At 35.8% G+C, this 72089-nt stretch overlaps 4 protein-coding genes and 1 non-coding gene across 5 annotated transcripts; 2 read left to right on the forward strand and 3 right to left on the reverse strand.

The window, feature by feature from the left end:
• Window positions 1-3402: 3402 nt before the first annotated feature.
• Window positions 3403-8970, reverse strand: LOC145598417 (ubiquitin-conjugating enzyme E2 27-like). Its single transcript, XM_081654768.1, has 5 exons — window positions 8683-8970; window positions 7970-8018; window positions 4190-4349; window positions 3891-3980; window positions 3403-3758 (listed from the first exon to the last, which is right to left on the reverse strand). Exons 1-5 carry the CDS (start codon window positions 8855-8857, stop codon window positions 3651-3653), a joined length of 582 nt encoding a protein of 193 aa, XP_081510894.1. The 5' UTR covers window positions 8858-8970; the 3' UTR covers window positions 3403-3650.
• LOC145599959 (small nucleolar RNA R38) lies at window positions 7500-7585 on the reverse strand. Its single transcript, XR_014104200.1, has one exon. It is a non-coding gene; the product is annotated as a small nucleolar RNA R38 (small nucleolar RNA).
• Window positions 8971-23106: 14136 nt separating the features above from the next.
• Window positions 23107-31022, forward strand: LOC145598857 (uncharacterized). Its single transcript, XM_081655253.1, has 6 exons — window positions 23107-23306; window positions 24050-25719; window positions 25822-26073; window positions 26860-26940; window positions 29067-29576; window positions 30769-31022. The coding sequence occupies exons 2-5, from the start codon at window positions 24835-24837 to the stop codon at window positions 29400-29402; spliced, it is 1554 nt and encodes a 517-aa protein (XP_081511379.1). The 5' UTR covers window positions 23107-23306; window positions 24050-24834; the 3' UTR covers window positions 29403-29576; window positions 30769-31022.
• A 16660-nt stretch (window positions 31023-47682) lies between these two features.
• LOC145597007 (CASP-like protein 1F2) lies at window positions 47683-50730 on the forward strand. Its single transcript, XM_081653193.1, has 4 exons — window positions 47683-47888; window positions 47981-48107; window positions 48669-48868; window positions 50376-50730. The coding sequence occupies exons 1-4, from the start codon at window positions 47683-47685 to the stop codon at window positions 50728-50730; spliced, it is 888 nt and encodes a 295-aa protein (XP_081509319.1).
• A 9496-nt stretch (window positions 50731-60226) lies between these two features.
• On the reverse strand, window positions 60227-62361 carry LOC145597841 (uncharacterized). The gene has a single exon (XM_081654093.1). It carries the CDS (start codon window positions 62229-62231, stop codon window positions 60549-60551), a length of 1683 nt encoding a protein of 560 aa, XP_081510219.1. The 5' UTR covers window positions 62232-62361; the 3' UTR covers window positions 60227-60548.
• Between the last annotated feature and the right edge of the window lie 9728 nt (window positions 62362-72089).

The raw sequence follows: 72089 nt of genomic DNA on the forward strand, positions 1-72089 counted from the left end.
AATTGGACCGGTCATATATACTTTATCCATAAGTCAATCTTAGTTAAGGTGTATCAACAACATCAATCACCAACCTCAAATAGTTTAATTAATTAATAAATATGATTACGAAGTACTTTATTTAACAATTAATTTAATAATCCATAAATAGAGGGGTGTACACGAAAATCAAGAAGCAGCTTGACCTCTCTAATGCTTGGACAAATGATAGTGGAGGAAGAGAAGGATATGTCCTCGTCCTCCCACGTGATAGAATCAACATGGACTATACTGAGAAAATCCAAGATTCTATCTAATGACCATTCAAGACATAGGATTCTTGTCAAATTAGTTAGGTAATTCTAATTAATGTTTCACAAATATTAGAAAACATCGGATGTACAATATCATTATTGTAAATCAGCTCAACATTTACCTGAAAAAGGAGAGAGAGTGAGCTAGAGAGAGTGTGAAACCTCAACCCCTGCTCCAGCTTAACCCCCGCCGCCGCCGCCTCCACCTCCACCTCCCCCTTTACCTCCGCCATCACCACCAAAAAACCCCCCTCTCCAACCAAAAACCTTCCTCCAATCTCTCAATAACCCCCAAACCTCCCCGCTGTTGTCAATTCCGATCGTTAATCCAAACCTCCTTCGAACGGATTTCATCCCCTCATGCTAGGCTTTCATCCCTGTTCTCACCGAGGATGCTTCAAATTTAGCCAATCCTTTATGTTCATCCCAATGGTTTTTGTGCATGAATTTCTTCCAAGATGATCCATGTGAACGAATCAATTGCTTATAGACGTAGCATTCTGAATGCCATTCCTTTTCTTTGCACATAGATTATACATTGTTATCTTTAATTTTGTGTTTATTTTTGTTGATTTTGATACTTTGTTTTACATATATAGCTTAATTTCTTTTGTGAAAAAAGGGTCACTTTTATGAAAAAAAAGGGTCACTTTTGTGAAAAAAGGGGTCACTTTGTGAAAAAAAGGGGTCACTTTTGTTAGAAAAAGGGTCATTTTTATAAAGAAAAAGGGTCACTTTTGTACGAAAAAGAGTAACTTTTCGTAAAATGTTCGATGTACAATAAAATTATTGTAAACCGGGGGCATGCAAATGGGATTGTTAATGTTTTAGTCCCATCATTCATGCCAAATTCTGACACAAAAGATCAACACTTTTCTACTATCATTGATCAAACCATACTCCGTTATGAGCGATAACGCTTAGTCATTACATTTAGAGTTTTACACTTGCCAATACACATCCTATACCATTAACGAAGTATTTTTTTTTAATTTATTAATTTAAAATATAAGACTTATAGTTCGGAAGTATTTGATAGAAATCTAACAAATTCTTACGTGACAAAGTAAAATATAATCACAAGCGATAGTGTGAGGATAATATACCATAAAATAGGTGAATAGTATATTCTAATCACATAGTTGCTCTACCTGACCATTCACATCTATGATGCAATGATGCCATCCATATAGGCTAAAATAAGAATGGTAAGAATAAGAGAAATTTTGAGCACCACGATAGCTTTTTTTTCCACACAAACTCAAAAAGAGAATATTCTACGACATAAAAATTTAGTCAAAAATGCTCATACGGACGATAGTAGCAACTAAATCTAAATAAGAAACAAGAAAATGGAAGGTGGATAAACCTCTCTAGCTTCAAGGTTGCACTTTTCATTGTGCAAGAAAGAAAAAACCAGAACTATCAATATCTTCAATGTATTTTTCAATCTTCTAGTGATAACCTCTGAGCAATCTTTTGGTAACTTGGTAAAAAGTCCATAATAGACATCTGGAGACTTTGTGAAAGCTTGTAAGTTGAACCAAACACATCTGTGAAAAGGAAGTGTATTAGTCACACCAATTAATTAAACTTTCACGAAGCACTTAATGAATAAAGAGACGTGCCACTGAACCAAGATATAGCAACAATCTAAAGTGCATAACTACGTCATAGTCGCTCAAACAGCATAACATTCTTCACTGTGCACCATAAAAAATTGGTAAGCAATTTCGCATGCATAAGAAAGGACGACACTGATACGGTGATACCTAGTTTAGATCTCAAACGATACAATAAGAAGTTCAAAATTCATGTCAAACCTACAGAAGACTACAAAATATATCAGACCACACTTGTAACTTGTTAGTTGTTACCCTTTTCCAGACAATACTTTACTTTAAACTCATTTAGGTGACCAAAAAAATAATAATAAAAAGTATGCTCATAACCTCAACGCAGAGAAATTGAAAACCACAACCAAAGACTTGAACAATTAAAAATGGTAGCCAAGAACTTGGAATGTATGACACAAACTTTAAGCATATCCCAAGATCATCACAACTATAAACACCAGAACACAAGAAGTATGGATAGCATATCTACTTTCAATAAATAAGCAAACTGTGTAAAATCAGAATTAAAAAACTGAATACTTACTTTGGAACAATTATCAAACTCCAATTACGGTGGATCCTCAATATTATCCAAGCTGAGTTATCTGACAGCCATTATCCTCAAAGAGAAGTCTTTTCACGCTAAAGAATGTGCTTGTCCTCCCTTTGATTTTAGTCACTGACTGTGTTACCCCCCCCCCCCCCCCCCTCCCCCAAACCCACCCCCCAAATAAAAAATCACAAAACACAAATTCAATCACGATTAATAAAATCTGCTGCTCACCTTCTATCCTTCACCCCATACGTCCACATTTTACATTTACACTCGAAGCCTATTTCCATCTCACTTGCATGTGTATTACGATAACCAGCACTTGTGTTATTTCCCCCATTATTCTGAGACTCCTCCTTCAACGACAAACCAGAACTTCGAAAAGCTTGATATTATATCAATATATAGCAAACATGTGTTTTCCATTGAGTTGATGTAATAGTCTTCTATGCAATCGTTACCCCCCAAGCAAACCACCCCAAATACCCTTTCCAAACAAAAAGAGTTACCGATTCTCAAACCATTGAAGACTATCTTTAAAAACATAACCATATACCATACCTATAATGTAGTCCAAGCAATCAATAGAATTAATCTTGTCCCAAACTGGCCCAGCAGTGCAATACTTCAAACAAAGTTACAGAATCAAAGACATAGATCTTCAAATTATATACGAAGTACTATACGTGCAATTTCACATAGACAAGCCATACAGATTCTAGAAAAGAGACAGGGGGGAGGGAGAGGGGGGGGGGGGGGGGGGGGTTGAGACAGTAAATGCCAGAACAGGTGAAAGGTAAACTGGGCCGTCTCTAATATTCTCTTCGTTCTGTCTCTACTTTTTGTTTACACCTTCAATAGTTCTTATGTAGTAAACACATAAAGGAAAGTAAACAGTGCGCAAACACAAAATAAAAGAAAGGCAGAAATAGAATGCAGATAATCCAACGGACTTACTCATTCATTCTTTAAGCAATTATATTCAACAACTAGGATTTGTAACTCCTTTTACATGAGATGGAGCTTAGCATCAATAGCAACAAAATAGCAGAATATAAATTTCAGCAAGGAGTTGACTATAGATGGGAGTAGATATACAAGCACTATAATCGACAAGCAGTTCATATTTAGCTTAATCAAGACCTTCAAACAGTGCTTTTGCAGCAAAAAGAGAATTCAGCAATGAATCTAGCTCGAGCAAAGCTTTTCAAGGGCAAGAGTTTCATCCCCACCAACAACTTCCAAAGTACTCCTCACCAATGCTTCAGGAAAGCCCATTTCAGCTAGCCTCTGTACCTGCATGATATTCAACTTCCCTATGACATCATATATTTGGACAAATATGTGGTTCATTCAATGACATACTGACAAAGAGATCAAATAAATGAAAGGTCTTAGAGGCTCTACTAAGAAGGGTGATTTATCTACCTTCTCCTCAATCCCATGGGAAGATGCCTTGGCAAAAGCTTCAGTCCAATAACGAGCAGTGCCTACGAAGGTCTGGTAATCCCGAAGGTACTGCATGGTGCACCACATGAATTAAACAATATGATGATATGCATGTCCCATGGAATTAACTAGTTAGCTATTGGCAATTAAAAGTAAAACCACCCAAATTCCCTTCCCCAAAGCACAGAAGGGGAAGCAAGGAGATGGTCTTGTAAGTTGAAACTTGAGAAAATCAAATTTAAAAAAAAAAAAAAAATGCAACTTAGCAGCAAAGCAACCTGTTGAGCAACGACAGCATCCTGAGGGTCATCTGGTTCTGGTGCAGAAAGTAGTGCTTGTATGGAGACAAGTGCTGTCTTCAAAGTAAGAGCAGGACTCCACTGGTCTTTCAAGATATCCAAGCAGATAGCCCCACTCTGACTGCTGATATTAGGATGCCTTCAATATAACGCATGAATACACATTAAGCTTGTAATCTCCTGGGATTTGCGCATAATTTTACTTTTTAATACATATAAACACTTCCAATAATGAAAGAAGTATAACCCAACCCCCCCCTCCCCCCCCCCCCCCCCCCCCCCCCCCAACCCAAAAAAAAAAAAAAAAAAAAAAAAAAAAGTGAAAGGGAAAGTGCACAATTCACAATTGCATGACCACTGCACTAGACATTGATCACATATATAGCCCTGATAAGGCTCAAGCCAGGAGACCAAAGTGAAACACCCAAATTAAGCCACAATCTCATCACATGTTACAGAAATTTCTCCCATTCAGCTCAGAAAGAAAACCACAAAATCAGAAGAAAAGCAAGCTGCCTAAGAGCCAACATATCTTATCTAGAAACGCTCTCATATGGAGGTAGATATATCCAAATACCACGAGAAAAAGACCATTTCACATCCTGTCATACCACTTCAACAATGTATAAGAAACACACTGACTCACTGAGCATGGTAGACCTTCAGACTTGCAAAGTTATTATCAGTGCATGTTTAGACAAAATAATCACCTGAACACTTAAACTTCCACCCTCCTATGAAACCTCAGACATCCAAACGAAAATCATGAGGGTAAAGGTATTTGGATGCTATGGCTTTTGCAAATATCTCTAACCCTTAAAAGTGCCTAACTCACACTGTTCACTACTACAGTAAATTATATTGAAATAAATCATGAAATTCATTGCAGCTTATGAACATTATCAGTTAAGCACTGCGTCCCCTCCCCACTATTTCTAATTCTGCTGCTACTTCCTCCATTAGTTCCTCCATTTTCTTCCAGACAATACCTCTTCTCTCTCTCCCTTACCATCCTCCTTGTCTTTTTCCTTATTTATAAAGTACAGACATGCCAAAACAGGTAATAATCCAGTTATTTTGTTTGGAATGATATGAAATTTAGAGTTTGATATGGAATCACCATTTATTTAATTTTTATTTTTAATTCCGTCAATTCTTGACTGCAGAAGATGACAGGAATATTGTCCACTTTTCTTTGAAGTTTTCAAGTTAGACGTTACCACTTAAAAAGGTACTTTCTCACTCCACTTTTATCTATTATGCATGCATAATTTCTGATAAAATTAAAAGACTCCGTAGATATTGATTTGTAGACATTTCTGATGAAGAGGCTTTAAATAAAAAGTTGTTGCATTGACTTTGTTTTCTCGACATTGATTTTTGTTTCTTATTATTGAAAAAGAGCGCAGTAGTAACAAAGCTTTGAAATATATATGATGGGAAATATTCTTGCAACTAGAATGTGTATGATTCAATTTTATTTACAGTTGTAGTAGAAGCATTTTGTGATCCTTGACAATCCCTACGACAACCAAGCAAATGCCAAAATAAAAAAATTAAAAAAAATTGTTGTGGGCAGATAATCACATCATGGTCGTTACTTGAAAGTTTCTGCCATGTTCAGAGAAAAGAAGAGTACAAGGGAGGTTGACTAGGATGTCTTTGCAATCAACAAGCTCCCTCTTACTTTTTCTCTTACAGTCATCACTCTCATCAAGCAGAAATTGATTTGATTTAATTACGAATTATAGTAGCTGTGGCTTTCCGCCTATCAGCAAGCAATGTAACAACAGGTAAATTTTTTGGCCTTCGTTCAAATATTTTTAGTTTTCCCTTCCATTAATTCTATCTCTATGTCGAATTGCTTTGAATGGCAATTGGATATAAGAAATAATGGATTTCTATAGAATTAATTAGACTTCTGAACCTCCTTTTGGCTCTTTGTGAAGCTCTTTGGGACCTTTAGCATTTGCTGTGCTATTGACATGCGTTAGAAATTTCATTAGGTTAAATTTTTGGTGCTCCTTCAAACAACACTAGTAGATTAAATAGGTGTTTTTGCTTTAATATGAATTTTGCATTGGTCTTTAACATCAAACTGCTTTGAGGGGGACATGGAAATAAGCAATGAAGTTGTATTTCCATTGTAGTATTGATTAAGATTATAAATCAATTTGGCAGATTTGATCACTCTGTCATCCTTAACATGGTTATCTATGTTGAATTTTCATTGGCATATAAGCTATTTTAGTTTACAGTTTAGGGTGCTGCCATAGAAAAGTCATTGCGATGAGGATGGCTAAAGGTTTGCATTCATGAAAATGCATATCTGTACTCTTGCATAATTTTAAGGACCTCATTCAAGCCTTCCAACTAACACAATGACACTTTATTACCGAGCACCAATTATCAAAGTGTAAGCCATTTTTCAGCTTGTATGCAAGATTATACTCCAAATAGTAACCAGACTCCATGAATTGTTAAATATTCCACTTTAAGTTTGATGGGTGCCTCCGAAAATCAAAATCAGATGTCCTTTCCCAAAGAATTATCCCAAGATTGGAACGGTTTGGAAAGAAGGGTGAGAATATGTAAAGGGGAACACATGCTAAACACAAATCTTCCCTACCAAGAGTACGAACTGCACATATGACCAAAGGAAGGAAAAGAGATTAAATCCACATATGTCTTAGCAGTAGGAAGTTTTAGGCCCTGTTTGGCAACAAGAGGTTAGTTATTTGTTGTTTGTATGAGCAGGTTTAACTAGCTGATTGTATGAGCTGGTTTGACTAGCTTGTAAAAGTGTTGGGTAAATACAGGTTAAATAGCTACTTTATTGTGTATGGATAATTTCTTATTAGTTTGATCAAAATTAGTCATTTATCCTCAACTAGCACAGACCTCTCTTACCAAAAAGCTCCCATCACTAGCTTTTTCCAAAATTAGCTTTTAGGACTCGAAATTCTCCATAAATCTTCTCTTAACCAAACACTCACATTAGAGGTTTGATGACCTCTCTTTTGCACCCCCTTAGAATTTCTATCCTAATGGATATTAGCCTCAAAAATGAACAGCTAAATCACTTGTACAGCAGCACACTAAGATGTTACGATAAGACCAGAACTTAATTCCCAAAAATTTAATTACCACAAATGAATCTACATTTAAAAGCTACACATATCAGGTTTGGAAATTCCTCAAACAGAAAATTAGACAAAGACAAATTGTAAATAAATTATCCTAGAGCCTTAAAAGTTAAAAATGGTAATACACTTTCATTTGGCAGTGCATATGCATCAGAGCACAAAGGATCAGCACAGACACATCAGACAGGGATAACTGTGATAATTCTAATTTTTCTCATCATATGTAAAATACACTGCCAAATGACCACCATAAGCAGAATAATGTCATGGTATTTTATAGCATTGAATACAATCATACAAACACCAAGTCTAACTAACAGAAATTTTAGAAATCAGACAAGAGTATTTATAATTGCACTGGCACAACAAGCCAACTAAATTCATCATTAGAAAATTTTGAACCCCATTCATCACACAAAAACCAACTTAAGCTAACAATTTCAGATTAATGCAATATATCCCACTTCCAAACATGTGACTACTTCGCAAATAATGATAAATGTGAATTTGCCCCCCATATTAAATACTCTTGCCATTATTGGACAATGCAGCAATTCAACAAAACAAAGCAAGATGAATCAACAAGTGAAAAGGCTGCACAGAAATGTCTTACCAAACTTTTGTCAGGAATTTCATCTTAGGTGGCTCAAAAGGGTATCCATCTGCGATTAAAAATCAAAATGGAAAGCAGCACTGCTACTATCAGTCTATCAGTCAAGTAAACCAATATCGTTTCGCATACCTTATGAGACAAATAATTTAACAGGGAGGGATGAGGGAAAGCAACAGATTATCCGTCCATCAAAGAAAGGCGATAGATAAAGATGATATAACAACCACATTTAAAAATATACAATTTTAATTGGAAACTAATAAAAAATAACTACAAAACTCATCCTCTTCATTATTTACTTAATGACCTTAAAAAGAATCATATAATACAGGAAAGAAAGTTCTTGATTGCAAACAGAAAATACAGTGATTCGGCATCCTCCTTCCTTACTCAGGATGATTTCACACAGAATTCCCCAAACTCAGCAAGATTTTACATAATTATTCTAACTAATAAAACAAAAGTACAAAATTCGAAGTTACAGGAGCAATCAAATGTATGAAACAAAAACTTCACTTCAATTCAACAAAATTCAACAAATGACAATGCAATTGTTAGCAAATCAATAACAAAGAAAACCGAAGCTAAAATAGAAATCATAAGGAAAAATTAAACATTAATTACCACCAATTGACACAATTTAAACATCAAAACCATCAAATAAAATGAAAATCCAACAACTTAAATTGGAAAGTAAATAGAAATGAAATTACCAGGTAAAACGACGTCGATTAAGAAGGTACCACCTTCGTAAGGAGAATCAACAGGACCAGGAATAGTACCAATGAGATGAGAGAGAGAATCAGCTTTTGGCTTCACGCTAACGCCAGAATTGACATCTTTATTGCATTCTTGAAGCTCTTTCTGAACTCTAGCAAAATCCACCATTTTTGATGTTCAGAGAATTTCGATTTTTAGGGTTTTGGTGAAGAAATTTTGGGTATGATGAACAAAAAAAGGAGGGAAGAAGAAACCCTAGTAAGAAGAGTACAGTGAAAGGTTTGATTTGATACCTGAAAATTACATTACACCATGTCTTGTTTATATGATGTACTAGTTTAGGTCCCGTGTCATGCATAGTTTGCACACGATAAGTCTAATTTACAAAAATTACTAGTAATTATATCTAACAAATTTTTTTGATAAAACATACGCATCAAATATATAGAAATTATGTTGTCATAGTCTATATACAGAAGTCAAAGCAAAAGTATAATACTTCCTCCGTTTTTTAAATATTGCACCACTTGTCTTTTAAGGAAGTATCACAAATATTGCACCATTTCTATTTTAGGAAAAAAAAATGTGTTCACACTAAAAAAAACCAAATATACCCTTACTTTTCAACCCTTGATCTTCTAGTTTATGTATACCATCACAAGGGCTATCTTGTATTTTTACCTTTCTCTCTCTTCTTTTTTCCACTACCAAAAAACTTGTGCCCAACCCCTATGGTGCAATAAAAAAAGAACGGAGGAAGTAATATTTATCCAAAAAAAAAACAGAAGGAGATGTCATTTGTCACTACAACTGACGTGTATTTTATTAGTATGCAGGTTATTTATGAATGTCGAATGTAATAAATTTATCACCTCAATCAAGTCTCTTAGCCTGATAGGTAAGTCAATCCTGTCAACTGGGTACACCATTCCACCCCCAAAACCAACTAGGGGATGGGTTACCAGGTGCATGCTCCTGGGCTTGTACTTGAGCTTTTACAAGCACTTGTAGCTGATGATGTCTGAGGAGCTACCGGTGTTTATAAGGATCCGTCCAACTAGTTGGTTACAATTGAGTTGTCATGCGGACGGCGGACGCTGCCCCGGCCCTTCTCAGTAATAAGGATGTCTGGGAAGGTACCGTTGTCAGACGCTTGCTCTTCATCAGCAGCTTTGGCCATCTTTTTCAGATGGTCCTTGGTGCCCCGGATGGTCGGGCCACCACCTGAGAACCCGCTTGCTATGGTGTAGACCAGCTCTTTGTCAGTGTCCGAACTACTAGTAGGATGTAGGGGTGTTCAAAAAAACCCGACCCGGATGTCCCGACCCGATTTCCAGACGACCCGGAAAATACCCGGTGGGAATTTTTGGCGAAAAAGTTGTTTTTCCGGGTCGGGTTCCCAACCCGGGAAAATGGCCTTCTATCCGGGTCGGGACATGGGGCGGATTTTATTATTATCGGGTACCCAAATACCCGATAATAAATAGAAAAAAAAAAAATTGCCCCCATTATTCCCTCACGCCAGCCCATATTACTGATTCCACATTTCCACTCTACCAGTTCACGGATTAGGGCTAAAAAAAATTCGCCTCTCTCTCTCTCTCTCTCTCTCTCCGCTGCTCTCTCTTCCTCTTTCTCCCTCTCTCTTAGATCTACTTTCCTTCTCTCATGTTCACTCGAGTTCAAGGGAGTTTAAGCCTTCAATCTCAGGTAATTTCTATTCTCATGCGAGTTTAATTTCGTTGTAATTTGTGGTAATCCAATTGATAGTGTATTTCGTGCTAATTGATAGTGTATTTCGTGCTAATTGTGGAAACAATTTATCGTGGTATTGCGTTTGTACAAAATTTGTAGTGTATTTCGTGCTCAAATTCATGGTTTTGCGTTTGTTTCATGGAAAATTGACTGTTGAATGTTGATATGTGTCTTGAATTTGCTATGTGCGTGAGGATTTGTCACCACTCACCAGATTAACATGCTGTATAATCTTTATTAACATGTATGGCCTTAGGATTTGTCTCACTATCTTTATTTGCTTCTCTTATAATCTTTCTATATGCAGTATATTCCTTGTATATTAACATGTATGGACTGGTTGTATAATCTGTAAGTTTTTTTATGTATATTAGCATGTATGGACTGATTTGTCTTGAATTGATGTATATGTGTTTGTTTTTTGACCAGAAAATGTCAGATTCTGATGACATGATGGCGATAAATTCAAATGAAACAGTTGGGAACCAAAGATCTGATAATAGTGATGAGGCAGAAGTTTTGGAGGGGGCTCCAAAATCATGGCCTAAGAAGAAAAGAGCGGGGAAAAAACCAAAAGCTGAAAAGAATGGAGGAAATTTTCACATTTGTTACCACTAAAAACACCACGCTTCACATTTGCTACCTGTTTAAATTTTTTTTTTTTTACTTTACTACCACCTAAAATAGAGTTTGTTAAAAATCACTACCACATGCCTTATTCTGTTACTATTTTCGTTAGTGGGCCCACTCCACCGTTTAGCCACCCCTCCAACCACCTTGCAGCCACCCCTCCTCCTCACTGCCACCCCTCCCCTCAACTGCCCTCCCCCCTCCCCCTGCCGGCGCCGGCGCGCGAACCCACCCTCTCCCTTTCCCCCACCCTATGCGCAGCCAATCCCCCCTTTCCCTTCCCCCGTTCTTGATCTCCGACCCCCACCCCAAACCAAAACCAACCCCTTTCCCCTTCCCTCCACCGAAAATCGGCCCCCCTCCCCTGATTCCCCCACCGAAATCGACCCCCTTCCCCTTCCCCTACCCTTTTCGGCCATCCCTAACCCTAAACCACCACCCTAAACGAATTTTAGGGTTTCGGTTATGGTGATTTTGGGGTGGTGGTTTAGGGTTAGGGATGGCCGAAAAGGGTAGGAGAAGGGGAGGGGGTCGATTTCGGTGGGGGAATCAGGGGAGGGGGGCCGATTTCCGGTGGAGGGAAGGGGAAAGGGGGTTACGGTGGTGTTGGTATGGGTTTTGGGGGTTACGGTGGTGGTGGTGGTCTGGGTTTGGGGGTTACGGTGGTGTCGGTGGTGGTGGTCTGGGGGTTCACCGGCGTAGGGGGGGTGGTTTCGGTGGCTGGGGATTTTTTTTAAAATTAAATTATCATTTAATGAAATATTGGGCCCCACTTAACGGAACCTTAACGGTTCTGTTAATTGGTAGTGATTTTTAACAAACTCTATTTTAGGTGGTAGTAAAGTAAAAACAAAAAAAAAAAAAAAATTAAACAGGTAGCAAATGTGAAGCGTGGTGTTTTTAGTGGTAGCAAATGTGAAAATTTCCTAAGAATGGAGGTAAGAAGAAAAAAACCTCTAATGCTTGGGAACACTTTCAAGTGCTTGCAAATGATAAAAATCATGCTAAATGAGTTTTTTGTGGAACACAAATTATTTGTAAAATTGAAAATGGAACTAATGGCATGAAGCGACACACTGAAAGGTGTAAACAAGCTCCATTTTACAAAGATAAAACTCAAACAATCTTAGATTTTGAGTCTAGGACACATGTTAATACTGATGGGACTGTTCAGACTATTAGTGTTCCTAAATTGTGGAGATATAATTATGATGAGATTAGAAAAGCACTTGCTAAGATGTTGATTGTAGATGAGCTGCCTTTTGCTTTTGTTGAACGTGAAGGTTTCCGTCAGTTTTGTAAAGTTGCTTGTCCTGAATTTCTTCCTCCCTCTCATGCTACAATTACAAGGGATTGTTATGGTCTTTTTATTGAAAAAAGGAAAGAGTTAAAGAACTATTTCAATAATTTGTCCTCTAGAGTATGTCGTCCTACAGATACATGGACATCAGGTCAAAATTTGTCATATATGTGTCTTACTGCTCATCATTGATGATAATTGGAAATTACATAAGAGTATCATTAATTTTTGTCCTGTTGCTGGTCATTTTGGTGAGCTTATTGGAAATTACATTAGAGCCTAGTGATGTAGATTTTGATATTTTGGTATGGTGGAGTGGACAAGGAAAAACATACCCAATACTTATGACTATGGCTCGTGATATTCTTGTTATTTCGGTTTCTTCCGTTGCTTCCGAGTCCGCTTTTAGCACGGGAGGACGTGTTCTAGATTCCTTTCGCACTTCTTTGAGCACAAAAATGGTAGAAGCTCTTGTTTGTGGCCAAGATTGGATGCGTAGTTCTAGTGTCCCTATTACTATAGAGGAAAGCTTGCTTGAGTTGGAAAGTATGGAAGAAGGTGATTTAATTAACTTTATCTATTACTTTATTTTACTACTTTGTTATACATAATATATTTGATATGTAATTATTTTTTTGCATTATTTGGTTTTGTAGGAATTAAAGACTTGGTTTTGGAGCAACTAACGATTATTATTGATGAGACAATTGAAGTTTCGAATCTCACAAGTGAATGAAACACGACCTCCAATCCCATTTTAATTTGCATTGTGGCTTTGTTATATTATTGTACTTTGTAATTTGTATGTTTTTAATTATGTAACTAAAGACTTCCCCTAAACTTTAGCTTTTACTGGTACTTTAATATGTTAAAACATGTAGTTTAATATGTTAAAACAGGTTATAAACAGCAGGTTTATACTAAAATGTAGCAGGTTTTCAAGGGCTACATTTTACAGAATAGTATTTCTGGAAATACTTGAACAAGTTTTACACTTTACAGGATTTCTAGCAGAACATGTTTTTTTTTTTTTTTTTTTTTTTTTTTTGTTGTAAATATAGTCAGTCACTAAAATCTGGAAATCTGGAATTTCTACAAAAAAAAATGCAGCAGGTTTTTTTATTAAAATAAATCAAATTACAGTAGGTATTAATATGTAAAATTAAGTAAAAGTTAATTAAAAAAAAACAAAAAGAGATCCGGGTACCCATGTCCCGACCCGAATAATCTGGGTACCCGGAACCCGGGTACAGATTATTCGGGTCGGGACATGGGACAACTTATCAAGTACCCGAAACTCCGGGTACCCGGGTTTTCGGGTACCCGAAAAGTCGGGTACCCGGATTTGAACACCCCTAGTAGGATGGGCGGTCTTAGACGACTGTCCCGGGTTCTTCTTATTAGTCCCTTTAGACTTGGAGATGTAGGACTTCAACATCCCTTTGTCAACCAGACGGTTTTAACGCCCGCTGAAGATTGAAGCGGTCGTTAGTATCATGTTCAACCTCCTCATGATACTGACATAATTTATTTTTGTTCAGTGATTGGACGAAACTCTTCATGGGATTCAGCTTCTCAAGAGTCAGCCGGTCCTTAATCTCCATGAGGATGGAGTTTCAGTCCTTGTTTAACTCGTACTTGGGGACGTACGGTTCAAACTCTTTCTTTTTCTTCTAGGACGGCTTGTCAGAATCATTTACCGCCCAGATCGACTTCTTTTCTCTTTTTGCTCTCTTCTTGTTTCATAGCCGGCTGAGTAGACCGATTATCTTTTTGTTTGTCATACTTTTTGGAGTCCGACTGGTTGCTGGGCGAGCAGAGGTCGGTTGCTTGTGTAAAGCTTTTCGCCTCCATCAGCGCCTGTTGAAGGGTGAAAACCCTCTTTTTGACGAGGTCGAACTTGAAAGTTTACCCTTCCTTCAGACCCTTGAAGAAGTCTGTAAAAGCTACTTCATCAGACATCCCTTGAATTTGGATTTTGGTCAGGTTGAACCGTCTGACGTAAGAGCGGAGTCCTTCCTTCTCCCCCTACTCAATGGTGCTCAAGTCTAAACTTGTTTTCTACGCAGAATTGTTCATGGAGAAGTTGGACGCAAACAAGAAAGCAAGCTTCTTGAAGCTGTCTATACAACCGGCTGGCAAGTTGCCAAACCATTGTTGGGCGATGCCCTTCAATGTAGCCGGGAAGCAACGACACCACGCAACATCATCAAACCCCTGTAAATACATGAGGTTGGTGTATGCCATGAGGTGGTCCTTAGGGTTGGTGGTACCATCATAAGTACCAACCAACACATTCTTAACCTTGGACGGCTGCGCCGCCTTGGTTATTTCCCTGGTGAACGCGGAAGGTTGTTCACCAAGTTTGAGCAAACAGGGCTGCCAGTCCAGGGGCTGAACATTGTTGTATGCCGCCTGATTTCCATAGAGGGCCGGCTGCATATATTGAAGGCCATATTGCCCATATGGCATCTGAGGCGCATATGGGACTAGCTTGAGGACCAGTATGGACGGACTTGCCGCCTGTATGGCTCTCATGCAAGGATTGGGTATTCCTTGCGGACGTGGCTTTGAAGCTGTCTTGGAAGCTCGAGGTAGAGGCAGACTCAGACAGCTGCTGGTTTCTCTTGCGCTCGATTATTTCTCGAGCGTCAGGGATTGATTTCTTGCTTCCACCCGGCTGGTCTTGCCGGATGTATCTCTTCAGACCCGGTTGGGGTAGAAGGATCTTAGACCAGTCAAGTGTTGCGCGCGATCTTCTCCTTTGGATGTGGAGTTGGCTGCCTGTCCCTGACCGGCTTCCTCCTCTCAGCTGGAGGAGTTTTCTTAGCCGACTGACCCCTGCTAGAGCCAGCCTTGTTTTTGTTGATCAGATCCTTGATCTCACCCTTGAAGCTACTCATGAATTTCATGAGCTCATCCTGGGTGACGGGAGCTGATCCTGCCGCTTGGGCATTTGGTTGTACAGGAGGGTTACTGGCACCCGCCTGACTGTCGCCCCATTCCAGGTTATCCCCGGGACGGACGCGTCTAGAAATGAATGACCCATCTTTGGCCACATACGTTTCGACCTGAGGGTCGTCATCATCCGGGTCTGTAAAGACCTTCGGCTGATGATTCGGTTGGTGATCTTTGGGATCAGGAATTGGTACAGACTCTTGAATCATCTTTGAGGTACTCTCCCCACAGACGGCGCCAAATGTTTCGGGTATTTTTGTCCCTCGGGAGAGTTACGGCTCGAAGACTGGTCCGTGGGCGCCTGTACCTGCAAAACAACGGAGACTCCGGGTGGTGGGAGCTCCGCCTCCGACGATCAAGTTAGAATGTGTAGGAGAATATGAAAAGGTGCGAAAAGTAAGGTGAGATCTTCTCTGATTCCGAGATTAGGTGTTTCTCTGATGTGAGAGAGTGTGAGGTTGTAATAAATGATTAAACGTACCTCTAAATTGGGGGGAATCACCCTATTTATAGGGTCATTGGGATGTGTGCTCTTAATTAGGTCACTGTGACCTAATTTTGGTGGGCTGCGTCGCATTGCGACTTTCTCGGGATTTGGGCCCTTGAAGGCCGCCTTTTCTCCCATTTTCTTGGAGTGCCACGTGTCATGCAAGGGTTGGTCCATTTTGGACTAATCTCCGGGTGACACGTGTTGCCCTCTTATTTGCCCACGTGTCATGAGTAAAATTACCCAAAACATTATTAGTTTTTTTTTTCTTTTTACGGGATGGTAATTTAATAACCTTATTTTACTTATACAATATTATGGCATATTAACTAGTGTTGAGCAAGAGATGAAAGATTCAAATCCCGACCCCTCTAATATTTTTAGCTAAGATTCGCCACTTTCGATAGTGAAATGCAAATATGCAATTGTACAGCCCAAGGCAAATAGGCCTAAGAGGAGATAGGAAGGTGCAACGCAAGAAAAAGAGAGCCGCATGCTGAAAATCAGAAGTTGGCGTAGAGACGCACACCCCATGTGGCATAGGTGGCCCTCCTTCCCATTCCCTTGTTCAAAGCAAAGCAGAAAACAAAGCAAACAAAATTGAAATTGAAATTAAAACTAAAATTAAATAGCAACCCAATTCTGGTTACGCTTTCATTACCTTGTTTACATTGGGAGGTTTACAGCTACAAGAGAGAGAAAAAGAAAAAAAATTCTACCATTGAACAGGATTATATAGATAGATTAGATTGATTGAATTTTTTCTGATAAACTAAAAGAGGGTGTGATTGATTTTCTCCCTTTTCTGGGTTATTTTAGTTTTTAATAAAATTTTATGCCCAAATTTCATCTGGGGTTTTTCATTTTTCACATTTATCAATTCAATTCTTTGATCATTCATTTTACTGGTGCGTTCTCTTTTGATCTTCTGTTTGTTTTTGAATTTATTTTGGTAATGGGTGATGATGATAACTGTTTGACAATCAACCCCTTTTAATATCTGGGTTTAGAATTTGTGACTGTATTTGTTTTTTAGATTATTGTTCTAATTGATTGTTGATAAAACATGACTAAAAGTGTAATAATCAAAATTGAGGAAGTAATTACTTTGATTGTATCATATTTGATGTGGGATTTTAAAATTAATCAGCAGTTTGGACTAATTGTATGCTTAATTTGGACTTGCAGATAATGGATTATTGTTTGTTGCTCTATTTTTTTTTTAATGTTAATCTGCACTTTTTGAATTGGTATTGAGTATAATGATCAGTGCAGATTATGTCATTTTGATTGCTTTAGAGAAATGATCAGTGCAAATTATGTCAATTTGATTGCTGTAGAGTAATGATCAGTGCATATTATGTTCTGATGTTGCTGTTATTACATTTGTTCATGATCATTGCCATATTTGATGCTTTTAGCTACATTCTGTTGTTATAGTTGGTATTAGAGTGTTTGAATTTCGTAAAATCTTCTGAAATTGATGTGTATACTATTGCTTTTGCAATTTAAGTTTATGCTTCAATGCTTCATCCTTTTGTTGGCCGACTGTCTAAAATGATCAATTTATGTAGAAAGACTAGCTTACAGCATAATTCCTCTTTTTTAATTCATTCAAAACATGTGCATTTTGGAGTAGTGTTATTATTAAATTGTTGTTGGACAAATTGTGTGATTAGTTGGATTAGCTTAGGTGATTATTGCATATAGCCATATACTAATATATTTGATACAGATAAATCTGTTATAAAATGTTAATTACCTCCAATGTTGTTTTTTTTTTGTTTGATGAATAATATGCTCCCATGGAAGAATTACAATGTGGCTTAAGAAAGAGGATAGTTTAGCAGCGACAGATGATGATCTCAAAAAATGGTACTTTGAGTTCATTCTCCCAGCACTGTTACTAAGTTTGATCTTTCTTATCAAGATCCTTTGTCATTCCTACTAGGAGATGTCATGGATTGGGTCGAGCCTACACAACAGCCCATAAGGGTATATGAGAGAAGGCGCAAAATCAAGGCACCAGATCAGCAGCAGCAGCAGGGCACCCCAGAACAGGACAAAATGAATTAATTCTCCACTATGGAATGTGGTGAAAGGACTGCTGCAGTGAAGGCCTCCCTTGTGGCAGAACAGGACAAAGCATATCACTGCTAGGGTTGGATTGCTTGGATTAGGAGCTTGGTATATATAGTGATAGCAATGTAATAGAGAGGGCATGTTGAGAGAAGTATTGTAGTGAGTAGAATATCAGTAGCAGTAGAGTAGTGAACTTTGTAGCTGTTAATATTCAATCAAATCAAGTTCCAAGCTTTCCTTTAAACAAGACTATGTTTTTATTACTATTTCATTGCTTTTACAAAATCTGAGAGTAGCTAGTATATTGCAAGTGGTATCAGAGCAGTCGGTCATGGTGACTCCGACGCTAACCCAGAGAGCCGATGCGGTGGATGAGAAAATCGCCGAGGTAGAGTCGAGGTTGCAAACCATCGAGCAAAAGTTTGACTTCCAGGAGACCCATCTTAAAACTATTGCGGAGAAGTTTAGCAGCCAAGAAGCCACCATTGAAAGAGCGGTGCAGGCGGCAGTGGCAGGTATGCTGGAGGCTGAACGGAAGAGAACGGAGGACGCCTTAACCCGAACTACAGCACTGCTAGAGGAGAGGGTGAACCGTTTCAGGATTGACCACGATAGACTAGCGGCGATTGAGAGGGAAAACAATCAGAAGTTTCGAGAGGAGATGAAGAAAACCGCCGCTGGAGGGCAAGGAATACGAACACCACCTCAACCGCAACCCGTTATACAACCCGTGATACAATCCATTAACCTTGAGGAAGGAGGTAGCGACAACCGTAGCCTTGGCGAGAACGAGGTGTGCTCCCCGTTGAGGAAGGGCTGGAGAGGTGGCGGCCTGGGAGAGGAAGAGCAGTTCAAGTTTCGTCACTGGCTGGGCGGCGGTGGCGGTGACGGAGGCGGAGACAACCGGAGTAACTGGAAACACCGGAGACTTGACATGCCAATTTTTGAGGGGACAGACCCCGATAATTGGTTGATGAGGGCGGAGATGTATTTTGAGTTTTACCAGCTGCAAGAGAGAGAGAAACTCGAAGCGGCGGTGGTGGCTATGGATGGCGCCGCCTTGAAGTCGTACCAATGGGAGAGGAAGCGGCGGCCAGTCTCAGGGTGGTTGGACCTCAAGCAAAGGGTATTGTGCGAGTTCCGACCGTCGCACTCCGGATCTCTGTACGAACAGCGGTTAGCGGTGCAACAAGTGGGGTCGGTGGTGGAGTATCGGAGGAGATATATCGAGTTAGCTGCACCAATAGAGGGGATTCCCGAGAACATTATGCTGGCTCAATTTATAAATGGGTTGAAAGATGAAGTCAAATCGGAGCTCCGTATGTTGAATCCATTTAATCTGGAAGGAGCCATGGAGCTCGCGGGTCGGATCGAAGAAAAGAATCGGGTTCAACAATTTAAAAAGACTCCAGCTTTGGGGTTTAAGAATGGGCCGGCCCAAAGCTCGCCTAGTGCTCCTAACCCACCGAAATATGGGTCTTCAGGTCTGGTCCAGACCTACGGAGTTCCAAACCACTCAAACGCCACTCCCAAAACATGGGTCAAGGCATCTGAATCGCAAGGCTCTGTAAACATGGCAGTTCCGGCCGGAAATTCCCAAAGCCGGGGAACTTGGCTCACGCGCCGACTGACAGAGGCGGAAATTCAAGATCGGAGAGCGAAAAATTTGTGCTTTAGGTGTGATGAAAAATGGGGAGTGGGTCATCGGTGCAAGAGGAAGGAGATGAGTGTGCTATTGGTGGCGGGGGAGGAAGAAGCGGCGCTGGAAGAGGAGGAAGAAGAAGCGGCGGTGGCCGAGGAGTTAGGGGCATCTTTATGCTCGGTGATTGGGATTTCTAATCCAAAAACCATGAAATTGAGGGGGAGCATCGGGGGTAGAGACACGGTGGTAATGGTGGATCCCGGAGCGACGCATAACTTTATATCGCTCCAATTGGTGGCTGATGCCGCGATTCCGATTACAAAGGGGGGCTTTTTTGTGTGACACTTGGTAACGGAGAGACGGTGAAGGGGCAAGGTGTGTGTCAAGGCGTGGAGGTAAAATTAAATGGTGAAGTGGTGGTGGAGGAGGACTTCCTGCCGTTGGCTTTGGGGAATGCCGACCTCATTCTCGGCATACAATGGCTTGAAAAGTTGGGCTCTGTCACTACTAATTGGAGAACACACATCATGAAATTTTGGAAGAAGGGGCAGTTGATCACTCTCAAGGGGGATCCCTCTCTTGAAAAGACCCAAGTATCTTTGAAGGCTATGATGAGAACCTTATGCAAGGAGAAGCAAGGCCTTTGGGTTGAATTGAGCAAGATTGAGAGGAAGGAAAATGTAGAGGAGGAGGCAGAAGAGTTACCCCAACAACCACCACCCTTTCTGACCGATTTGCTGCAGCAATTCGAGCATGTTTTTAACATGCCAAGTGGACTCCCACCTCACCGGAATCATGAGCATGCCATTGTCTTAAAAGAGGGAAGCGATCCGGTCAGTGTACGGCCGTATCGATACCCTCAAATACAAAAAGATGAGATCGAAAAGTTGATTCAAGAGATGCTCCAAGCGGGCATCATACGACCTTCCACAAGTCCCTTCTCAAGCCCGGTGATTCTAGTGAAGAAGAAGGACGGTTCTTGGAGGTTTTGTGTCGATTATCGGGCTTTGAATAAGGAAACGGTGCCGGATAAGTAACCTATTCCGGTGATCGACGAATTACTTGATGAATTACATGGAGCTAAGTGGTTCTCAAAGCTTGACTTGAAGTCGGGATACCATCAAATTCGAGTGAGGGAGGATGACATTCACAAGACCGCGTTTAGAACGCATGAGGGTCACTATGAATTTTTAGTGATGCCGTTCGGACTTACCAATGCCCCCGCAACATTCCAATCGTTAATGAATGAAGTGTTCAAGCCTTTTTTGAGGAAGTTCGTACTAATGTTTTTCGATGACATTTTGGTGTATAGTAAAGGGAAGGATGAGCATAGAGAGCATGTGAAGTTAGTGTTGGAGTTGCTGTCCCAACATAGTTTGTATGCTAATTTGAAGAAGTGTGAATTTGGGAAGAAGGAAGTGGCCTATTTGGGTCATGTAATTTCAGAGAAGGGAGTGGCGATGGACATGGACAAGGTGAAGGCCATTGTGGAGTGGGAGGAGCCCAAGATCTTGAAGGAGTTAAGAGGTTTTCTAGGCCTCACCGGTTACTACCGTAAATTTGTGGCTAATTATGCACAAATTGCCGGGCCTTTAACCACTCAATTAAAGAAGGATAGCTTCGGTTGGAATCAAGAGGCTTCTCAAGCGTTTGAAATCTGCCATGGTTACAGCACCCGTGCTAGCCATGCCTAATTTTCAACTTGAGTTTGTCATCGAGACCGACGCTTCGGGGTATGGAGTGGGTGCCGTTATGATGCAACTAGGGAGGCCAATAGCTTACTTTAGCAAGTTGCTTGGAGTGAGGAATCGAGCAAAATCAATCTACGAAAAAGAGTTAATGGCTATTAGTTTGGCGGTCATGAAATGGAGACATTACCTCCTAGGAAGGAGATTCATCATTCGCACCGATCAACAAAGTTTGAGGTTCCTAACTCAACAACGGGAGGTGGGAGGTGAATATCAAAGGTGGATGTGAAAATTGATGGGCATGGACTTTGACATCCAATATAAACCCGGGGCATCAAACCGTGTGGCCGATGCCTTATCAAGGAAAGGTGGGGTGCAAGGAGAGCTAGCTGCCTTAATTTCCACTCAAGGGGTGGATTGGGCCGAGTTAGAGGATGAGATATCAAGTGATCCGTGGCTTAAGGAGCTGAGAAACAAGCTGGCAGCAAACCCAAGTGAGGGCAGGGGGTTCTCTTTATGTGGCAGCAGGGTACTCTATAAAGGGCGCATGGTCATTCCAAAAAATTCGAGGTTCATTCCAAGGCTTTTGAAGGAGTATCATGATTCACCTACAGGAGGGCACAATGGTGAGGTGAAGACCTATCTTAGAGTGGCTACAGATTGGTTTTGGCCGAATATGAGGAAGGGTGTGGGGGAATATGTGCGGTTATGTGAAGTTGCCAAAGAAGCAAAACATCACCACAAGCCCTTGCTGGTTTGTTACAGCCATTACCCGTGCCGGAAGTGGTGCGGGAGGACATTTCTATGGACTTCATAGAGGGCTTGCCGCTCTCTAAGGGGGTTAATGTGATCTTAGTGGTGGTGGATAGGCTATCTAAGTACAGCCACTTCGTGGGACTTAAGCACCCTTTTAATGCTCTCAAGGTAGCCGATGTGTTTGTGATAGAGATAGTTCGCTTACATGGGTTTCCATCCTCTATTGTCTCCGATCGAGACAAGGTGTTCATGAGCCTCTTTTGGAAGGAGCTATTCCGATTACAAGGCACACATCTCAATCGTAGCACCGCATATCACCCCCAATCGGATGGACAAACGGAGGTGGTAAACAAGTGTTTAGAAGCCTATCTTCGTTGTTTCGTGGCTAACCAACCAAAGAATTGGGCACAATGGGTTACCTTGGGCCGAATACTCGTACAACACTTCTCCTCATATATCAACAAAAATGACTCCATTTAAGGTGGTTTATGGTCGTGACCCACCTAAAATCTGGAAAATGAAGGATGATGCTACCATGGTGAAGAGTTTGGAAGAAGGGTTGAAGGAGAGAGACTTTGTTTTGGATGAGCTAAAGGTGAATCTTAACAGAGCACAGCAGCTAATGAAGGAAAGCTCTGACAGTAAGCGGAGGGAGTTGGAGTTTCAGGTCGGGGATTGGGTCTACTTGAAATTGCAGCCCTATAGACAGCAATCTTTGGCTAGCCGCCCCTTTGAGAAACTTGCTGCATGCTATTATGGGCCATTTGAGGTCATACAACGAGTGGGGAAGGTTGCTTATAGACTGAAACTACCTGAGAACAGCAAAATACACACAGTTTTTCACGTATCTCAATTGAAGGAGGCTGTTGGAGGGGCTCCAGTGAACCCAACAATTCCAACCCAACTCACAGCTGACTTGGAGTTGGTGGTTGAGCCAGAGAAGGTGCTAGCAGTGAGACACAAGGAAGAGAGGGGAAGACAGAAAACGGAGGTGCTCCTTGCGTGGCATGGGCTGCCTGAGTTCGAGGCCACTTGGGAAGACTATGAGACTATCAATCTTCGATTTCCATCTTTCCACCTTGAGGACAAGGTGAATGTCCCGGGGGGGAGTATTGTCATGGATTGGGTCGAGCCTACACAACAGCCCATAAGGGTATATGAGAGAAGGCGCAAAATCAAGGCACCAGATCAGCAGCAGCAGCAGGGCACCCCAGAACAGGACAAAATGAATTAATTCTCCACTATGGAATGTGGTGAAAGGACTGCTGCAGTGAAGGCCTCCCTTGTGGCAGAACAAGACAAAGCATATCACTGCTAGGGTTGGATTGCTTGGATTAGGAGCTTGGTATATATAGTGATAGCAATGTAATAGAGAGGGCATGTTGAGAGAAGTATTGTAGTGAGTAGAATATCAGTAGCAGTAGAGTAGTGAACTTTGTAGCCGTTAATATTCAATCAAATCAAGTTCCAAGCTTTCCTCTAAACAAGACTCTGTTTTTATTACTATTTCATTGCTTTTACAAAATCTGAGAGTAGCTAGTATATTGCAGGAGAGTGGGCAATGTTTTAGTTGTTCCATATTTCCTTTGGTCTACACTAGACCTTCTTGTTTCAAGGATTTCCTTCTGAGTTTGGAGCAAATTTACATGTAAATTTTAATTACTTCCAACCACCCCCCCCCCCCTTCTCTCTGTCTCTTGAATATAATTTGCATAGGGGAACAGTACAGTGTAACAAATTTGCCTTATTGTATGGATGGCGACCTGTTATGTGGTGTTTTGTCTTCATTTATACCGAACTATGTTCTGTATTTCTTTTCTTTTCTTTTCTAGGGTCAATCTATTTTCCACCTTCCATTCCGTTTTAGGGGTTTTCTCCTTTTTTGCGTGGGATCTCTTGCGCAGATTAATGCTAGTTGGAACTTGAAATTTGGTTGTACAATCCATTACATGAGATATAAGTGCATTGCAGCTTCTTATTGTTTTTGGGGTGCTTGATGTCAATGAAATACACCTTTTTTTTTTTCCTTAAAGTGATTAATTTTGTGGTTTTATGTCTTCAGGACTTGGCACTATTTTCTAGAATGTATTGCTCTTTTGTCATTGCTCCCTGCTGCATGGAGAAGATGTGTAGCTCCAATGGTTCTATTTCCGGTCTCCTTAGCAATGTGATGCTTGCTGTAGAAGGAGGTGCATTTGGAATGTGGATACGTTTGATTGATAGATAACAAGATGCTATCATAGTTATTGATAGTGTAAAAATGCATTGTAGAAATCAAAGAACCAATGAACATATAGTGCTATAATTTCGTCTTACTTTAGTAATTAGTTGTTTGGGATAATCAGTTTTAGTTAGTCCAAAGTCAAGTGAGAAAGATAGAAAGCATTTAGTATAGAGTCAGGGTAGACAATACCAAAAGGGTTGAACTAGCTTTCATCTTAATATTTGTTAAACAGTATAGTCTGACAATATTTGGGATGGGTTTGCCTCAAGTGACAACTAGTAGTACTGCAGAGCAAGTTGCAACAACCCTAAGCACACTGGTGCAGTCTCCCCAGAGACTGTCTGGTCTCAGCACCTATGATATGAATGGAATACATGGAACTAATGTGAGCAACTTCATACCTGGAAGTTTTCCATGTGCTACTTTGGAAGATTTCCAGGGGAGGCGCTGTTGATTTTCCAAACGAAGCAGATTATACTGCTGTACATAAAGATTCTACTTCTAATACACGTGGTTTGAAGGTTGGCCACACAGATCAAAAGAGCTGGTTCAGTATTAAGAACAAACGCCCTAGTCACAGTCCCATTGTGAGGGTTGTTGGTTTTGAATCACAGATATTAGGTATGTCTCAGGATGCATTTGAGAGTAATAAAGCTGATTCTGTTCATCCGTTGACTGTGGTGAGTGATGTTAGTAATGCAACTGTCACAAATGGAGCTGCTGCACGAAAGAGGTTGTTATCTCCGTTGAATTCAATGCTGAGTTCAGACATATTTGATGGTGATTCCTTGTGCATTGGTGATAATGCTTATCAAAGAAACTCACAAGGTGGTGGTGGGAGTTCACACGAGCATAAGAAAGCTCATATAGTTAGCTCGGGTACTGCAGATGCTTCCATATGGTATCCATCTAGCTCTTTAGTAGAAAGTACCTCACCTACTGATAATTTTGGGTCAAACTCCAGCATTTTTACTGACGGCCCTTTGCTGGGGAACAAGCAGCTTCCAGTTCATAAATCTTATTTGCCGCATCCTGGATTCAACTCTATTGAAAAAGGAGATATCTTAGGGCCTCTGAAAGCACCAGTCTCAGCATCTTCAGAAACAGGGGTTACACCTCCATTATCACTGTCCCCTCTTGGTCCAAAATTTCATCAGATAAAGCTTTCTGTACATAGGATCAGTGATTGTAGGAAAGAGCCCAATGTCAAGTACATAACCTTCAAGGAGGTTGAGAACTCACTTGATTGGAGTATGCCTCACATGTTTTCTCCCAAAACTGAGGACATGACCATGGAAGGGCCTGATCTATTAGATAATGCCGATGATCAGTGTACTCCTATAAATTCTGCTGCTAGTACCCAGTGCTGGACTCATGAATCAATTTTTACTTCACCAAGTGTAAAATTAGCTAGGAATTTAATTGGCTTGCCTGTTAGAAGGTCTTTGATTGGCTCCTTTGAGGAGTCCCTCTTGTCTGGTCGTTTGGCATCCACATATGTTAGCAAGGTCAGATTCTTATTCGGAATATATCTGTATTTGTACTTCAGCATCTAATAGTTGATTTACTGAATGATCACCTTCTGAGTCATTAAAATTGTGGATGTGCAGTCAATTAATGGCTTCCTTGCAGTACTCAGCATAACAGGAGGAAGTTTTTCACCAAAGGCGAAAAAACTTCCATTTGCAGTTACTAGTGTGGATGGAGATAATTACTTGCTCTATTATTCTTCAATAGACCTTGCTGGAAATTTGCCATCAAGCAAGCCTGGAAAGTTAAAAATGAAAAGAAGCCTTAGTCTTAATGATTCACCATCAGAACAAAGTCGATTACGTATACCTATGAAGGGGCGAATTCAACTGGTATTTGCCCTGGTTTTGTGTGTTTTAATTGTTTTGAGGAGCAAATAGGTTTGACTTAAAGCTTTCTGTTTCTTCATTTGACTCTGAGTTGTAGATAGGCTATTCATCTTTACCACTTAGCAAATAGTATGTTTGATATCTGGGGAAGAAAAAAGTAACTTACGTGGTTGGTAATATCCTTAGGTACATTGTGGAGGTGCAAGTTTACTACGCAGTGTCATTTGTCAGTGAGCATGACAGAATATCTTCTTTTTTCAGTTGCATAATGACCTGACCATGGTGCTGTATTCACATTTTACTGTTGCTGCAAATAAAATTAAGAAAAAATCAGTAGCCATGGTATCAGTTCTGGTTTAAATCACAGTATCTCATGCTTCAAACCAGGAAATAGCTACGAGTATAAAATGCTTTCCTTCATTGGGTTGTGTATCTTTCCAGAAGTTCCATCCTCATATAGTTGAGTTGTATTATAAGTGCTTCTATAGATTTGTTACAAATTTATGAGAATGTCTACAAGGTCGATCAGTTCAAGTAGCTATCATATATTGCTTCCTGCTTTGCATTAGCGTTCCCATGTCACATACTCACACATTTTAACAAGAAATGTTTGCTATGTAATCTTTAGATACCTGGAGATCAATTATAATGAATTCATCCTCAATTTCATTTTTTATTCAGTTGTAGCTTGTTTTACTCCTTGGATCTTCATTATTGTGATTTTTCTGCTAATTGATCTTGGTCTCAGAATTATTGAGTTTGACTTTGTCACTGGATTTTTTGTTGCAGGTCGTTAGCAATCCTGAAAAAACACCTGTCCATACCTTCCTGTGCAACTATGATTTGAGCGATATGCCAGCTGGTACAAAGGTATATTGCTTTGTTGTTTATTAGTTTTGTCATATTTATTGAATTTTATATTCTGGAAAATAAACTCTTGAAGGTACTGTGCTTCTGCTATCTTGTACATAGAGGTTTGATCAACTTGTATATATGGGAGGACCATTATCATTGGGAAATTCAAAGACTAAATTTGGACCAAGAGTATGTTCTGAACGGTGTTAGCAAATCAGTTTTTTAAGTAAACCATTTAAAATCTGGGATTGTAGTTCATATCATCTTGAAACAACATCATTTTAATGAACTACATAACTGAATTGATGGTGGGTTCAAATTATGAAAAAAACCTACTAATTTTTTCCCTGTAACAACAATTTTCAAACGTCTATCACCCTTGAATCATTGCAGAATAATCTCTAAACTACCTTAAATAATCTTCATGAGGAGGGAGTAAAGAATTAATGAGTAAGTATACGGCTTGGAATTAGAATATGACTTCATGAAAGTGACATCCATCTGTATTCAAGATATCCTGTCCTCTAGATATTGAATTCTTTATTAGGATTACATACTTCTGCAAAGCAGTTGCTTCTACATGCACATCTTGAATCTGTTAATATTGGTGCCTTAACCATTGTCAAAAGGAAGACATTGTTAGAGTATGATCTAGAAAAGGATGAAGAAATGAAATTTTGGGCTGTGGTAAAAATCCTTTCTTGAAGCATAAAGATAAGAAGGCAACAATTCACCTGTGAGGTGCACGAGATCTAGAGGTCTCTCTCTGACCTCAGAACTATAGCAACTTTGAGTTTTGTATGGCTGCTAGTACTGGGTTTGGGGTTTGGGAAGTGCTGTTTCGCTACCTCTCTCTTTAAGGGTGTAAATAAATTATCTTTTTTGAGGTTTCAAACTGATACTTTGGTCTCTTATTAGTTATTAGCAAGAAAATGAAAAATTGTTCATAAATCGCCCCCACACCTGAGGAACAGTCAGGCTAATCAAATTTTCGGGAGTATGCTAATAGCCATGGAGAGTTGTTTCTGGTGTCTTTAATGCTAAACATTTTGATTTAATAATCCATTTTTGGTTGATTCATTTACTTGAAAGCTGGTTCACTGAGTATAGATTGTGGACTGGATTCAAAAAACCATATTTTCAAATAAGTTTTGAATAATCAATAACATCAAATAATGTTGTGTATGCTTAACGTGTGCTGGTTCTTGCTCATGCTATATTACTCACTTTGTGTTTATACCATCTGTTATCTGTATTTTTAAAATCTTCTGATATGCTTCCAATTATCTAAGAAGATAATATTTTAGGCTGAATGTAGTATGTTGATATTGGAAGAATTGTGGCTTCACGGGTTTATTATGCAAATCCATAACAGTTAAGTCAGTGATGGTGGCCAAAGTTTGGGATCTATACTCAATTCTTATAAACATTAAGGGTTAAACTTCTAATATGCTCTTGCTCTTGATTTTGTGGTGTGGATTAATAGACCAATTAGTTTCCGATTTCTAACCATTATTAGCCTCTTTAAGGTTGCATACATATTGTCATCCTCCCTATTCATTTTTTCCTCAATGCATTGGGTTTTTGATTTTCTGGAAGAATAAAGATGGACAATTTATGGGAGAAACTGGGCTCCGTTCTGTTAACCTGCCAAAATGTCAATTATCCTCATCATCAATCATGGTATGGCTGTCTGCTTGCCTGCTGACCCGGAGACTAAAGAAGTTGTAATTTACAAGATAAATTTGGCTTCATGGATTAATTTTAGAATTATTTTTCACTCATCATCCTATTAATCAACAGCCCTAGAATCCTAAGGAAAACAAGTTCAGAAGAGAAAGATCAGAACAATTGTTGCGTCATACTTGTAACTTGGAAACTAGTATCCGTCTCACTTGTGTGTCATTAACTCATATGGAAGTTCTGTGTTATTATATAGAAAGTGACGTCCCAAGAGTTTGGGTGCAAATACCCTTAAGTGGGACTCCTACTCTAGTGTAGAGCTCAGTCATTTATTTTTGTGTGACTGTTCAGAATTCTTTTCAGTTTTCTTTTACTTTACACTAGTAGTCTAGTATGTTTATGCTATGTTGTATATTTATTTGCTTACTCTAGTTGCATCTATCATCTACTCACAACAGACATTTCTCCGCCAAAAGACATCTCTTGCCTCAGCTGAAAAGGCTAAGCCTTTTGTGGTGCCGAACAATTCAAATGATCTGCCAAATGCTAGTTTGTTAAACCAGAGAACGCAAGTGATGGAAATTGATGATATTTGTCACCATGGCTATCCTTCTGTCCAATCCCATCATAATCTTGAACCCTGTTCCTCTGAATTCGACTTTTCAGGGGCTCCAGGAAGGGAAAATAGGGTATTGAACAAAGGTCATATGACTAGGAAAAAATCATGTTGTGCTTTAAAGGTTAATGAAAGTGCTAGTGGCAATGGTGTTCTACGTTATGCTCTTCATCTGTGATTTATGTGTCCTCATTCTAAGAAAACCTCTAGGTCTGTTCAAAGGTGCAAGTCTGATATATCATCTACTCCCGGAAGCAAAAACACAAAAATGGAAACAGAACGAAGACTTTATTTGTATAGTGACTTAAAGGTGGTCTTTCCTCAACGCCAATCAGATGCTGATGAGGGCAAGGTATGGATTATTCCTGAATTATTTCAATTCTGATTTAGGTGCATCTTCTTATCAACCACATTTTTGCCATTCAATAACACTTTTTCCCATCTAATAATAAATGATAGGTGACATAAATAGCAAGTATTCGAATTTACTGAATGACCTATCTTGTAAGACATCTGTGAAAGGTCATGTAGGACAGTAGCTTTTGACAATGTAATGTATTAATGTTGTAGCTAGTTTGAAAATTTAGTTTATTCCTGATGTTATTCTTATTTTAGGCATCATTGGCACAGGATCTGTAGTTTAATTAAAGCTAATTTGCAAATTTCATGTTCTGGACGAGACAGTTTCACATGTATTGTTTTTACACTAGGGTTTGAAAGCTCCAAAAAATATATATTTTTAATTTCCTCCATTGAGAGTATCTTTTGCTCACTTCATATGAATGAAATATCAACCTCATAAAACTTACTACCTCCATTCCTTTTTGTATTCTAGTAGGTCCCTTGTTTTTGTTCTCTACACTTTGATCTTATTCCATATTTGGCAATTTAAATTTTTTTTTTTTTTTTTATCCCCTTACCTTACTCTTTTTTTTTTTTGAAGGAATCCCCTTACCTTACTCTAAAGGACCATGTTTCTTCAATTTTTTAAAGTCTTGTGCAAAGTTAAATGTCAAGAACATTAAGGAACAAAGATAGTCTATTGTTCTGTTGTTTTTTTTTTTTTTTTTTTTTTTTTGAAGAAAGTCTATTGTTCTCTTTAAGTAACCAATTAAAACTTTGCAAATAAAATGTGGAGTAAAGGAAAAGAAAGGTTGGGTACTTGAGTTTTTTTTATAAGGAGCATACAAAAAGGTTGAGAATTTTATACAATAGTACTTTATAAAAAAATAATACTCTATAATGAAAGTGTTTTTCTGATGAAATGAATCCTTGCTGTTGGTTTTGCTGAAATGTACACTGCTGTTTAATTTGATGGTTTTCAAATCTAATCGGTTTGGTCTCATTTTACTGTCAGATCTTCTGTCATGAGTCTGTTTTATGTTGTACTCATCTCTCAATTGGAATAACCACATTTTCTGTTGAGTTAGTTACTTATCCTGAGTTATGTCATGTACCTCAATGTCATTATAGTTCAGTATTTTCTGATGATTACTTCCTGTCTTTTCTGAAGAGGGCCTTCTCTTGTTTTTTGGTTGTTGCAGTTGAATGTTGAATATCATTTCCCTTCTGATCCAAAATACTTCAACATCAGCAAATAAAGGCACCTTAGAAAACATTTGTCTTGCACGTAACTCACTTTGTACATTCTAACTCTATAGCAGTCATTATTCTGTTACATCTGTACAGTACTTTGTTTTCAATATTCATTATTCTGTGTAGTTATACCTATTCCTAGTTCCCCACCTCTATCGAGAAAGAAAGGAGAGAGGAAAGGGGTTTGGGATTTACTTGTTTATGAAGCTCTTGAGACTGTTGAATTTTCACCAGAAGATTTGGTTCCTAATACTATTTCAGATCTGACAATTTGTCAAACTAGATAAAATTCTTCTGATGTCTGAGGACATTATATGTACTTGAGCATTGTAGTTTTAGAAGTATCAGTCCTATGTTCGGAATTACTATTGTGCAAGTTCCATGGCAAACAAAAATTTCTGATGTTTGCTGTCATAATTTCCTTAGAAGAGTTGTATTCTATGGAAATCACTTGGGTATCAAGAGACAAGAGAAAAGATCCTTCAGTGGATCTTGATAGGTAATAAATAATGACAAAATATGTAAACATGATCTAAATTCAATTTTCTAAAATATAAATGGAGTGCTAGGGCTTATATATTTGCATGATTAGGCTTCATGTTCTTTAAAATTAGGCTTCTTGTTTAATGAATGCACAGTGAAGCTTCCACCATCATATTTGCCAAAGAGAGCAATCCATATTGTATAATTATTTCAAGTTAAGAAATAAAGTGAAAACAAGACATTTCTAATTCTCATCATCAAACGAGAAGCTTATGGCCATGTTCGGAAAAAATGTAGTTGTAGGTTTAGCTGTCAGTTGTGTGATAGTTGTTGCGTGTGAGGGTACTTAGTAGGCAACAAGTTGTTTAATTGTGAAGATAAATAATTAAAAGGAAAAAAACTATTTTCATTTTTCAAAAACAATAATTTTAGCTCGCCACTAAACACTATCTCCACTACTACATTGTTTTGTCTTCCTTGAAGCCCAATAAATAGAGATGGCTTATCCGTTATGCTAAAATTGCACCCAACCCTCAACTTTGCTATATTTATGTTCAAACAACTCAAAAGGAAAAAAATCGTGAAGAAATTTAGCCACTTGATATACATTATGGATTTTAATTCAATTATAGCCCCCTTTAATTTAATCATCGAAGGGAGAAATTTGATGATGCTTTTAATTGATTCACAAATTTGATGATAGCAACGGTTTTAAAAACAAATTAACTTCATTATTGTTACTGTGATGGGAGACAGTTAGATATGAGTTTCCAATTGTGGAGGAGTGATACAGTTTGATGTAAATGGGTAGAAAATAATCAAATAATCATGTTTTTGTCATGTTGTGAGTTTGTTACAGATTGTAATATTATTAGTGGGAGAGTTAGTTATAAGCGGAGTAGTTAGTTAGAGTAATTGGGTGGAAGCTGACGTGGATTCCACTAAAAATATATACTGTATTAATAACATCAGAGAAGTCAACAATTCAATACAATCAATTCTTCTTCTCTCTTCTCTGTTTGTTTCTCTGCTTTCTTTATCTAATCTCTCAATCAAACCCAGAAAATTCGCCATTGGAGGAGCTCGAAGCTCTTTCCCTTATCATTGGTATCAGAGCCCTTCTTACTGTATCTTTCAGTAAGAGATTCTAGCGCCTTCGCCATTAACAAAACGAGTAGCAGCAATGGAAGATCAGCTCAAGAATCTGGAAAAGCGATTTGATGAGCAAAATTCCAAAATCGATCAGCGAATTGAAGAAATGATGAAGTTGATGTAGTCGATTCAAGCTGAGAAAGATGTTCCTTCTTCTTCGTCATCTATTGATTCCTCTTCTCCTTCGTCTTCTTCAGACGGTTTGAACAGGTCCAATCCTACGAGGATCTTATGTTTGAATCCTAAATTGGAATTTCCAAAATTCAATGGTAGTAATTCTAGAATTTGGGTCAAGAAATGCTGCAAGTATTTCTGTCTTTGCAAGATTTCTGATGAATAGAAAGTTGATTTAGCTTCCTTAAACATGACTGATAAATCTGACAGTTGGGTTACGGATTATCTGTCTCTTAGGAGAGTTTTAGTTGTTGATTGGAATGATTTTGTTGTTGATTTGTATGCAAGATTTAAGGATGATTATGGAATGAATGTGGTAGAGCAGTTTAATAGATTACAGCAAATGGTTCAATTGAAGATTACATTTATCAATTTGAGAATCTTAGGTCTGTTATGATGATGAATAGTCATGTGTTGCCTGATTCTTACATTCTTGAAAGTTTTATTAGTGGATTAAGACCTGCTGTAAAACCCTTTGTTAAAGCCTTTAAACCTTCTTGTATTGCTTGAATATGCTAGGCTACAAGAAGAAACTATTTCTTCTGCTGTTGTGCATTACAAGCACTCAAAATTTCTTTTTACCCCTAAACTACCCAATACTAGTAATTTACCTCCTTTGTTATCAACACCTCAATCTAAGCCTTTTTCTTCTTCTTCAACCCAAGCTCAAACAAACACAAGACCCTATAAACACATTCTAGCATATGTAAGACAGGAAAAGATAGCTAAAGGGTTGTGTTACTATTGTAACTTTTTACAGTTGAAATTCCTGGTGATTTGGATTAAGATGATGAGGAAGAGTTTAAGCAGGTCGTTGAGTCTGAGTTTGATCCACATATTTCAGTCCATGCTTTGTCTGGTAAGCAATCTTTTTAGACTATGAGAGTGAAGGGTAAGGTGCAAGGGAAGGATTTACACATTCTGATAGACTCTAGCAGTACCCATAACTTTGTTGATGTCAATGTTGCAACTAAGTTGGGGTGTCAACTGAGTCCAATTCCTTTTCAGTCTGTGTCTGTAGCAGATGGGAATCACATTCCTTGCCAACATATGTGTAAGGGATTTTCTTGGAAGATGCAGGGTCATAGGTTTGATGCTGATGTTCTATTGATTCCATTGGGTAGTTGTGACATGGTTTGGGTATTCAGTGGCTTAGAGTGTTGGGTCCTATTCATTGGGATTTCCAAAAGTTAAGAATGGAGTTTGATCTGCATGATGAGCATTTTATTCTTAAGGGAATGCCATTTGGGAAGCTGGTTGTGATTGAGGGGAGCCCTACAGGGAAAGTGCTAGATTCTAGTGTTCAGCTTTGCTTGATGAGGTTTTGGATGGTTTAAGTATGATAATGCAGATGGAACAGGACAACTCAAGTATTTTGACGTGTTCTGAATTCTCAGATTTGAAGCAGTAGTATTAGGTGGTTTTGAGGAACCTAAGGACTTACCACTTGAGAGAGGGGTTTTTTTATCACTCGATTCCCTGGATGTCAGGGAGTACACCTGTTAACATTAGGCCATACAGGTATCCACTCAAACAAAGGGACATAATTGAGCATCTTGTGCAAGAAATGTTGGATAGAGGAATTATACAATATAGCTCAAGTCCTTTTGCATCACTTGTAATTAGTAGGTAAAAAAGATGGCACTTGGAGACTTTGTGTTGATTATAGAGAACTCAATAACAGACCAGTGAAGAATAAATTCCCTATTCTAGTCATTGATGAGCTAATTGATGAATTGCCTGGAGCTTCGGTATTTAGTAAGCTGGATTTAAGGGCAGGATACCACCAGATGAGGGTTAGAGCTGAGGATGTTTTCAAAACAGCTTTTAAAACTCATACAGGCCACTATGAATTTTTAGTTATGTCATTTGGTTTAACTAATGCTCCTGCCTCTTTTCAGGGATGGATGAATTTTGTTTTCAGACCACTTCTTAGGAAGTGTGTTTTGATCTTATTTGATGACATATTGGTGTATAACAAGACTCTGACAGATTACTAGCAGCATTTAGCTGAAGTTTTGAGTTAATGAGGCAGAATAATATGTTTTCCAAGGAGAGTAAGTGCATTTTTACCACAACAAGGGTTGAATGTTTAGGCCATTTCATCACTAAGAACGGTGTAGAAACTGACTCTATAAAGATGGTTGCCATTAGTAGCTGGCCAGTTGCCTCAAGCATCAAAGAGCTGAGAAGTTTCTTGGGCTTGACTGGCTATTACAGGAAGTTTGATTAAGGGATATGCCCTTATGTGTAAGCCATTGACAGATCTATTGAAGAAAAATGGCTTTAATTGGAATGAGCAAGCTCAGTCTGCTTTTGAATCCTTGAAGACTGCTATGGTTACAACTCCGGTTTTGGCTATACTAGACTTTGACAAGCAATTTGTCTTAGAGACTGATGCTTCTAAAACCAGTATTGGGGCAGTTTTAATGCAGGATAGCCATCCCTTAGCTTTTATCAACAGAGCTTTAGGTCCAAAGTGGCAAAAGTTATTAGTTTATGCTAAGGAGCTGTTGGCAATTGTTTCTGCATTGGGGCCCACTTCATTATTAAGACTGATCATAAAAGTCTAAGATGGTTACTGCAGCAGAAAATTTCAACACCATTTCAACAATTTTGGTTGTCCAAATTAATGGGATTTGACTATGAAATTCAGTATAGGTGTGGTAAAGAGAATGTAGCTGCAGATGCTTTATATAGGGTTCAAGGAGCTGAAATCTTGTTTATAGCAATATTTGTGGTTGATTCAAACTTGGCAACCCTTATTTCTGGGAGTTACCAGTTGGATGACAATTATAAAGTCATCATTCATAACTGCAAAATCAAGTATCTGTTCCAGGTTTTCAATGGGATAACAACTTGCTCAGAAGGAAAGGAAAGATTGGGGTTGGTCTTGATTTGCAATTAAGGAATAAAATCCTATCTTGGCATCATGATTAACCTGAGAGTGGTCATGGTGGTAAAGAATTAACTCTTAAGAGAGTTAAAAAGATGTTCTATTGGAAAGGACTTACTAGAGAGATCAACCAGTTGTAAGGAATTGCACTGTCTGTCAGTTGCAAAGTATGACACAGCAGACTATCTAGGCCATTTGCAACCTCTACCTATCCCTGAAGAGGTTTGGATGGGCATTTCTATGGATTTCATCACTGGATTGCCAAAATCAGCTGGAAAGGAAGTCATCTTTGTAGTGGTTGATAGGTTCAGCAAGTATGCTCATCTTATGGCTCTTGCTCACCCTTTTACAGCAATTCAGCTTGCTCTGTTTTCAAGTTACATGGTTGGCCTAGATCAATTGTAAGTGACAGAGATCCAGTTTTCTTGAGTCAATTTTGGAAAGGGTTATTTTCTCTTCATGGAATTGAGTTCTACTATCCATTACATATCACCTTGAGACTGATGGGCAGACACAGGTGGTTAACAAATGCCTTGAGGCTTATCTGAGGTGCATGACTAGAGAACAACCCCAAGAGTGGCATAAATGGCTACCCTTAGCAGAATGGTAGTATAATACTCATTACCACTCTGCTTTGCAGCTTACTCCCTATGAGGTTGTTTATAATCAACCTCCACCACTTCATTTACCATATTTGACAGGTTAAATCGGGAATGATGAGGTAGACAGAAGTTTGCAAAGAAGGGAAATGATGATTTCTAAGCTTAAGTTTCACTTGGAGAGGGCTCTGAACAGGATGAAGTCTCAAGCTGACAAGCATAGATCTGAGAGGAGTTTTCAAGTTGGTGATTGGGTTTGGTTAAAACTGCAAGCTTATAGACAGCATAAAGTACAGAAAAGGCATAACCAGAAGCTATCTCATAAGTATTTTGGGCCCTTTTAGGTTGTGGCAGCCATAAGCAAGGTGGCATATAAGTTGAAATTGCCTGCTAAAGCTAAGATTCATGACACTTTCCATGTCTCTCAGCTTAAACATTTTAGGGGGCAACTTCCCTTAGTTGCTCACATTCCTACATTGTTGCAAGGAAGTACAGTGGAGTCTGATGAGATTAAACCAACTGCAATTTTGGACAGGAAGGTGGTAAAATTTCAGAATAAAGCTCAGGTTTAGTATCTTGTTCATTGGGAAGGTTTTCCTACATATGAGGCTACTTGGGAACCTGCTGAGTCATTTGAACAGCGTTTTCCAGATTTTAGAGTTCCTTAGACTTGAGGACAAGTCTTTTGAAGGGGGGAAGCTATGATACAGTTTGATGTGAATGGGTAGAAAATAATCAAATAATCATGCTTTTGTCATGTTGTGAGTTTGTTACACCTTGTAATATTGATAGTGGGAGAGTTACTTATAAGTGGAGTAGTTAGTTAGAGTAATTGGGTGGAAGCTGACGTGGATTCCACTAAATATAAATACTGTAATAATAACATCAGGGTAGTCAACAATTCAGTACAATCAATTCTTCTTCTCTCTCTAATCTCTCAACCAAACCCAAAAAATCCGCCATTGGAGGAGCTCGAAGCTCTCTCCCTTATTAAGGAGAGATGGATTTTCTGGTGGTTGGGAAAAGCGGGGGCAGGGGAGGTGGGTTGAAGGGTAAAGGGGAAGGAGATGTGGGGGTTTGAAGCTAGGATCCGGCTACCATGGAGGTGATTGGTAGTTGTTGACTAGAGTCAAAGTGAAAAAAAAATTACTTAAGTAACAGGTTACCGGTCACCAAGGCCTAATAAAAGCAAATACCCATATTCGGAATCAATAACATAATATTAAAACACACAAGGAATTAAGAAATTTCAAAATATTCCTTTTATAAAGAATCATACTTGCTACTTATTGCATATTTTTTGACAAAAATAAGGTTTTTTCACCATATACCCCTGAGTTTTTTGTTTATTCACCATATACCCATAAAAATTTTCAAATTCACCATTTACCCTTGAGTTGTTATAAAAATTCACCATATACCCCTAATGACAAAAAGATGAGTGGGATTTGATTGATTATGCTTCAAAACAGAGGCGGAGCCAGGATTTTTAAGTTAGGGGGGCCGATGGTTGAAATAATATAAACATATATGGCTCATTATTATAACAAATTTTTTTTTTCTAAATCGCAATTTACGATTTTTCATATTAAAAAAATATCAATAATAGATTTCATGTTAAAATTGTTGGCAACCTATTTTCCTATGTACAAAATTGGTTTAATTCCACTTGTTGGCTATCAAACACTCAATTTAAAAATTAAGAATTTCTTTTTCATGATTATTGTAGACACCTAAAAATGTCTCCCCAAACCAAACCCGATGATGAACAACCCTTCACAGCCTTTATTGGTCGGGTTGAGTATTTGATCTTTGGAGTGCTTAAATCCATGTTTACATTCAATACATTTCATAAAACAATCCAATTCTTAGCCCATTTCCCCACATCATAACTTACTTTCCACTTCTCGTATCCACATCCCAAAATCGAGAGAAACTGATTTTGTGGCCCTATAAAGTTGATCCAATTATTATTTGGTTGGATAGGCCTTGAATAAGCTTTCCAACAATATATCATAAGCCCAATTCCGATTTAAAACGAAAAGATATGAGCAAAATACTAAACTCGGCTCAAAACCGACACCCTTCTACTAAAACGACCATATCTTTAAATCTACAAATGATTTTGACCTGATTACAATTGTGTTGGAAATTAGACTTAATAAGCATACTAATGATATATTATATGCCTTATTCCGAGTTACGGATCAAAAGTTATAATAATTTTAAAAACGCGTAAAAAACAGGAATTACCGCGCACAGTGTAAAAATGTCGCGGTCGCGGGAGATGATGATGTGGCACGGGGCTGGTACCGTGACACGGTATCCTTTACCGTGTCACGGTGCTTTCCCACGTCTTTTCCGCGTCCTTTTCTCACGCGCTAACCTAAAAAAGGAAATAAATTCCACCGTGTCACGGAAATAGTTGCCGCGCCACGGGAAATCTTGCCGCGTCACGACATATTTTCCCGTGTCACGGTGCACATCTCGTGACACGGGATTGCTCCGTTTTTTCTCCGCGTAATCCCTAAACGCGTTTTATCCTCTGTAGGTTTGTTTATGTCCCGCGTCACACCAAATCACCCCGCGTCACACTAAAGTGTACCGTGTCATGGCATATTTTGTCGTGTCTCATCGTGCTATTGACGTGTCACGGCGTGCTGTTGACGTGTTGCGGCAACCTTTTTTAGGGTTTTTATCTTTTTAGGGTTCCGTGTGTTCCCTCTGCACATTTTTCCTATAAATAGGACCCTCATTTCTGCAGTTCGGGGCACCAAATCATTCTCTCTTCCTCTCTTTTATACCAAAAATCACTCTCTTTCTCCCTATACTAAAATTCATTCTCTTCTCCCTCTTTATCTAAATTCTAGCCTACCTATTCTTCCATCCCTTAAGCACTCCAAAGAGTTCATACTTGACCCAAAGTTATATACTTAAACCAAGGCGTGAAAGGTAGAATTAACTGAGGGTTTGGATCAAATCAACTCTACTTTTTATTTAATTTAATTTTTATTTGATTTATATTTTTATAGAAGTTACTAACAATCTATTCATGATTTAGCAATTCAAGGAAACGCGGAATGTGAGTAATTAATTCACTTAATTACTCTTATTTTTATTATTATTGCTAGTATCATGATTAGGGTGATTATTTGATTTGACTAACAATTAATTGTTGAATTGCTTCCAATATTAATGTTAATTCTATTCTTATTATGCTCACCAAATTGCATGTTTAAAGGGAATATGTAATTGAAAATCACGTGTAATAAGATAATTTGGGCAACCGGTTTAGGTTCCTTTTTAATCTTGTTGTTTAATCAAGTGATTACTAATATTTTAGCATTATATGTTGCATTGATATTTAACCAATTTAGCTTAATAATAGTTTGTAGCAAATTGAATCTTTGTTTGTACACTTTTCACAATAAGAATCGAGTAGAGACCAATACCGGCAAATGTGACTCCATGACTCACTTTGTACCATCATCCCCGATCCTCCTTTCGTGGTTCCGAACCATATGGAGTTAGTAATCTCATGGATTATGAATGAGGTGTAACCTTCACAGGTCAATCGTTGTTGCCTATCGTTTTGCCTTAAATGATCCGTGAACAAATTACAAGTTCCTTAAAAACTTGTTGGTGGCTCCCTACTTTCCTTGTCCTTAATCGTTGTCCTTAATCGTATATATCAATTCCCACTTCCTATAAGTGTCAAGCATATTCACAACATGCTAACATAGGCGCGCTTCAAACGACGCCTACAATTATAACAATCATATCATCCAAAAAAAAAGGTGAATCTCTAGACAAACTATTACTAAACAATTAGATAAAAGTTAAAATTTAAATTTTTATACAATAAAGGCGGTAATTTGAATTTTAATACTATAAAGGTGGTGTTTTATAAAACAATTAAAAATAAAAAAAAATAAAAAAAAAAGAAGTGAAAATTAACCGAGGGAATACAAGTAAAAGATTGAAGAATTGAAAAGATAGATCACTTATTGAAGAGTTTAAGAAGTTTAGTGTAGAATTTAAGTGAAAAAAAAAAAGAGAGAGAGAGAGAGAGAGGGGAAAAAAAATGAAAGATCTACTATAGTCACTTATAGTAGGATCGAAGAGTATAGAATTTGCGGAAAAAAAAAGAGGGGTAAAAAATAAAATGAAAAAATCGCCAAATAAAATAAAAGAGGAAAAATGTTCACTAGTGGAAAAAATGCTATTAGCAGCACCCTATTAGCAACTGACGTTAAATACGTTAGTTACTAAAACACTAATTGCAACTGGCCTATTTAATGCCAGTTGCAAATATTATGCCACTTGCAACTACCGTTAAAATGCCCGTTGCTAATAACAAGTACTTTAATATTGGTATTTTATTAGCAGCTGGCCCGTGTAATGACAGCTACAAATACTAGATCAAATAAAAAATTGACCATAATAATTGTAACTGACCCTCCCCTGCCCGCTACAAAAGAAATTAAAAGTTTTTTTTTTTTGAGAAAGAAACTACTCCGTAAAAGGTTTATACTCCCCTCTATTTTCTCTTTCCTCTATTTTCTCACTCCTCCATTTCGCAGTTCGCAGAGCCTCACTCTCCTCCTCTTTCCTTGTCCTCCAATTTCGCGCACCTTCGCTCTCGAATTTCGCGCATCTCCTCCTATCACTCTGAATACTCTTCTCTCTATTGAGGTCGTACTTTGAATTCTCTATTGAAGCCGCACTCTTAACTAGAGCTGTCAATTCGGGTAAACGGGTCGGGTTTGAGTTGGGTTAGTGTGAGTCGGGTGATCTCGGGTCGGGTCAATACGGGTTGATATCATAACACATGTGGGTCGGGTTCGGGTTGGGTCATGCTTGAGTCGGGTCATGTCGGGTCTTACATCTTATCGGGTTTGGGTCGAGTTTAGGTCGGCTTAGTAAAAGGTCGGGTTACATTCGGGACGGGTGAAAAATAGGTTGGGTTAAATTCGGGTCTTTACGGGTTTAAACAAGTTAGGGTCGTTTTCGGGATCGAGTCGGGTTCGGTTCAAGTAAATTATTTACGGGTTATAATCAGGTCGGGTCATTCTCGGGTTTTAGTCGGGTTAGGTTCAAGTCAATAATTTGCTGGTTATAATCAAGTCGGGTCATTTCCAAGTCAGGTCATTCTCAGGTTCGGTTCAAGTCAATAATTTGCGGAAAACATGTTTCGTCCCTGAAATTCGTCCCTAGAAACATGTTGTGAAACTAACCTCTTAAAATTCAAAGTGAAATATTGAAGGAATAGAGTTAGGATTCAATTTCCGTTCTAATACCAACATGAGATAACGACCTATACATACTGATTCAATAACAAGTCGGGTTGAATTTGGGTTGGGTCAATAACAAGTCGGGTTGATTCTGGTCGAGTTTGTAACAGGTCGGGTTGAAATTTGTGTCGGGTTTGTTGCAGGTCGGGTTAAATTGATTCGAGTTAGCAACAGGTCGGGTTGAATTCGGTTCGGGTTAGGAACAGGTCGGCTTGAATTCGGGTTTTGACGGGTTAAAACGGGTTTGGGTCAAGTTTGATTCAAGTCGGGTTCGGTTCAGGTCAAACAGGTTATGTGGGACACGTGGCATCATCTCATTGGTTAGGCCATGTAATTTTTTTTTTTAAAAAAATTTACAAGATTATTATGATTATTATTTTACTTTTTAAAAAAAATTCCACCCATCTCCTCCACCAACCACCATCCACCAGCACCATCACGCCAACCTCCCTCCTAGCCTCCTGGCGCCGGCACAACCCATATCCCCCTCCCCTCCCCCCGGCGCCGAACCCCCTCCCCTTCCGCAACGCTCCTTTCCCTCTTCCCGACGAACCAAAAAACCCCTTCCCGAAACCTTCCTCCCCCTAGCAAAACCCCCTAAAACCCATCCCCCACCTCGAAAAGCCCTAATCGGCATCTCCAACCATCGCTAGCGGTTCAGTTTGGGTTTTCAAGGGTGAAGGATGGGTTTTTGGTGGTTTTACGGGGGATGAAGGGTTTTGGGGAAAGGGTTTCGGTGGTTCAGGCCAGCCTCGGGGAAGAGGGAAGAGGGTGCGCGCGGGGGAAGGGGGTCGGTGCTAACGTTGGTGCCGGGGGAGAATGAATCCTAGCATGGCCGACGCCAGGGGCTGGGAGTAGGCTGGCGTTAGTGGTGCAGCGGCTGGTGGCTGGAGGATTTTTTAATATTTTTATTTTTGAAGAAATTTTTTAAAAATAATTTATTAATCATAATTAAAGTTATTTTTAAGAAGTAATTACATTGTTATATATATTTATCAAAAGAGAAAAAAAAATTAACCGGTCATTCAGGTTGCGTGTAAAATAACTTGTTTAAAAAGGATACTCTTTAAAGCTTGTATTATTTAGAAATAATTAAAAGATTGACTTGTTTTTGGCAGACAACTCAAAGTTTGTATTATTTTTAACAATTTTTCATAATAATAATAATAATAATAATGATAATGATAATGATAATGATAATGATAATAATAATAATAATAATAATAATAATAATACAAAACATGCCCACAAATAAGTATACTCTTTAAAATGGGTAATCGGGGTAACGCCCGGGGCACGTACTAGTAATAAATAAAGTCGGCAATGCTCGGGGCAAGTACGTAATAAATAAAGTCGGTTTCGCACAAACTAAACTACAAAAAGCACACTATTATTTAATTAAATAAGCGACATGACATCGTATGTCTAAATATCCTACATTATCAAAAGGGATTGTGAGACCGTATGTAACATTCAAGTAAAAAATTTATATTAGAATTCTATCAACAATCTGGGTATCTTCCGAGCACAAAACTTCTTAGCGCACTAGATAGGATTATAAATTTTAGTTATAGCCAATTAAATAAAAGATTTGTAAATAATTTGAGAATTAAATAATTCAAATGCTATATAAGCAAAGTTAGCAAATGAAATTTTAAAGTTTAAATTAATTAATTATAATATTAAATGACGTATACTTCGTACAAAGATTATAATAACAAAAAATAACGTATTGTATTTATAATATCTTCTGCCCTTTCTGAAGTCCTGGCCTAAACACAATCAGGCAGTCACCCACTAAAAGGTCTTTTTCCTACACATGCTAGCTAATCTATACTTAGTATTTAAAAACACAAACCACAAATTTTTCATATGACACATGGCATCACAAGTCACTCAATACCCCATATGACACATGTCACCTCTCTTAATATTTATGTTTAACTCTTTATGCATTCTACAACTTGCAAATTCAATTAAGAAAATGAAGTGTTTCATTTCCACCATAATAAAATAAAGTTCAATTAATTAGTACACATTACATAAACATATGAATAAAAATATAAATTGTCTTTTCATCTCTTAGACTTAATTATAATTTAAACTAATATATCTTTTCATATCTCACAATCTTCATGTATATATATCTAAATAAATTCCTTCATCTTCTCTCACAGTTTTACCCTCAGTCTTTTTTTTCTTTAAAGTTTTAGAAATAAAACAATTACTTCATATAAAAGCATACCTACATATAAAAATAATTAACCCAAGTAACAACCCGTGCATTGAACGGGCCAAAAAGCTAGTTCTATCAAATTCTCAAACCAAAATATTTGTTACCCGTGTTAAAATTTGTCATTTTCCAACTCTAACTAATAAGTTAGAACCATCTCTTTCAATAATTGATTCTCAAAACGTATAATTGCAATTTGCAAAAGGAAATGACTTGTCTATTTCTATAGGAAGTATTCATATCAAACCACCCTAAATTCTGTTACAAATTCTAAGTCTATATGCATACTAGATGGTAAATTTAAGGCATAATCACAAGATCATATTATAGAATCTTATACCTCAAGCGTCAAGGAAGAATACAACTCTATTTTTTGGTTGCGGATGATAAGGGGAAAGTGAGAAAGCTACGATTTTCAAATACTTATTAAGTCTCGTTCCAGTGATAGTTGTGTAACATCTTATTGAAATAGTTTATTTTATGTTTACGTAATTTTATGTACTTGATGTTATGCCAAATGATTAAGTGCTAATAAGAAAAGAAGAAACAGAAGGTATACATGAATGCAGGGGCGGTCCTGAGGGTGTGCGGGGTGATCGATCGAACAGGGCCCAATTTTTAGGGGCCCCAAATTTTGGAATTTGGATATATGTATATTAGTTTCATGTTCAAACAGAAAAATAACATTGGAGTGATGGTTTGAGCCCTACTTTTTAAAACGAAGGTTTAAGGTTCAATTCCTTAAACCAACAAATTTTACTCTTTTTTTTGGGAAGCAATACTAGAGAATGTCCAAAATCTTTCCCTCAAAATTTTCAATTCTAACCAAAATCTTTTAATCTTTCCCTTCTTTCGCCCAAAATATTTCAATCTACATTTATTTCTTTTTCAAAATTAACAATTACCTAAAATTAATTCACCTTTATTAATTTTTAAACATTATAATTTCCAATTTTAAACTTAATAATCATAATGAATGAATTTATTTTATGAAATAAATAATTGGTTATTTATATATATTGAACCTAGGGCCCCAATTTGATAAGTTGAACAGGGCTCAAAAATATCAATACTATATACTAAAAGACACACCAGCAATGACACGTGTCATCTCCTAGTGTGTCCTTAGTTATTTTTTTTTTCTTTTTACTAAAAAAAAAATCAATTGAGGAAACAAATCACTTACAAAAATCATATTATTTATTTATTTATTTATTTTACATATTCCATATTAACATGTAGTAATTATTATATTTAAAATAAAATATTTATTCACAAATCTTTCTAAAAAAATAATCAATTATATACCAAAAATCAAAATTTTAAAATAATCTTACAATAAGAAAAAATATTGCTTAGATTTTTTGCTTACTTTTGTTTTAGTTGTGTATTGGAAGCTACAATTAAAATTGCAAATACCAAATTGACATATTTCATACTTTTATTATTTATCGACTAATTTATGATTATACTGAGTACAGTAATACTTCTCAATCAATACTATATAACTATATATATAACTAAAGATCACCGTGCATGGTACGGGATCTAACCTAGTTATCCAACTAGATTAATACTCGTGCGATGCACGATTTAAGAATTTAAAAGATATTTTTATTAATATTATATTGTTAATTAATTAATAATTTTGCAACAAATCATATGAAAGAGTATTTTTAAGAAGAAAAATTTCATTAATGCGTTTTTAGTAATTGATACTTATACTTTTATTTATTTTTTTAATAAATAATCTTCCTAATATTTATTTGAATTTATTTGTTTGAAAAATAAAAAAATTGAAAAAAAATATGATTGAAAAAAAAGATGATGTCATAATCAATTTTGGAGGGAAATTTTTTATTTAGAAAATGACATGTGTACAAAGATGATGTCAGCGGTTTTAACTTTAGTAATAGTTATAGATTATAGCCCTGGCCCTGCATGAATGGAACAATCAAATAGGAAAAGATAAGATTAAATGGTCAATTTGTAAGAGTTTTTTCAAATCATTGTTCAATTATTTTGCTATTAGTTGCTACTAATTCTACAAGTTCCCCGATTGTTAAGCTATCCTATTTACGGTAATTGTGCAGTTATTCAATTAGGCAAGGCAGTGGGAGATGTAGCTAGAGCATTGTGTGACTATATTATTCTTTCAATTAGGCAAGGCAGTGGGAGATGTAGCTAGAGCATTGTGTGACTATATTATTCTTTCACATTGTATCATGTTTTAACCAATCTCTCTCTAATCTATTCTATTAACTATTACTAAAATAAAACATTGCTGACATCATCAACCGTCAAATTATCATACATGTCATTCTAACATTAAAAATGTTCCCTCCATTTTCTATGTGTGATGTCATCATTTTTTTTAACCTACACTATGCATTTTTCTATAAAAAGAAATTACCACTCTTTTCTACATAAATGATAAAAATTTATTTTATGCATGATAAGAATAATTGATTAAATCGTGCAATGCACGAGTATAATCTAGTATATTCCTTACATCAAGAAAGTGGACTTGGATTTTCTGTTGTATTTGGATAAAAACATTAATTGGAAAGAAAAAAGATAATTGTCCATGAACTGTTCTATTCTCGGACAATATTGATATAGGCCAAATTTGATTTTAAGAGCAACACCAGTGGTTGTAGCTAGGGATTTGCTTGCAATATTAAATAATCCTTAGTTACTAGCTTGACCATAGGAACTAGAAAATGCAATTAGTTTGGCTTAGCAATTTGCTTGGAAAAAAAAACTTACCAAAATTTTTTAAAAAATAGATTAAATAAAATGAAATTAATATATAATAATTACAAAAAGAGAGGGAGAAGAATTCACTTATGAAAATCATAATATGGCATTACAAAATAGGCAATAAAAGGTATGTATAAAGTCTTGACAATAATTATAAGGTAGAGCCATATAAAAGGAAAAGAAAACAGTAAATGATGATTGTTTGTGAATTTTGATAGATGCTCATTACTCGCTAAAATTGAAATCATATTAGTGCGACTTGATCATTGTATATTTGTATGGTATCCCATTTTAGACCTAGGGAGTATTTAATGTTTATATTGACATTTTCATTAATTTTTTGACGATGCCAATTGAAAGTCACAAAGAAGACATATAAAATAATAGTGTGAGCAACTTCTATACTATGTTTAGTTTGAAGTACTTTTTTTTCTGAACTTCCTTTCCTTCTAATTTGCCATTACAATTAAAAAAATATCTAGTTAAAACAAAGTAAATAGTAGCAAAACTTTTTATATACACACGGGTGTTTATAAAATAGGTACATCTAAGGGTGATTATATGCTCATTTGATATTTTTTTCTTTTACTCATTTTTTAATTTTTAAACTAGGAAAAAAAATTATATGAGCAAAAATATCCTTGGGTGCACCATGCACCGAGTGTATATAAAAATATTCAAAATCAATCACAAGCGAACTTTGCTAGACGAAAGTATATATTTTTTTTTATTAACCCTTTCACATACAACAAAATGAGTAACTAAAATTTGAATTACGGGATAATAATAAGATACAATTGATTTTGATGTATACAATTTTTAGAAATACCTTTTTTTTTTAATGTAAGTTTTGAACAAAATCACGTGTTGATTTGTGTTATTTATAGCAAAAAAGTTACCATCAACAGCTCATCAAGGATTTAGCTAGCTAGCCTACAAAAAAATTCTTCTCTCCACCTTAATTGTTTTTTATGTTCTTCCTAAAATCTAGTTATGGTCTTCAAAATCATTAACTCCTATTCTCAATTCCTTCCCCATTTTATTGACTTTTATATTTCACTTCATTAATATTTACCCTCCAATTTTCTTTAAATAATCAAATTCACTTTTTCTTTATTAATACAAACTTCTCCTCTATATAAACACTCTCTTGCTCCATAGACTTTGTTCTTTGCACCCACTCCTCTTCACTACAACCATACTCCATTGCTTCTTCCATTCCCTCTTACACTCTTCCTCTCTTGCTCGCTCATGCTATTTCTCTTACAATGTCAACATATGAAGAAGACAAACAAGAGGAAACCCTCCAAAAAATAAAAGAGAAAAACAAGGTTGATGTGATTCAGTTTGGGCTAAGAACAGCTGCACTCGCAACGTCGATAGCAGCTTCTTCCATAGTATTCACTTGTAATCAAACTGCCATTATATTTGGAATGCAAATGGTAGCCAAATATAGCTACTCCTCAGCTTTCAAGTATTAATACTTCCGAATTTTGGTTTATTTATATTTTCATGAATGTTTTTGTTTTTTGTGCATAAATTTTGATATGTTCTGTTTTTGGGCAGGTTTTTTGCATATGCAACAGCAATAGCAAGTCTGTTTTCTCTTCTTTCCTTGATCTTCACCTTCATTCGACCGCGAATTGCATCAACTAAAGCTAATCACCATTTGTTCTTCTTCTTGCATGATCTGGTAAACAAGTTTTTAAATATTTCAATTTACTTAATTATAATTATTAGACTATCCACTAATAAATAAATGGAAAAAAAAAAAAAAAAAAAAAAAAAAAAAAAAAAAACAACAACAACAACCATTTACCTCCATATAAGTAGTAAATCAACTTATATCTACTCATAGTTATCTTGGTTAAAAAAGGGGAAATTCCCTGTTTCTTCCTTTTAAAAAAGATTCAGCAATTTGTTATAGAAATATACAAGTTACATTACATACTTGTATACTTGTATATTGACATACTTTGATTAAATTTCAACTTTTAAAGAATCCATCCTATGATCCCTAGCATATTGACGAGCTTTTTTTTAACACGTGGCAGGGTTATTGCTAGTGACCAATAGTGCTTTAAGCTTACAATAAATTACATTGTAACACACACAAAATGCCACACATCTATAATATCTGGTTCAAAGACTCCAAACTCAATAAATATATTGGTTAATGTTACAATATTAACGCGAGTTTATATATTTAAACTAACATAGAAAGACATTTTGTTGGACGGGGTGAATAATGCAGGTAACAATGTCACTATTACTAGCAGGGTGCGCGGCAGCAACAGCCATAGGGTACGTAGCGCAATATGGTTATGAACAATCAGGCTGGATGCCAATATGTGACCATTTTCATAGCTTCTGCCACAAGGCCATCTTCGGCATAGTCTTTGGCTACTTCTCTTGCATCATCTTCTTCGTCCTCACCATCATCAACGCTACCAAGTCTATTACTAATCCTCACTATTTTCCTTCTCAAATCTAAAATAAAATAAAATAAAATTGTTGTTGTATACATAGAATGAACTTATAATTGTAAGAGAATGTATTAATTATGTTGTTGATACCGCGGCTTGGTTGTTGATGAATGATGATTTCATTAGTAAGAAACACACTAATTAATGTTGAACTTAATTAATTATATCATAATGTTTCTATAAATGTGATTTGGTAGGTCGGTATATTTGTTACATTTCCGTATTAGCAACAAAGTAAGTTTCTTAATTACTTATATATAACTTGGGCTGTTCTCTTATATATATTTTTCAATTTTGTCGTGTAAGAAATAAATCAAAAATTGCATTTCAATGAAATTCATAAGTTTGTTAGGCATACAAATAAAATTGAATTAAGTGTCGTATATGTAAAATCTTTACTATTTCAAGGTAGAGGGTGACATATATATATACAGAGTTTTATTCTTTAAGCTAATGTAAATGGTACATAGCATAACTTGGGGAACTCTTTTTTGGGGTGCCAGTTGTTTTTATTAGTTCATCACTACTATAAATATTTCCATCCTGTTGGAACTAACTTAAATAAGGGTTTAAACTTTTTGGGAATTATTGACCTTTGATTAACAAAGTTATAAGGACAGTACAAAATTTCACATAATTATTGTTAGAGTCAGTGAACTATTGATAGGTAAAAGGCTAGGAGTACACTAAGTGTACAAGATTCCTTTTGTACACCACCAATAAAAAAACGCCAACTCATCAATGTAATAATGGAAACTAAAAATAGAAGAGGGAAAGGAAAAAAAAAAGAAGAGGGAAAGATGAGCGCCAAAATTTTCAGCCTAGGCGCCATTGTGAGGAAGGTGAGCGGCAAAATTTTCAGTGGGTGCCAACAATTAATGGATAATACACCATTAATTTCCCAATTAAGCATCAAAATTTCCCATCTTCTCCCCCAAAATTTCATCTTTTCCCCCAAAATTCCTTGGCGAAGAACACATCCAATTTGAATAAGGGAAGAATTGTGATGAAATTATTCAAGTGTGGATATTAATTTCGTCAATCGAATACAATTCGCATGTAATCTTGTTAGTTGCTGAATTATTTCATTTAAAATTCCTAGTTTGAGGATTTTGATAATTTAGGGTTTTCATTGCTTGATTTCGAAGTAGATGATTTTTGGGTAAAAATGAGGTTTTTATAAAGATTGAATTGAAAGGGTAAATCGTTTAGATTAATAGATTGATTTGTATGTTGTCTTTGGTTTTGTTTCTTGTGAGATGTTATTTAATTGAAGGAGTTTTCTGGGTTCCATTGTAATGGAAGCAATTGTTAAATGGAATCGAGGTTTATTTGTTGTCAATAATTTTATAGCATCTGTTTTTTATACGTAGGATCATTTTGTCAATATTAAATTAAAATATAATTTTATAGTATCTTTTTTTATTTTGTTGAATCTGAAATAAATAACAGTAGTGTGTTTGACATTGTGGCAGTGAAATGGAATGCAAAAATATGTCCCCTCGTTTGAACATTAATCTTAATGAAGTGATAAACGATGTGATTAGCTCAATCGGAGATGCAGATCGAATCAAACGATGTAACAGAAGAAGAAGCAACAATTCATGCCATTCGATTATTAATGAAGAAGCTGAGGTTACTAACATTAGTAATGAAGAGATTAAGGTTGAGGTTAATAACAATATAAATGAACATGATTCTCATAATCGGTCAAACGGAGAAGAACAAGTCAGTCGTACTCCGGCTGTGGGTATGTATTTTGCAAGCGGTGAAGAATTTACAAGGTTTTTCCATATGTATGTCTTTGAGAAAATGTTTGTATTTGTATGAATTAGATATGAATCAGTAAGACAATATTTAAATTGATCCTGTTAATACCATTTTGATGCTGTTTAAATTCGGAAAGATGTTGTTTTATGGAATTTGATGCTCAAAAATGCGGAAAGGTTTTGGGTTTGTAGTAGGAGTTTCATAATTTTAGATTTAAAGAAACCAGACCTCGAACTGTTTTATTGACGATTCGTAACATTAGTATTTAAAAGTACTAATTTATATTAGGACGTTACTATTTATGGGTAATAGGTGAATGAAATATAAAATGCAAACAAAAATAATATTAATTGGTATATTGAATTTAAATTAATCATGATTCAAATTGTTTTATTGATAATTAGTATCATTGGTATTTAAAAGTCTAATTTAAAATGGGAAACATTAGTATTTATGGCTATTATGTAAATGAAAACTAAAAATAAAACCCAAAAAAAAATGGAGTAACGTAGTTTGGATTCGAACACGGATCACTTATACATAATAGGAAAGCATTCACCAACTACACCAAGGGGTATCAGCACATATATTATCGTATTATTTATTTATTTGTACTATTTATATTTATGTCAAATATATTGGATGATTCTATTAAAGACAATATGATTCCTTAAATGGTAATAATACACTTATTAATATATTATGATGATTATTGTATGTTGTTGTTTGGTTTAATAATGTGTTTCAACAAAAAAAAAAAATAAATAAATAAATAAATAAATAAATAAATATATTAATCAAAGTGAGATATTTTAATAGGCGGTCAAATTTAAAATTATTTCAATTGCACACCGTCATTCGCTAAGGGTTTGTTCTCTTCGCCTTATAAAAATAATTTTTAGGTCTAATAAGTTCAGATTAGTTCAGATAAGTTATAATAATGTCCAATAAGTTAAGTAAGGTCTAATAAGTTACATTAAGTTAAATAAGGTCTAATAAATTTCAATAAGTTCTAATCAAGTCTAATAATAAGGTCTAATAATAAGTAGGAGTGTCCATTCGGTTTTTGGTTTGAATTTAGCCCAAATCCTCCGATCCGAAATAAATTTCGATTTTCAATTATCAAATCCAACCTGATCTGAAACCCTCACCAAATACAATCCGATTCAAACAGATTTAAAATTCGGTTATTTGGACTTGTTACGAGAGTGCAAATTAAAATATGTTGCATATATTTTGGGCCTAATGCGATAATAAAATTAAAATACAATAATATAAAAAATTAATTCTTAAAAGTATAGTTGTACACGATTAATAAAAGTATTGAAAACGTAAGTAGGTTACATGATAAATAGTAATAATTATAATAATATATAGTTTAGCATGATTATATTAACAATACTTATTCATAAACTAACGATTTCATATTTAATTTATTTCGGTTTTTTTGGATTCAAACAAGGTCAATCCAATCCAATTCGAACGTCCGAATTTTCAAAAAAAAATTCAATCCAATCCAATTCGATTTAAAGTTCGAATCCGATCCGAATTAATAATTCAGTTTTGATTTGATTAAATTTCAAATTTTAATCCGAATGATGGATACTTGTACTAATAAGGTCCAATAAGGAACAATAAGTTCAAATTAGTTTAGTAAGGTCTGATAAGTTCCAATAAAGTATAATAAGTTTGATAAGGTGTTACAAAGTTCAAATTAGAACGGGTGAAGTAGGCGATTTGTATGCAAAGTAAAAGAGAGCGGCTATGTAAGACAACCGTTCTCTTTTCCCTCTTAAATCATTCTAAAAATTTTAGAAGAAAAGAGAACGGTTCTTACACACAACAGTTCTCTTTTCTTTTTATTTTATTTAAAAAAAATTACCACCTACAATTTTGCATGTCTACGAAAGATTTACATCCAGATTTCATATTGAAAACCAAACCAAACCAAAAATGGTAGTATTGGATATACAATATTGAAATACCATAATTAAATTATTCATCTTATCAATTATAATATCAATACAAATTACAACGACTAATAATAAAGGAGGACAAATTAGAAAGCTAAACAAAATGTATGACCGAAGAACTGTGAGAAATTCTTTCTTCTTCCTCTTATAAATCTGCATCAAAAAGAAAACCAAAGGAGAAAATCAAGAAAAATAATCAAAATTCATGTATGAATAACTACAGCAATTAAATCTAAAATTCATATGATAGAATTATTAAATATCAAAAGTAGTTAAGAGTATTCTAGCAATTTGAGACCAACATGATTTGCTCTGTTGCTCATTTCTTCACTAAAAAATGTAAATATGGTATCAAAATGCTGCCAAATCAACTAACAAGAAATTTCAACGAAAATAAAGTACAACGAAAACCCCCAATTCAATTTCTAGACTTTGCATGCGAAAAAAAAAGCAACTTCTACTACATTTAAGCATAATTTGGCGAAGTACTTACATTAATTATGAGGATTGAGCAAAAAACCGAAATTATACAACAGATTTGAGCAATTTTGAGCAAAAGGTGAGCAAGCTTGAAGAGAAAAGCAGCAAAAAAATTAGCGAAAAGAAAGCGGCGAGATGAAAAATGACGAGCTGCAATTTTTCAGGGTTTAAAAAATCCAGAAAACACGATTAGCAATCTATATCTTCATTCGTTATTTCCACAGATAAATTAGAGGGGAAACATTAGGAAAGAGAAAAAAAAATTAGATTTCAGAAAAAAAATGAGGTGAAAAAATCGAACAATTTCCCAATATGTTATTGAAAAATAAAGAAATTATTAGAATAGTGTTCACCTAAAATTATTTTTCAATTTAGTGTCCATGTAGGTTCGGAAATTACGAACCTAATTTTTTTTAATAAAATCCTAATAAATATGTATACCATCAAATTATTATTATTATTATTATTTTTTTTACACAAAGAGGGTTTTTTTCTATTACTTACTCAAATCTTAATCAAGGAAAACATCAGAGCTAGATTACAGTATGTAGGATTTCTTCAAGCCAAACTTTCATTTATGCATATAAGATATATCTTTATCAAGTCAAACATCAAATTTTTTATCTTAAATAATGCTTACGATATCTTAATTATAATTAGCATTGAGCCTCATCATTAATGCTTTTGTATTTTATTAATAGTAAAAATGGATATATGCACTATGGTGTATGAATATGATGTAGTAATATAAATGTTTAAAAATTTTCTAGCATATGCTGACTTGCGAGTAATCAATAAAGGAGCATAACTGCACAAAGCAACTAGCTTAAGGATGTCTCTAGCAATGATATGACCAAAGCTAGACATTTCATGCTTCCCCTGCTTCAAATAAGTGAATTGATTACTGCAGTCCGTTTGTAGCATATTTGTTATGGATATAAATTGTCAAAAAAATATGTAACATGAAACATCAATGTTTGGAACAATGGTTAATTAAAACCCTTAGAGAATAGTATTGAGACTCCAATGATTTTTTTTATTTAGACTTTAAATATGAAGCGATAAAAATTAGGTTTAGAGTTTTCCAATCCTAAGTGAACACTACTTTGAGAAATATTTTAAAGTGAACACTATTTTAGTAATTTCTTTATTTTTTAGCACCAATTTAGCAAATCGTTCGAAAAAATCTGACTTTTGTTTTTTTTTGGGATTATATACTATATTAATTTGGGTAGGTGAAAGGATAGATAAATTTGAAATTCAAAAGTTGAAATTTAAAAACCAAGTTTGAAATTCAAATGAAAATGAAGGTGGCCCACAAAAAAAGAATATTCTCAATCAACCAATGGGAAACTTGTGTACAAAATTCCTTTTGTACACTAAGTGTACCTTAAATTGCTCCCCTATTGATAGAGTACATAAATCGATTTTGGTTTTAACAATCAGCTTAAATTTTTTGTTGCGCTGGTCCATTCTCTAATACGATATTAAGAGTCAGCGTGGCACAAAAGGTTACAGATTCAAATCTCATTCACCCCTACTTTCACGTAGAATAGTTTGCTCCCAAAGGGATCTCTTGTGGGGAGGGAGTGATAGAGTATATAAATCGATTTTGGGTTTCAATCATGCTCAACAAAATTAAAGATGACCTTTTCTTCTATCTATTAATGAGTACTACATTCTTTTCGACCTTTTGTTATGAAATTTTCTCTGTGGAGGCGGATGCACTATGCTTGGTCGGTGCATCCAGTTTTCTTTAAAAAAAAAAAAAAAAAAAAAAAAAAAAAAAAAAAAAAAAAAGCAGAATGAACATTTAGTAGTTCAGTAAAGAACATATAATTGTTTTGTAAAAAACATATAGCTATTTTATAAAGAACATCTAGTTTTATATGCTTTTTTGTAAATCTAAACAACATTTATAATATTAGTAAAGAACATGATAATATTAAAGAACATTATTCATATAGTAAATGTACATATGGTATAAATGATCATGTATGTATATGAAAAAGTACATTTTACTGTATTATAATGTACGTACATTGTATTATATTCTAATTAACATATATGTTATAATGTTGGTTACATGTTTAATGTACATTGTATTATTTGGATCATGTAAGTATATGAAAAAAGAACATTTTAGTGTATTTTAATGTACATTGTATTATTTGGATCTACAACTTTATCTAAATTTGTCTATTTGCTTGCTTTCTTCTTCCAAAATGTATTAATTGATCGATCTTCTTCAAGAACTTCATTTTATTTCTCATTGCAATAAAAAAAATTACATCAAAATCGCAATTAATTCCCAATAAAATCAAATATTACAATTTTCAATCAAATTTATAAAGAACAAACACTCAAACTCAAAATAAAGAAGTATGAATGTCAAATAAACAAGTATGAATGTCGAATTTGGTCTTACCTTTCATTTTTATATGTCATCTTGAACAATTTTGGACTCAAAATTTAGAATTTCTTAAAATTTTGCTTGAGGTTTGAGGAATTTAAATGGGATTGAACTCTTTGAAGTTTTGTTTGGAGAGAGAAAGTGAATTTTTGGAAAAAAAAATTGAAATGTTTTGTAATTAATGTATGGTAAAAAAAAATAATTATAGTACTACTTATCTATTTCATTATACTACCTCCGTTTCAGGTTTTTTGCAACTTTGCAATATTTTATATCTCACAAATAATGCTCAAAGTTGCAAAAAACATGAAACGGAGGTAGTACAAAATTTCTTTCATAAAAAAATATATATACAAAATTGTTGCACAAAAATCTGATGTACATTATAAATGAACACTATGTTCTTTTATGTATATGTCCATGTACATTATAAATGAACACTATGTTCTTTTATATGTCCATTTACATTAGTATACACCTGCATGTACATTCCGCCTTTTTGTATTTTGGAGCGGATGCACCATGCACATGGTGCATCCGCCTGCACAAACCACCGATTACTTTTGTTACGAGGATCAGATTTTACATTATCCGAAATGGATATATAGATGGTCTTTTATCTGACGGCTTCTAATAATGAGTTAGCAACATTATTCCGAATAGAATCACGGATGGTCTTCTGTCAAACGGTTTCTTATAATGAAATTATACCCTCTAAATTGTTTATTTACTTAATTTCCCTCATTATTATTAATTAGTTCTTTTTAAAACTTTTCACAATAGTGTGCGGACATTTATACCCCTAAAAATATTTGTTTACATATTTTCTCTCACTAGTGCTACTAACCACTAAAGTTGTGATGTAAGGCCAAACCAAAAGGGCTTTCCAAATATTGCTAACTATAGCCCGCGCGTTAGCCATTCTAGCTAGTAGAAGAAAAAAGAGAGTTGATAGTTTGATACACAAAGAAAAGGAGAATGCAGCACATAAGACTAATAGCAAGCAAAGCTGATGTTTGTTACATTCTTGTGTCTTTATTAGACCTATAGCTACGAAGTATTGTCCATATTTTCCTTCCTTTCAAATGAAATTTAGGTCTACCAAAGATGTTATACTAAATATGCATTAACAGCTTTGTTTTATCAAAAACTTCTATTTTACCTATTTTATGTCAAGTAGTATGTTTGCCATTACTTTTCAACCTCATTTTCAAACTAATGTGCATGTATCTATACCAACTAGGCAACTTTAATCATGTATGAATGAGAATTTCACGATTGTAGGTTCGCCCAAACTTGATCTAGTAGTCTGCTATTAATACGACACACTAATCGTCTAGTCTCAAGTGAGATCGGTCTCACACACCCAATTTTATAAGCCACTCGCGAGACCTTGACTACTAGAAATCTAGAATAGTCTATAACTTTACACGTACATAGTACTTTGTATTGATTACCCCTCAGCAACCATGTTACAATTTTCATAAAAATCACTATTGTATTCGAAATAATGTGGTGATGAGACCGATTACGTACTTGTATAAGTTATTGTGTATACGAGTACACTACTCTGTATGTACTTGCAAGGTATGCAATACAGTAAAATGTAACCAATGCGTAAATTACTCATAAAATTTAATAATCTAATGACAAGATCAGCATGAGAAACTCTTTCACAAACACAATGATAGTTGATCACAATTTGCTCAATACAGGTTTAAGTGTTATGGATGTGTAGTGCTCACATAATCACTCATTTGACAAACATGAAGATGGGAGAAAAAAAACCCATTCAGATAGAAGCTTCCTGCATTAGTACAAGCTACATCAACTGCGCGATTTATAAGCTGGAGCCATTGTAGATTGGTTTTAGTAGCGTCAAAATAACAAATTAGAGCCATAACTAGTGAGGGACTTCGTGCCTAGCTATTATCTAGATCGAGAGTACCCTGCATTTTTGAAAAACTTGTGGCATACTCTCGGTAGCAGACACTGCATAAACTGAGACGCTACCAATACAGTATACAATACACAGCATACGTGACATCAGGATAAATCGTGGCAAGCTAAGGCATTACAATTAGTTGGATATGAGCTACTAATCTAATTAACTTCTTTGATAAACAGAACAAGTTCTGCAGAGTACAGGTCAAAAACTACAAAAATTGTGTTTTGCATAGCAAATCAATAAAATATACGCAGTGTGTAAAAGACAGATGCAAGTCTGAATAAATAACAATAGCATATTCGCGTAGACAGTTATTGATTAGAGGCATTGCTATGGTATTTAAGCTTCCTACACATCAAATATTCCATTCATTCTCCTACAGCCAAGTCAGTCTGACCATGAATATATTATATATATAATTTCTTGCCCTGAATCCGAAGTCAGAACAAATCTGATCTTATTCAATGGGGATAATTAAGCTTCGTACCGTGATTTGATAAGTGTTTATTAATGTCGTATAGGTTACATTTTCATATAGATTATTGCATTCTAGAAGCACTCATGTGAGACTAGCGTTGTTTATAGAGTATTGTAATCGTAAATGATAGGTCAACGGCGCTACAGAACGTTGACTGAGCCATGGATGTAATGGAGAGCATCTGTAAGGCTGAGAAAGTGTCCATGGTGGGTGGATTTTGGGCTATTTAGTATTGATGATGTGTGTAAGAAGCTATATATTAATCAGAATTCCCTCCTTCAAGAACAAGGAATAGCATTGAAGGAAGATTATGTGTCAATAACTCCATGTAAGTCTTATCCAGTATTTAATATACAGATAGATTAACATTTCGAATAGATTCTTATGATAAGAAGATACTTGGAGCTTTAAAGGTTTGTTTTATGAATTATGATACACGAAGTATGTATTTGTTTTAATTAATAGTAGATACTCCTCTATTAGTTGCAACAAATTCTACTAGCCGCCGAGCTAATCCAGGCTGGGCTTAGGTTAGTATCCAGGTTGGGCTGTTTGTGCACAGGTTAGTTGTTTTGAAATGTGTATTTGAGCGAGAATGTGGTTCGCAGCTCAAACTTGGCACAACCCACCTTTGGAATTGGGTTGTACCAAGCCCTCACCACGATGACATCGGTTGATCCATGGACCAGACTGGTCTACTTTTGTTGTGGGTAACTTAGCCCAATGGCTATCCATGACTAAAAAGTACTGAATATATTCCGTAATTTACTGTTATCTATTATGAGTACATAAAAGTCACCTATACAAGTGAATATGTGATTTGAGATGACTAAACTTGTTTTATACTTGTCCAGCTAATACATTCAAAATCTTCACTTCTTGGGGAAAAAAAAAAAAAAAAAAAAAAAAAAAAAAAAACCCGTCTTATCAAAATACTTCATATTAAGTATGATGGTATGAGTAAGATTAGGAAAGGGAGAGAGAGATATAAAATCACTAAATACATTCTATGGCCAAAAACACCTTAGAAAGAAAAAAAAATGTCAAAATTCATCAACAACTAAAAAAGCGACTTCCTCCTTCCATAACATACCACAACACAACACAACACAACAATCATGCAAATCAACATCATGAAAATTACTACTCGTATAAACATTACAATAATATTGACGACATTAGTTAGTAGCTTCCTTTTTGTCACCTTTATAATCAAAGCATAATTACAACAAGGTGAGAACCTGGATTACTGACCCCACAATATATGATTCGTTTTCCTCGTTTTCATATGCATATTCTTCAACAGGGTAGGCAGGGGTAGTTTTAACAGGTAAGATTTAGTCAATTATTACAATACAGTACCATAATCCTTTACTTTCTGCACACTTTACTAATCCTGTCTTTCCACTGTCAAAATTAATGTACTACTTAGTCATAATTATATAGTATTAGTAGAGTACAAACAACCCACAAAAAGTAACATTAATGTGTTGGAAATTGCATGGAAAATATACTATTGCACATGTACTTATAAGACATTTGCACATGATTTTGGTCCACCATTGCTACTGCTCAACCTTACATTACAAGAATATCTAAATTATACTCCATTCTATTCAATTATCATACCGACACATTATTAATTATTATTCCAACAACCTAATTAGCAACAGGAATAAATTCTGTATAATTGGAACTATACTAATAATGTTGATATTTCTATAATACTATCGTATTTTGTTTGCCTGACTAATCAAGATTGCCTAGGCGGTCCGAAAAGACCTGAATCAATGGAAGGGTTGATGATCCTTAGGCGAGGGAGCCAGAGTTATATGATGCAACCAAAAGTTCGATGAACAATGCTCCCAGTCCGAGTGTGCATTAGACTCCGGATTGGGGTGTGCATTAGACTCCGGATTGGGAGCACGGATTGTGTATTGCTGTAACCTCAAAACCGGAAGAAATTACTAAACAAAGTTCCTACCAACCAAAGAGAGGTTTTGACTGATGCATCTATCAGCATTAATAAACAAGTTACTGCATTTGATACTTTACAGATTGAGCAATACTTTCTTTATACAATCTCACATGTATCATGGAGTATAAGTTTCTCAATACCTAACATATCCAGATGAATAGACCACAAGACTGCAAGTTACAACAGACTGGAGCAATACCCTTCATCTAATCAGGAAAATAACATACTGTATATTAACAATCGAACAAAAACTTGTGTAATAGGAGTACATTTTTCAGGTCACAAATGAAGAAACAACAAGATTATCGCCTTTATTAAGAAGTCGAAAAGATACAATTTCAATTCAAGTATGTGTTACTAACCAAGATAATATGCTACAAGCAAAGATGGTCATTCAAACAATTAGAACACCTAATACTAATACTAATGCTACTACTCACAATTGCCCTCTCTTGTCACCAATTCTAAACACAAACTATGAACAAGGAATTAGTAAGTAAAAATCAAGTGGTAAGGCAGAAAACTAATAACAAAAACAAGCTCAAAAGAAGAAAAATTATACATACAAAGAAGAAAAAGAACTCATTTTCTCTGAATTGGTCTGATCATCAAGGCCTGGCGAAAACGCCCCATAGTTTTCCCCGGCCAAGACAATCAAGCAGCTTCTTCGCTCCCTCGATTTCGAGCTCAACGAGCTTCTGCAAGTAAACACAAGCTCCGGCAGCCACCATTTGTTTCCTGCACTTCTTAGAGTGAATCAAAGAGGTCAATACCGCAATTGGCCATTTCTTATCTAAAGCCTTAGTCAATGGATCCAATAGTTGAACTGTTCCTACTATCCCTCTCTCTTCCTTCCTGAATATCTTCCTGTTAACGGTACACATCAAGAGACTCGAAAGCGCCTTTGCAGCCGCTTCTTTCTCCTCAATTGCTTTCCCATCCAACATCCTCACTAGAGCAGAAACACACCCATTCTCCCCCATCTCCCGCCTTGCTTTCGAGCAAAACCCGAGCTCGAAAACAGCTCCTGCAGCTGCAATCCTCACTGCCAAAACCCCACAATTCAACAATGGCAACAACCTCAATGGAAACCCCTGAAAAATCAACACCTCCCCAATTGGATGATACGATGCTAAGTTCCTTAACAACTCAACAGCAGGCTCTAATCCCCTCCCAATCGGGGTCGAATCCCAGTAATTCTTCAAACTCTCAACCCCACCTTCTCTAGCAACCAACACCTTCAATGTCTCATCATTACACACCAAATTCGACAAACACCCGATCGAATTCTCCCTAGCTAAGCTCGTCCCAGCACCCGATAACGCGATCAAAACCGGAATCGAATTCTCATCGACAAAATTCTCCTTAATCTCCTCAAACTGAGCCAAATTCCTCAACACCCCGGCCGCCATTGCTTGCGAATTCGGAGTTCCGCAGTGACAAATCTCCAACAACGACGAAATCCCACCTCTACAACCAATCGCCCTCGCATTCTCCTTGCTAAAACTCAACGCCTGAAGAGCAACACAAGCTTTCTCTTTAGCAAACCCACTTCCAGACTCAATCACCCTAATCAATTGATTCAACAATGATAAACCCTCAGCAATTAAAACATGTTTACTGCTCTCAATCGTCGAAACCCTAGCAATCGCCGCCACAATCTTCTCCCTCATCTCAAACGACGTCGTATCGAGTGACCTCACAAGAACAGGGACAATCCCTTGCGCAACCCCAATCAACACATTCTTATCGTCTTCATTCAACAACGCTAACAACGAATCCATCGCTGAGTTCTTCGATTCGGAGCTTCCGATCTGAAGACGAGTCAACAAGTTTCTGACCTCTGCTCGAACAGCCTCCCTTCCTTGTTGAGAGGTCGAAACGACGGCGTCTTGGGTGAGAACCCCACTTCGAAGCAAGATCTCACAGTCTTTGTTAATCCCATCGAGGGTGGAGGACAAAGAGTCGATGTCGCTCTGAGTGCGGAGTTTTCCGGCGGGGAGGGAGGAGGGGTCGGAGCATTTTCCGGCCAGGGAGACGGCGTCGTTTAAAGCGGAGGAGAGGGAGGAGAGGACGGAGAGGGAGAGGGAGTTGGAGGAGAGAGAGTGGGAAGAAGAAGAGTCAGAGAAGTCGGAGAGGTGGGATTGGAGAGAGAGGAGTTTGGATTTGATGAGAGACCATTTGGGTTTGAAGTGGTGGATTTGAGGGAGGTGGGTTGAGAGGAGAGTTGAGAGAAGGTGGGTGGAGAGGAGGAGGAGGTCGTCGGATTCTGGGGATGAAGCTTCTTTCATGGCGGATAATGGAGGTTGAAGAGAGAGAAAGTATGGTGGTTAGTGGTTAGAGGAGAGAGAAAGAGTGGAGTTGTTGTTGGGGAGGAGGCATGAGGGGAGTGATGGAGGAGGAAATTGAGGGGGGGAGAAATTATGGGGGGAGATGGAAAGAAAGGAGAGGAAAAAGAGGAAAAAGAGGAAAGGGGGAAGAGGAATTATTGATGGATACTGGAAAATAAAATGAGAAATGAAAATGTGTTTTGCTTTTTTCTGGTTTTGTAATCGCGGTTGTTATGGTTTTTGTTCACGCGCTCTGTGTAATTATCCAGAATTTTACAAAAGCACTGTGAGGTCTGTGACCTAACTGTTCAATGAAGGGGCCATATTGGTTTTGAAATATAATGGCTACCCAACTATTGTACGGAGTAGTTGGGTTATTAGTTTTATCCATTTTACATACTACCTCCATTTTTATTAGTTGACACGGTTTGACTTTAGCACTATTCACACACTCCCCTTTGATCATGTTCTGTGATTTATACGTAATGAAAAATATAATCATGTGGGGTCTTGTTAGATTCGTCACGGTATATATTTTCAAAATATCAGCTTTTTATAATTTTTACTTATCGGTAACTAAAGATATTAACGTTTTGATTTGTGCATTGGCAAAAGTGATTAAAGAACGTGTCAACTAAAAAGAAACGGAGGAAGTACTACTCTTAAAAATAAAAATAAATAAATAAATAACTTTCTTGTGAATTTTTATACTTCTAAGTTCTAGCTAGACATGGAAAAACTAACCCAAGTAGACCCATTTGAATCATTCGATCTAAGGGCTTGTTCTCTTACGTTGAAGTTCAGTTCAGTTCAGTTCAGCTTCTAATTTCATTCTCTTATAAAATATTCATTTCAGTTCAGTTCAGCTCAGTTCAGTTCAGTTCAGCTGAGTTCAGATCAGTTCAGTTCAGCTGAGTTCAGACAATGAGAACAGGCCCTAAGACTTAGTTAGGACGCGAAACAACAATATGAACTCGACCTGAAAACTGAAATGACTGAACTTGAAGTGACTTGACCCAGTGCCCGAAATGAACCAACATGAATTGAGGCAAAGAGATCTTGAAACTCAAACTGGACCCAAAAGACTCGAACCAAAATACTGAATACCTTAATGAGTGGACCTATTTCAACCCAAATTGATTAACTAGAACAAACTCAAACCAAACCATCCTAGTTCTTGTAAGTCTTTCATTTTGTAATATGTAAGCGTAATGGTTCCATACTCAACAACTTCATCTATACTTGCCTAAAAGTCCTAAACCAAAATAACCAACCAGACTTGACCCAACCTAAATTGAGCTGACTTGTTTTTTTACCCAGTAGCAAACCAACCAACCTGAGTTTACCTTATAACAAGTTTCCTGATACCCAGAGTGATCCATCTCAAACATGATTCGAAGTCTTGATTATGTCTTAAACGAATCCGAAACCCAAAATGACATGTCTCGATCTAAACTATACACAATTGTATACCAAACCCCAAATGACCCAGCTCGATTGACTTAACTCGACCCAAAGTTAAAAAAATAACTTAAGTATAAATTACAAAAAGTCAACATTCGAAAAATGTACTTAGAGATTCTTGAGATGATTCTAACAAATGCCAAATGAATAAATTTAGGCCCTATTCTCGCCACGTTATTACAAAAAAAACACTATTTTGTAAAACTAAATTTAATTCGATAACAAAAATTTAGCTCTATAAAAATAAGTTCAGTTCGATATAAATTTTTAACTTTAAAGAACAAAATATGATAGAAAATCATTAAAATAATTTCAGTTTAATTAATAAATAATTCCAGGTCAATGAAAACAATTTAATTCGGCAAAAGTAATTACAATTCAATAAAATTGTTTCAGTTTAGCAAAAATAAGGAAAAGTGATCATGACCTTTATCTTATACAACACACAAACGGAGGTTAATGTAGTGGTGTAATACTATATTTGATTATGTTATGCAATTGCAAAAAACAAACTTTAGGATTTATTTAAGGCCATTAAGGCTTGTTTAGTATACCCTATTTTTGCTTATCTGATTTTGACTGAATTGATGAGATAATATGATCTAATCAAACTTTAACTTTATGTGTATGATAATCTACACAGAAAAATATATCAGGCGGGGTCTTGTTAAATTTGTAATGATATGTATTTTATTAATATGTAATTTTTACCTTTTTCATCATGAAATTAAAAATATTTATTTGCAATAAAAAACTGCACATAGAAGTATAGAACGATTATTTTATTTTGAAAAAGTAAAAATAAACTGAATAAAACATGACCAATAATATAAGTTCAAATTACAACTAATATAAAATATGATAAACTTAAATAATATTACTTTATATACTTGTAAATCAGGTGAATAAAATATACCCTAAGTCCCTAACTATTGGAGAATAAAATGAAATTTAGTAGATAAATCATACATTAAGGTCCTGTTCACTTCACTTAAGAAAATAATATTCTCATATGCTAAAATAATTTCAGTTTAGTAAAAAAAAATAAGTTCAGTTCAGTAAAAATAATTTCAGTTCAGAAAAAATAATTTCAGTTCAGTAAAAATAAGTTCAGTTCTGTAAAATTCAGTAACTTTAAAGACGAAATATAATTGTAAATTAGTAAAAATAATTTCAGTTCAGAAAAAGTAATTTCAGTTCAGTAAAAATAATTTCAGTTCAGCAAAAATAATTTCAGTTTCGTAAAAATAATTTAAGTTCAAGTTTTCGGTTCAGTGAAATAAAATGATGTGAACAGAGTCTAATGATTGTGAAATAGTACTCCGTAATTGAAATAAATTCAGTACATAGTATTATTTTTTAATAATAAAAATAATTTATTAATTAAAAATCATACGACATTTACAATATAAATTTAATATTTACAAATACATAAAAATATTGAATCAAATAAAACTTTTCTTTATAACCTTGGTACGGAGTACTTTTTTATCCCAAAACAAATTATAAGAGTAAATAATTTATAGAATAAGAAAATCGGAGTATAAATAAATTCACACAGAGTTAAGAAAAAGCGCGTGGAAGGTAGAAAGGTGGGGTGAGTAGGCAACTAGACACAGGCAATTTACGCGGGACTTGAGTTATGTGGGTCCAAAAAAAATCCCTTTTCTTTTCCCTTTTTTTTTTTTTCTTAATCCTCTCATTACTGACAACGATATTTCCCAGGTCATCTCCACACCATTTATATCTCACTTATTCACTCTAACTTCACCATCCTGTGACAACCCCTTAACTGACAGGCCCAAATAATCAACCAGGCTGTGACTAAAAGTACCCGTAACTTTAACAGTTGCTGGGTGAGCCCATTTGGTAGGTACTGACGTGGCAGACGTCGGTTGTTGTTTGATTGCGGCTACGTTTGTTATTGCATATGTGAAATGACTGAATTGACCCTGGAAATTTTTTGTCGTAAATTAAAAAATGTCCGAGGAGTTGACGGGAATTTGATGTTTTTAATGAATGAGGAAAGAAGTGGGTAAAAGCATTAAAGGCGGGAGAGGAAAGAAGTGGGTAAAAGTAGAAGCAAAGGAGATACAGAAGAATCTACGTATTTGGAAAACTTTTTAAAATTCTTACTTTCTTTTTTGACTCTTTGGATAACTTTTTGGTTGAAGCCAGAGCTAAGCAACCTTCGTGTGGTACTGTGGTGCCCTTTTTTTTTTTTTTTATTATTATTTTTTTTATTTTTATTTAAACTCCCATTTTCATTCTTGTTTTCTATTTTGAAAATTTTAATTAGTTACAACACTTTTCATTTTTACATTTCTTTCTTTTTATCTCTCTTATCTAGGGCTGTGCAGAGTACGGTCTAGACCGCACCAAACCGCAATTTTGCGGTTTGGTGCGGTTTGCGGTTTGAAAATTGCGGTGCGGTTTTCAAATTTGACCAAACCGCGGTTTTGCGGTTTGGTGCGGTTTCAAAAAAATTTCAAACCAAACCGCACCGCAAACCGTTTTACGATATTATAATATATATTTTTATAAACAAATATAAAAATAAAAGACCATAAATTTTTTTAGGGTAACTAATTTTATTATGAAGTTTCTAGTAGCCGACATCTATCTCTAATTCTCATCTCCTCCCTCCACTCCCTCTTTCTTCTTCCTCTCTAAGTCTCTGTATCAATTTCTACTTTCTTTCTCCTTCAAAACTTAATTTTTGAGAGATCAATAGATTCAAGACCATATAAATTCAGACAATCGACCACCACATGCAATCATATTGCTAATTGTCAGCCTCCACTACAAGATTCACAAAGACATCTAAAGTAAGTAGTACTTTTTTTAAAAAAAAAAAATTAAATCTTTGTTTAGAAATCTATCATATTCATGTTCGTTTTATACATAGTCATAGATTTTATGTAAGTAATCTGTATATAGTCTATTTAATTTTAAATTTTGTGCAACTAATTTATTAATTTTTTTTTGGTCTAGTTTGTTCGTCTCATACATACAACGGAGTCCAAGTTCTACGGGGACTCCCCTTGCTGAAGATGTTAATGAGGAAGAATTTCTTGAGAGAAAGGATATGACATAACCTAAACAAGATGATAATTGTGGAAAACCGCAACCGCACCGCACCAAACCGTATATTGCGGTGCGGTTTGGTGTGGTTTGTATAGAATTGCGGTTTGGTGCGGTTTGAAAAAATCACAAACCGCAATTTTACGGTTTGGTGCGGTTTGAGACCCAAACCGCCCCAAATCGCACCGTGCACAGCCCTACTCTTATCTACAGTTCTACATGGGTCTCTCTTATTTTTCTCTCTATCTCTCACCCCTTTAAAAAATATCTAGGAGACCGTGAAAGTAAAATTGTAGCAACTTAAAAAACGGAAGAAGTATTTAAAATCGAATTGAAGCGGACCAACCCGAACATCCAAAGATCGGACCAAATCTTGCTTGGACTGAATCTGGATTGGACCGATAAAATCAATCCAAAACCTGAATCAGACTATTTTTTTTGGATTTTTTTTTTTAATATTATCAATTGTTTTTTTTTTAATGTAATGAAAAAATGAACAAAATTAACATTAGAGAAATAATTGTTTATTGCCAATTTTGAACAGAAAATATACTTATTAGAAAAATAGAGTATAAAGCTTTTATTCCTATCAAACATCAATATCCATGTTATTAAAAAAAGAAGATGAGAATTATTACAAACATCAATATCCATGTTATTAGAAACTAATTTAAATAACTTAAATATTTGCAGTTCAATCTATTGTGCAGTTTGCCTCTCACAATATATACACCCTCCATCCTTATTAGAGTCCACTATTCCTTTTTTGGCAAATCAAAATTGAAGTCTCACTGTTAGAATCTTTCCCTTTTTAGTAAGTGATTTTACAATTGTATAGGGTAGCTCCCGCTGAACCATCACCAGGCTCCCAGACTAGCTCACAAGGCGTGCACTCACTGCCGGAAGAATAATCAGAAGGGTTCACCAGCCTGGTAGAGTCAGCCTGCAAGCTGACCAAGTAAGACTCTCCATAAAGGAGATCATACACCTATAAATAGAGGACAAAGTACGACGAAAAAGAGGTTAGACACACAAGTTATTACACTCTACTTTCTATATCTCTCTACGTACACTTTCTCTCTCTAAACACATTCTAATTTAAGCGTCGAATAGGGGTTCCTCGAACCACCTCCGAGGGCAGTTCACGTGTGTTGCCTTGCGCAGGTCATCAACGGGACCCAGCCCGCACCAGCAGAACCCTTGGATCCACACTTGGAACAACAATATTAACCTTATTCTCCTAATTTAATCCCCAAATTATCCTCAATTTTTGCCGATTTTTCGTGCCAAATATTTTTGGAATTTATTAATCCACCAACATATGCTCTTTCTCCTCATTCTTCTTCTTTCTAAGTACTTTTTCTTCTTTTTGGTATTTATTAACCTTTTTTTTTCTCATTTGTTATTTTATGCACTTAATGTACTTTGGTACTTCCAATCACATGATTTAAGAAATCTACAAAAACCTTAATTCCCGTGAAAAATAAGAAATGGGACTCTAATAAAAGAACGGAGGGAGTATAAGATGGGTACTCCTATTGTAAAATTGAGCAAGTCTTCAATATTATACTAGATCTGCCAAGAGACTTCCCTAATGTCTTTTATTAAGTTGATGACTAATAATTATCACCTTTAATTTGACTGTTAGGCCCCGTTCTCTTCACCTTAATTTTGCTGAACTGAAATTATTTTTGCTGAACAGAAATTATTTTTGCTAAACTTAAATTATTTTTACTGAACTTAAATTAACTTTACTAAACTGAAATTATTTTTGCTGAACTGAAATTATTTTTACCGATTTTCTATTATAATTCTTTTTTAAGAAAACTGAAATTTACCGAACTGAACTTATTTTTACTGCATTGAAACTATTTAAACTTAACTGAAACTAATTTTACTGAACTGAACTTATTTTTATTAAACTTAAATTATTTTTACTTAATACAGTATTATTTTTTAAGGTGAACACAACAGGGGCTTAGGGATATCTCTATGGACTACTAGTAAGAGTACCTAGAGCAGAGAAATAACTTAATCTATGAGTAGTTTGATGTTGCCGAATTGGAATGTACATGCCTTGATAATAAGGGTATTGCGACTTTATTTGATGATGGCTCCTATTGCCACTGAGTTTGTGAATTTGAGCTTGAAGGCGTTAATGGGAGGTGTCTTCCAAGATATAAGGGTGGACGAAGGAAAGTAGTTATGGAATATCAAAATGGAAGAAAAAGGTATTGCATTTGTCAAATCGTAAGACTTCTTTGATGCCTCTCATTGAACAAAAATAAAAAAGCTTACATTAGTTGTAAAAACATCATATAGATTAGATGTCAAGGGTTTCCGTAACACCCCCAAATCTCCCTCTACGTAATTACTATATTTTATGTATACAAATACTGTAGAGATAGACTTGGGCGTATTACCGCCACGTGAAAACACAAGGCTTAATTAATTACTCAAATTGCAGCGGAAAAATAACTAACTTTTATTAATAATAATAGGAATAACCATAATAACTGTTTCAATTATCTTCAAATTAAAAAAAAAAAAAACTTGTCCAGTCATAAAATAAAATTTAACTCCTAACTATGTGAACCCATCTCGACTCTAGCATGCGCACGAACAACTGCACACCTTAAATCAAGGCTGCTTACTAGTAATGGTAAACAGGGCGAACCAAAACAAAGAGGAAAACAGATTAACAAAAACGCTAAGTGCATATAAGTGCAAGGCATGTAAATACTTTTATTAGGCAAACATGCTTTCGAAATAATCATTTAAATTTAAACCTGCCACAAGTCATTTTCCAAAATTAAACTTTCCAAGAATAATTAAACCTTCCAAAGGTAATAATATCCATCAATAAAAGCTTTCCAAACCAATAGATTTCCAATTAATAAACTTCTCAAATTTTTTTTTGAGAAATTCTCTTTGGTGAACTCCAACTTTTTAATTTTCTAAGTGGTAAACATTCTTAAAATTTATTATCAATGGTAAACTCTAGTTTTATTAATAATTCATTGGTATATTGATGATTTAATGTAAATATTTGGCTAACCCTAGTTAACTACAACACTAATGACCAATCTAACCTTATAAATTATAAAATTAAATTATTTAAATAATTTTTTTTAAAAAATACAAAACCAAACTCCTCCCTTACCCCACCTAGCCACAAGCAGCTCCTCCCTCTGGGCGGCGGCCAAGCGTCCCACCATTCTGACAGCCCACCCCCACCCCCGCCGTCGCCTAGACGACCTCTTTCCCGCGCCGGTGACCCATCCCCACCCCTCCCCTCCCCCCTACCCACTAAACCCATCACCCAAAACCCCCAAATACTCAACACGAAACCCCTAAAAAACCCTCCCCCACCACGTTAAAACCCAAATTCGCAAAACACTAGGCGCTAGGGTTTCGAGGGTGGTGGGAGGGTTGTCTGACGCTTTTCCGGGGAAGGAAGAGATTTTTAAGGGTTTTGCGAGGGGCTCGGCGGGAAGTCGGGAACAACTTTGCGGGGGAAGAGGAGGGTCAGCGAAGGGCAAGGAGGTTGCGGTGAACGGCGACGAGTGGTGGGGGGAGTGCGGCGAACGGCGTGGTGGCTAAAATATGTGGGATTTGAAAAAAATGGGTGGTTGTGTGGTGGTGATGTGGTGGTAATTCGGTGGTTGTGTGGATCGGTGGCTTATTTCCATTATTTTCAAAGTAAACAACATGGCAAATGTAAGGGTTTTTCATTCCATTCTCCTTCTTTCCCTTTGTTCATTCCATTCCGATTACCCTCTACGAACCAAACGGCCCCTAAGAGATTTAAGGTTAAATAGGATAAAGATAAGTAAGCAATTCAACTTGGCTTCAACTAACTCACGGCCAAAATATAAATATATATATATATATATATATATATATATATATATATATATATATAATATATAAATATATATATATATATATATATATATATATATATATATATATATATATATATACATACATACATATATATATATATATACATATATATACATATACATATATATATTTGAAAATCATAGTTTAAGATAATGATTTGATAATGAAGTAAAAATATATTAGATAATATCAAACTAAAATAGTTGGACATCATTAAATATGAACTAACCAAAATAATTAATTATTATTGATTTAAAGTACTAAAATAAATAATTAGATACTTATTTTTGGCGCCAAAATTTTTTTTGGCTTCTAATTCAAATAGTTGAATAAATTATTTAAATATTTATTTATTATTATTTTTCAAAATTTCGGGGTATTACAGTCTCATTGCGAAAGATTAAAGCATTCCACTCTTTCTATATACTCCAAATAAGAAGGTTAAATAATTTTTATTGTGTTTAGATGATTTCATAGCTGTGGTAAAGTTTAACTAAATCTAGGAATCTATCTTTTTTTTAAATCAAAAGGAGGTTCTAGATTTCTTTGATTCTAGTGCAGTTGAGGAAAGACGATCAACTATTTTACTTTGATGGTTGCATAGTGGACAAGTTTTTATTACGCAATTTTTATTTTATTTTTTATTTTTTAATTTTTTCCCGAATAATATCTCAAACACTTAAAGTATTGTGGAATATTTGTCATAGCAAATATGGAGTTTAAGGGCATGTTTATTTTCCAAATTCATAGGTAGAGCCAATAGTGTCTTTTGGATTGAGATTATGAGTTAACCAAATGTTTTTGAATGACATAATTGGTAAATACATAAGTAAGCATAGAAATTGGTAGTAAATATTGCAATCATTAGAGTATGAAATACACGCTATCAATAACACATAATACTAAAACAAACACCGGGAATGACACATGTCATTTTCTGGTGTCGTTTTTTTCCTCCAAATATATACTATTTTCCAAAAATAAAATATTCTAACTTGACTTTTCTTTTTGTATCTTTTTTATTTACAACTTATTTAAGATAATAAAATTATATATATTTAATTTATATATTATAATAGAAATAAAAAATTCTTATTATTAATAATAATATTTTTTTGCTTAAAATGATTTCTTTCTTTATATTACAATCTGGAAATAATTTATTCTTTTATTTACTACTCCGTATGCAATAATATTTTCCTACAAATAACTTTGTGACATAATCTATAATTATTTTTATTAGTCATGCATGTAATACTCCAATATTTCCTTTAGTATGGTATAATTTAATTTTTATTTTAGTATTACAAATTTTACATCTTAATTTGCAATTTGAAAATTTTATATAATCAAATATAGTGT

The sequence above is a fragment of the Chenopodium album genome, chromosome 20, assembly GCF_948465745.1.
Source record: "Chenopodium album chromosome 20, dcCheAlbu1.1, whole genome shotgun sequence".
Taxonomy (NCBI): Eukaryota; Viridiplantae; Streptophyta; class Magnoliopsida; order Caryophyllales; family Amaranthaceae; genus Chenopodium; species Chenopodium album.

Excerpts from the sequence above, each read along its gene's own strand:
- LOC145597841 (XM_081654093.1), bottom strand. The coding sequence starts at position 62,231 with ATGAAAGAAGCTTCATCCCCAGAATCCGACGACCTCCTCCTCCTCTCC.
- LOC145598857 (XM_081655253.1), top strand. The coding sequence starts at position 24,835 with ATGTCTCAGGATGCATTTGAGAGTAATAAAGCTGATTCTGTTCATCCG. Across the intron at positions 26,074-26,859 it reads TGAAGGGGCGAATTCAACTG|GTCGTTAGCAATCCTGAAAA; the intron begins GTATTTGCCCTG and ends TTTTTGTTGCAG. Across the intron at positions 26,941-29,066 it reads ATATGCCAGCTGGTACAAAG|ACATTTCTCCGCCAAAAGAC; the intron begins GTATATTGCTTT and ends TACTCACAACAG.
- LOC145597007 (XM_081653193.1), top strand. The coding sequence starts at position 47,683 with ATGTCAACATATGAAGAAGACAAACAAGAGGAAACCCTCCAAAAAATA. Across the intron at positions 48,108-48,668 it reads TCTTCTTCTTGCATGATCTG|GTAACAATGTCACTATTACT; the intron begins GTAAACAAGTTT and ends TGAATAATGCAG. Across the intron at positions 48,869-50,375 it reads ACCATCATCAACGCTACCAA|TGAAATGGAATGCAAAAATA; the intron begins GTCTATTACTAA and ends ACATTGTGGCAG.
- LOC145598417 (XM_081654768.1), bottom strand. The coding sequence starts at position 8,857 with ATGGTGGATTTTGCTAGAGTTCAGAAAGAGCTTCAAGAATGCAATAAA. Across the intron at positions 8,019-8,682 it reads AATCGACGTCGTTTTACCTG|ATGGATACCCTTTTGAGCCA; the intron begins GTAATTTCATTT and ends TTTTAATCGCAG. Across the intron at positions 4,350-7,969 it reads AAATTCCTGACAAAAGTTTG|GCATCCTAATATCAGCAGTC; the intron begins GTAAGACATTTC and ends GTTATATTGAAG.